At 40.4% G+C, this 72,089-nt stretch overlaps 1 non-coding gene across 1 annotated transcript; it reads left to right on the top strand.

Annotated features, from left to right (window-relative positions):
- The first annotated feature begins 43,495 nt into the window (after window positions 1–43,495).
- On the top strand, window positions 43,496–43,605 carry LOC113477600. The gene has a single exon (XR_003397938.1). It is a non-coding gene; the product is annotated as a U6 spliceosomal RNA (small nuclear RNA).
- Window positions 43,606–72,089: the final 28,484 nt, after the last annotated feature.

Raw genomic sequence — 72,089 nt, 5'->3', positions numbered from 1 at the left:
AAAAGAGCCACCACTACACAGATGCGTATCTTTATCTCAAACTCAGGAGCAGCAGCTAGAAACTCTTAAAAGAATAGGCACACAGAGAGATGATCCTTAGTCTGCACAAATGTTCAACAGGTATCACTAGGCTTAGAGAAAGCACTTTGGGTTGGTTTTTTTTGTTGTTGCTGTTGTTTGACTTTTAGTGGGTTTCTGCCTGTTTGTGGATTTGTTGTTTGTTTTCTTTTTTTTTAAAGCACACCTGCACTTTATCTGCTTTGCCTCCTCCACACGAGCTAATAGAGTTCACTCTGGCACACAACTACACTTTCTGTTTTAAAACAAAAGCTTTCCTTCTGACTCTGCCATGATTTTTTTTTTCCATGCTGGGGCCAATTTCTGTCCAGCTCCTCTGATGTGTCCTTGGCAAAGTGCTCAGCTCTGCAGGAACCGTGCCTGTATGTGTGGTCTCTCCTGCACAGCAGCAGTTCTACAACACAGAAGCCAGTTGGGCAAATGCACTAGATCCTACTCATCTCTGGTTTTGCCAAAGGTTAACAGAGTCAGGAGCAAGAAAGAGACTCTATCAAAGCGGAAACAATGGAAGGTGCTATGCCAAGTGTAACTTAAGCAGTAACTGAGTTATAAAACATATCTTCAGCTGTTTGCTTCAGAAATGAAATACACCTCATTCCTAGTCTTCCTAGAGCTAAAGCACAGGGGTGAGAGGGAGAGTGATGTTGGAAATTATCTATCTCATCAGACCCAATTACTCTCATGAACCCAGGGCCAAGAAACTGAGAGCACTGAAATATTGGCCGCTAAACCCACAGAACTGTGACAGTTTGCACCCATCAAAAATTTGGTCACAGATTGTTTCTGCTTTGCCGTACCTCTGCCTGCAGAGAAGCCTCTGCTGTGGTATGCATGATGAATGCCTATCATTGCAGAATGGGCAGAAATCCAGTCACTCAGCACTGGACAAGATGGTGAGAAAAAGAACATTTTAATTTTTTAATTTTGTTGGCTTTGAAAATATTTGTATGGAAATAATTACTGTTTTATTTAATAATGAGCTTCATAATTACAACTTTTAAAACAATGCATTTTTCTCAAGAGAATCAGAAAAATGTGCATGTGAATCAAACTACATTTATAGAATATCCAGACACATTTCTGAAAAGACAAGCAGAGGGAGATATTTGTGGATTTTTTTTCTTAAACACTTTGCACAGAGGCAACAAAAAAATCACTTATGTACTTTGTGTAACAATAATAATTAGCTCTTATGTAATCCAGCATAGAAACCCTGCATGGATACTGGCACTGCAAATTAATCAGTGGTCCTTGCGGGCTAGATGAGCTAAAGAAAGTTCCAGTGAGGCAAAGACTGTGGCCAGCTTGGAAATCCCTCTATAACTGTTTCTACAAAGTGGGACTCAGCTCCCAGCGTAGGGCTGTTAGGAATGCCCTACCTTGTTCTGATCACATAGTAAGACAAAGGTCAAAAGGTTCATGTCATTCTCCTTCCTAGAATCTAGGAAATAAACACAGGTGCATTGGAGGGGACAAAAACTGCAGAAGACATCACACACCTGACACACAAGTTTGCACCTGCTATTAGAGGAAGGCTGAGAAAGGCACAACAGTAATGCTTTACAGCAGGATTACTTGAAAGTCTAGAGGCCAACCATGAACAGGTTTTTGCCTGAAAGTGCAGACAACACAGGTATGTGGGTTCCCCCACATTCCTTCCAGAAAAGGTATTTCTAACTTTACAGAGTTTACAATACCCAGGACAGAGCACAATACCCAGGACAAAGATGGGCCTAGGACCACAAGCCCCTCTCATGCCACAGAGCCTGTGCTAATTAACCTGTGGATACTACTCAGATCCACACTGCTAGAACCAGAGGCAGTCCATGAAAGGCTTTACTCAGTCAGCTAAAATCCAGCAACATTTACAACCTAAAATGCCTCCCTCAGAACAAGTGCCTTTGTACCTCAGTCCATATTTCTTTAGGCCCATTTGACCTAATGCTGTAGCAGATGGGAAATAGTATCTTTTTTCCTCCAGCACTATACCCAAAACGTAGGGCATCAGGGAGCACAGACAGAGATGGAGTGAAATTACTAGGGCCATCCCTGAATCGGAGCTAATAAACCCAGAAAGACCTAGATTGTATCTCTACGCTACATTCATGCTATGCAGAGAATACTAGCATACTTGGATTGTCTCAGATTTTTCTACTAATTAGACTATCCTAATCCATTGTTATTCCAGATGACAGGGCACTGCCTGCCTGTTCAAAATCTTATATTAATCTAAGATAGCCAAGCAATCAACCCCCCCAGAACTGGACCCAGCTTGGAGCACTGTCAGTGATCAACACTACAGAAGAACTCCTTCATACACCTTGCATGTGCTGCTCTCCTGCCCGATTCATCTTGTAACACATTTCTCTTCATGTTCATTCTTCCCCTTCCTGCAACCACAGAGTGTTTCCTTGCTCATTAGTTGAAACCATTGTGTCCAGACAACATTGGCAACATTCTCTGCTTTTGGAGTTAATGTTAGCTGATTTGGTGCTTGGTTGGTAAGTCTACATAATCTTTATATCAAAATAATTCCTATTTTAAGATTAAAAAAAATTCTTCATATGCTAAAGAGTCTATTGGGCATCCCTTCTCTCTGATTCAGCCGAGCTCTATTTCTGCCAGAAGCAAGAAAGGATTCCACAGAATGTAGATTTTTTTTTCTCTCCTCCTTTCTTTTGCCACTCATACCTATAGAGATATTTCTCTCTTGTGCTCATTTTAAAAATAATAAAAAATTGTTTCCCTTCTCAGCAATGCTGATGCTGGCAGTAAAACCACATATTAGTGTAACCCCTGACTGCTCCCATCCTTTTCCCGGTCAAAATCAGGATTTACCAGAAAATTCATGAACGTTCAACAGCACACTCTTACTGAACTGGAGACTGCTGGAATCATCAGAGCATGGGGACTTGGGCCTACTGAATCAAAGTTAATCTTTGCACTCCGTCATATCCCAGCTAGCTGAGCAGTGCTGGTGTGTTCAGACCAGCCTAGCTCTCTCCAAGCTCATGGCAGAAAACAAAAGCCACACTGCTCTATTTCTGTCTCTATAATAGTAGCAGAGATCTTTTCCACACGCCAAGCTGTATTTTATGACTCTTAGTTCAGCACCTGTGCCTATGCATCAGCCTGAAGCTCAGAAGAAAAGTGTGTTTGTGTGCCTACAGGTATTTAATCTATGACTGAACTACCAAACAACTGCTAGCTTACCTTCGTGCATCTGGTAAGCTTGCCATCTGAAAGCAATCTGGGTACTCAGTGAACCACAGTACACTGTCTGCCAGCTCATGCATAGCACAGGTAGTGTGTCAAATTATACATTACAACAACCCATGGTACCTCTCATTTATAACATCACATCACATTATGTCAGGTTACATTGTGTCAAGCCACATCATTTTCTCTAAAGCAAACTCACGTCAGACAGAATTGAAATTATAACTTCCATTCTTTTTTATTTAATTTAATATGAATGGTCCATCTGTAATAATACCAGTGTCCTCCCCCTTCCTCTTCCATCTCTGAGGACCTCTCAGAGATTTTTGTTTTCTTTACACAAACGCTAGAATTAGATGTGTAATTTCTCATCTCAAAACGCATGCTGCCAGTTTAATAAGGGCCCTGTCATCCAGTCCCTCAGGAATGTCTCCTGAAAGAGCAGGAACACAAAAAAGTACTTTATTACTTCAAATCAATAATATTAATATTTACTGTTCTACAGTGCATCCACATCTAGTCCAAGTGGATTACAGCACTTTGCAAACATTAGCTTTTAAAGAGACCAGCCTGAAACAAAGGTTGGCTTGCAAATGTGTTGGGGCAGCTGCCCTACTTGCTTGTTCTTTTGATTTACTCTGGAGCAACACAGAATACATGCATAGTGCCTGAAGGCACTAGAAGTGGGGATTTGGCAGGAGATCTAAGAACTAGTTCACACACACCACCCACCCCCCCACATACTACAGTTTTCCATGCTTAGTTATCTGTTTTTCTTTTCCCAAAACCCTTGTTAGATTGTCAGGACACTGGATAAGGGATCAGTTTTATACTGGGTATCTTGGAGTAATGAGGTGTAATCTGGGTACTTGACACACTGTAATACGCTAACTTTGTATTGCTGGAGGTACCAGACCATAAATATATGTGTGTGAATATATATGTATATATGCACATCTTGATTGAACCAGTCATCTGCCCCAAATTAACCATGCACATGATCTGCATTTTCCCCCACCTTTGCTATAGATGGTTACACCTGCAGCCAGGCTGTAGCTATCCTTAAACTGAAGGCCTCATAGCTGTAAAGCATTAGAAGGGGAAGTGCTGCTCCAGTACAGCTTTCTCCACAAGTTCTGTCATCTTGAAACTCTTATGATGAGCTTCTTAATAGGATGCAGCTGCTGACTCCAAAAAGGTCTAAGAGACCCGTGCAAAAAACAGTTGTCATCACCATGAATGGGAGCCCCAAAGGTGTAATGAGGGCTCAGCCAGCCAGTATCCTTCATCTTCCTTGCAGCACACCAGTCATCCTAGCCAGAGCACCTGGGCATCGTGCTAGCAACCGTGTGGGAGAAATCCATGAGAAAATGAGAGTGACTGCCATCAACTGTATTTAAGATAACTATCACCTTAATCTTCAATAAGGTCTTGCACTGAGTTCTGCTACATTAATTTCACACATAATTGCCAAAAGCCTCAGACTTTATGTTCAGTATGCTTATCGTACTGACAACTCAATAAATTTCCTACTTGTAATATTTTCCAGTAACACATAAATTTTATCCCTTATGAAAACATACTGCGAAGAAACAGAAGTTACCGCTGTTTTTATCTAACTGTAATAGGACACAGCATTCAAGAATAAAATACACAGTTTATTACAGATCAAATATTAAATCGTTTCAGTGTTTAAAAGGAATGTATTTGCTGTGCAAATTTCTACAAAAGTCATTATTTAATTAGGGTCCTCTTGCTTGTTCATCCAACCAATATAATAATTTGTCTTAGAATACAAAAAGAAAAAAAAGTACTACTGAACAATAGGAAAAAAGATAGCTAAAAGACTGAGAAACATGCAAGCTTTGCTCAAAGAGAACAATAAGGATGTATGTATATAGTACAAGTTTTTACTACCTAATATTTGAGCATAGTAGATTAAATGAGTTCTCTGTTCATAGAAATATCTTCTCATCTAAGAAAGAGGCCAGGAGTCAGAAGAAGAGGAAAAATTTAAAAAAAAATAAATAAATAAATAAATTTTGAGTTCTAACCAGTGAATATTTGGGTCCAAAAGCTAAATTCATGTTTTACAAAGAATGAAACATACCTTCCACTTTATATATATATATATATATATTTTTATATATTTATATATTTTTATATATTTTTATATATATATATATATATATATGCATGCACACAGGGTTCCCACTGTAATCAAGAGCACAGGATACAAATCATGTGGATAAATTCACCACAAAGTGAAAATTTGAAATTACAGTACACAAAAACTAGACCTGTGCTTTTGGATGGCTTTCAGAAATATTAGATGTGAAAGATTAACATGAAAACTAGAACTGAGTATTTCTTTGTTCATCTAAAGAGGCTTTTTTCTTCACAACAACAATAAGGACAGGATTATAAGCAGCATGCAATACAAAACAAGAGATGAGGTGTTCCCCAACTTGAGAAGGCTTTAAGTAAATAGATATATAGGAGGACAACAACTTTGGACAAGAGAGTCTCAGAAGGAAACACGCACCCAAGACTTGGAGGTGTTTGCTATATTAAGTCTCAACAGGTGTCTTGCCAGGAAACCGCAGACCTATAAAAACTGCATTCACCGATACAGGGAACAGGACAGCATTTACACCTACTTTGCACATGCCGCATAATTTCTGTGTAATGCTGGTCATGTTGCTCAAAGAGGTCAGTATTTGTATGACGATTGTATTTGTATTCTGGGTACCTGTTTTAAGATGCATGGCATCAGATTTACAGAACCTGTAATCACCCAGGACTGAAATAATAATACAACCGGACACATTTCTATAAAGTCCACAAAGAAAACACTCAGTCTGGAGTTTCAAGGCTTGGTATCTCACATTAGTAGACACTTAAAAAGACATCATAGAATAAATTATAATTAAAAAATTAACACAGCCTCTGCTTTCAGGCCTCTGTTCTCCAGCATTAGGGTGGAGGGGCTACTTCACCTCTCTAGGCCCTCACAAGCACTACCCGATTAATATTCACATTTAGACCCAACCCTGAAAACCTTTGACAGACCCCTGGGAAGAAGAGACCATTGCACACCAGGCGTGGGGTTCAGGTGGGGTGCCCTGAAAAAAACCTTTCAACCACACACAGGCCTGGCTGAAAGAAAATCTTCAGAAAGTAGCTATTTGACAAACAAGGTCTGTGGAAAATGATTACTAGCCAAACAATTAATATTCACAGAAGCTGAGAACAGCATCTCATAGCTCTTGAGGGCTTAACCTTGCAGCCTTTTTTTCGAAGCTGTGCCTTCTTTGCTGTTTAATGATGTTTTCTTAGTAGCATTGCTCGTCCTCCCCCCTTTCAGAGGGGGTAAGGAAACATGGCTCCCACCGTTGGGACCCACAGAGCCCACAGGCAGGGGCACACAGCCCCACCATACCTGAGCAGTACCAGGTTGGCAAGAGGCTCCCTCAGCAGCCACAGACACAGCAAGGGGTTGAGCCAAGCCCCAGAGCAGAAGACATGGCTGCAGGCATAGGCCAGCACCCCCAGCCAAGGGGGACAGAGGCCCACGCAGAGCACAGCCCCACAGCAGGGAAGCCATGGCCCCAGCTGAGCTAAAATGGAGCCTCTAGGCCATGCCCAGGGAGGCCCCAGGTGGGGCTGCTCAGGACTGTTCAGGCTTTTTTGTGCCTCCGGGGATTTCGATTTTTTTAAATCAAAGAGCTAGGGAAAAGGGGAAAGCCGTTTCATTTTCTAACAGGGGCAAAGCAGTATGTTTTCTCCAAGTTGCATTCTGAGAAATTATTGACTCGCCTTCACGTGCAGCTTGCCTCAGAAAAACGTTAAGCCCAAGACAGAGAGCCAGCATGGAGAATTTCAGCCTAAAGGGTTAAAATCATAAGCAGCAGCCAACTGAGTCTGAAAATAGGAAGTCTTTAGCCAAGTATCACAAACGGCTTCTGTGGCATTAGAAAAGAAGGGAACAGATTCATTTCTGAGGAGGGTTATGCAAACTAACATCTTTCATAGCATTGCACTGCTAAATGAACCTCATTTCAATGCAGCTTACACCAGCGTGGCTTTGATGTAATGCCACTGCTCCTGATCTATTCCAGTTCAAGGGAGAAATTAATCCACCCGTGTGTGTCTAGGCCTTTTTGTTATTGAACGCTATCAGAAAATACATCAAAACATCAGGACCGTATCAGCCTGTCAGCTTTACTTCTCAAAAGCCAGAGAGGTGCATAAACTCACAAAAGAGCTTACAGCTCAACAAAACTCTCTCTTCTTTTTTTCTTCAGAACTTGACTCCTTTCTGATCCCCTCAACAGCACGCATGGTGCACCCACTTTGTGCGCAGTTGTTGTTTGTACAAATAAAACAAGCCATAAAACTGGAGTGCCCTGGCGCCACATTCAGAGGATGCAGCAATGGAAACAGGCGGTGGAAATGTTTGGCTGCCATTGCTCACATCTCCTGCTGCTGCCTCCCTCAGCTACTCCAGCAGAAATAATCATGGGACAACACTTGTGCCATGAAGACCTTCTGGCAAAAGCCAGATCATTTCTCACTCAGCCAAGTTGAAAGGCAAGGGATGCGTTGATATCGCAAAATAGCTCTGCAATGGCTATACCTTCGCTGTTGAGCACCATCAAATCTTCAGCGCAGCTCCCTTATTTGCAGAAAGGAGAAGGCCCAAATTTTTTTGAGAGCTTCCTTTTAGAATTAAAATTTTAGTTTGATCTGAGATGTCTGGAGAGAAAAGCTAGCAATGAAATATCAGGACTGTGTCTAAAACAGGGCAAGAACATGGTTTTGAATATATTCCTAAAACCTTGTAGCTGGATAGATTTTTCTTGCTGCTCTTTAGTTGTTGGTTTTTTTTTTAATTCTCAGACATTAACTTTTTATGATGTTTCTAGTAAAAGTGTAGTTAAATATAAAATTGTAATAAAAAGAAATATGGCTATGTATCTTCCTAATAATATATTGGATTTATTCTGCAACAACATATAAATTTCTAGTGTCCTGAACACTGTGTCATCTTTAAAGGTCATTTTGACTTTGATACTTGAAAAAAAAGGGAAAAGGGTAGTATTATCTACTAATGCTTTACTTCTGTGATCTTAAATTTTAACCTTTTCTTGCTATGATCTATAAATGGATGCAGGTTTCTATGTAATGAGCTGGAATCTCAGCAGATTTAAAATAGGCATAGTCCACTGAGTTGAACTGAGCTGTGCCAATTTATGCCTGCTGAAGCTCTGGCCCACCATTCATAACCCTTTCAGCAATTTCTAACTATCTTGATACATTCTTTCTCTATTAATCCCCATTTCTGTAATGAGAAGCATACCAGAAAGAGTTGAAACTCCATTCAACTGTACCACATATTCCCCAAAATTCTTAGCAACATGAAATAATAGCATGAACCCAGGACATCTTCACTTTACTTTAAGGTCTAATAGCTTAAGCTATGTGGTTACTTATAATGCAGCACTTGTTGAAAGGCTACAGCCAACATCTGACACTGTCTTTGACTTTCAGCCTGGTCACACTAAAAGAATTTGCACAACCTGGTGGGATATTTCATATATAATTGGCAGGCTCATGCTTTTCACTGGGAGAGGTAAGCTGGAGAATTGCTCCAAAATCTTTGCTCTAAAGAACGATTTTTATGTCATTAAAACTTGATGTTTTGATATGCTTATCTTCCTGATTCAGTATTTATACTAGCCTTACCACAAGAGTATTTGAGCCTATACTTTGGTTTACCACTTGTTTCTTTTTCTGGCATGGACCAAACTCTGTAATACCCATCCATTTAAATCTAGCCACATGGTATCTTAAATACCATACAGAACAGAACAAGTTATCTCAGATCTGGATATACTTGCCAGAGTTGATGTATTCACTCATGCTATTGTCAACATTTATAATAACAATTCTTATTATATTTCATATCTATTATTATAGGATTATGATCTAGCAGTGCCTGGAGATCACAGAAGCGGCTGGCTCATCATACACATAGTGAGAGACAGTTTTATAATGCTGGAGAAACCATCCAAAATGAATTTGGGTTATTTAAGCAGCTGCAGTGTACCTTCTAATTTCAGCCTCTGGACTTGCACCAGACGTCATTTGGAGACGCAGAGTGTGAGATGGCAGAAGATCATTTCCCAACAGTGATATTAGCTCATGTTTCTAAAGCAATTCTTAGTGCCTCCCAGACTAAATGTCTTTAATGGCTGTCCCAGGAAAATAAATGGACCATGAGCAGAAATAAGACAGGTTTCAACTGAACAAGGAAATTGTATGTGAGTTTGAAGTCATTTGAGACCCAGATGGAACCAAGAGTTTAGGAATATGTCTCTGATCCATGTTTGTAGATGGGTAATTGAAACTGTAATTCTGCTGAGTTTCAGCACTCTGTCATCATCTACATTTAATTTCACTCTCCAGGGTGCTCACTATAGTGCTAGAAATCCATACTAATAGAAGACTTTACAGACAAAACACTATAGCTGAATGAGAGACCTCAGAGCTGAAACCACAGAGAACTTTTGGAGAAGCAAAGAGAACAATGGAGAAGCTTGTACTATGGCTAAATCACTCACTGACGTCTGCAAAAGATGTGGTCTGCCTTAACTCTGCTTTTTTTTCCAAACCAAGTAGATGCTGCCCTGCATGTTTATTCCATGGATATTGCAGAGGTGTCTGTCAGAACCAGACACACAGCTGTAAGAGAGCAGTGTTTTAATATGTATCTTTAACAATGCAAAACATCTGCAACAGCAACATGAGACCCTTTCTCCTTTTGCCTCTGATGCTAGAGCATAAAATAAGGCTAATATTAGGATTTTATAGGGATTAGGATAATGTTAGTATTGATAATTATATAAGAATAGGCTAATACCAGAGAATAAGAATAGGCTAGCACATATTTCTGCATGAAAGGTCTTCCAGATATATCAGGGGCCATTTTCATACTACCCAACAGCTGCTGTTCCTGTTGCCTACATACATAGTACCCACTGTGTAAATGGCTTCTTGTCCCATCCTTTCCACAAGAGTTCAGGGCCATAGACATGACCAAAAGCCTGACCCTTCTCTCCCTGACATTCAGCCTGTTTTTCTGCTCAGCCTTTGACCTTTGCTGACAGCCTCCTGCCTCATTTACTGGAAAACGTCCACAGCGTAAGTAGCACACTGGCAAAAATAATGGTCTGTGTATGCACTCCATACTGCATATGAAAATATTTTTCCACTACTGAAGGAATAGGCAGGCCAGCCTGCAGACAGCAACATGGGAGAAAGACAACCATCCAGTGAAAACAATCCAGTGAGAGCTAATGAACTTCTTCTAAAAAGTGGTTTCATTCAGTGAAAGTGTTGGCATGCTAAAAGAAAGTTTTGTGCTAGTACACGAGTGAATCTAAACAACTTATCTTTTATAAAGGGTCTTCCCATCAACAATCTCTCGGCAGAAATCCCCAGAGGTGTTAGGAATCTGTAACATAAACCTGTGCTTAAAATGAAAACTTTCATCATCTTGTGTAAGGCTTTCCTTAATTTCAGCTGTGGCAGAGAACAATACTACCTTCCACAGCTACTGTTTCTCTCTAGACCCTTGACAAGTTCCTCAGTCAAATCTAATACACATCTCACTTGCTCAGGGCACTCACAGACATTCTTTGGAGTGACAAAAAAGATTTGGCAAAGATATTGCTAAGTTGAAAGCAGATTGGTAGGTTCAGTAAGTGTAAAAAAATGCACGTGTGTGCCTGAAAGGTTTAAAAGAAAGCTAACAGATGCCAGACCTGTTCTTACAATTTAAATATCTCATGTGCAGGTAGAAAACCAGCATAACACAATTAGCAATCTGCCCTTATAGGCAGTTTTTCCACAACAATTTGTATTGCTACCTACTCATTCATTCACATGCCCAGTGTACACACATATTTTAAGAGTCAGTCCTCAGTCTAGTCTTTATTGTGTCTTGTTTTGCATTGTAAAGCTTAAAAACATTTTACAGGCCACTCAGTGATTCCAGGAACTGTGTACTGTAGGAGAAATTAGAGCCCTGCTGAAGTCAGAGGGAGTTTTGCCATGGACTCCTGTATCTTAATCCCGGCACTCACTGTGTGCTAAACTGAGGCTGCAGTTATTACTCTGGTAATTGTAACACAGTAAACAGAAGCCAGTGGCTAAAATGAAGTAGTAAGTGCCAAAAGCCACAATTTCAGTTGTTTCTCAACAATGTCATACTCCTGTCTAAATACCCTTCTAAGAGACACTGCATTACCAAAGTCATTAGAAAGTCATTTTATTTCCATTATATCCACATTTTCATCCATAAATAGAGGAGAAAGGTAATCAGATCTCTTGCTCACCTACACACATTGCATGTTAATGTGGTTAGGGTTTTTTTTTTTCCTTTGGTTGCTTTCTTAACGCTAGACAAAATACTCTGCCACTTATTAATAGCATACTAAACCCACTTCAATTGTACATACACAGAAATATAACCCTTACCCTGTCTTATACTAAACTTCCTCCTCTGCTCTCAAAAAGATATGGGGAAAATAAGAGTCACAGTACAGATCTCCAGATCAAGTAGTCTATTTGCCTGCTTACACTTTTAAGAAAACACTCTGGGCATCCCAGAGCAGACACCAATGCTAGACCTGGTGGCCGAACTAGCTCACAGCAATGAGAAATGAGGGTATTTACCCAAGGCCAGTTTCCGAAAGCAGAAAGTGGGTAAATTTCACAAGTTGCTGAAGGAATTTGCTGTCCTGGGGACCATGCACTCCACACAGTCTGCAGGGTCTACTCAGCTGCAACTGAGGCTTTAAATCAAGGTTCACTTTGTATGTACTAAGTCAAAATGACTCTTTCAACAATATTTTCACATTGTTTCATTTTATTTCTTTGTTTCGGTGCACAACTTCACTTCAGCCCCATTAATGTCCTCTTGGCTACCTAATGTGGCTGGCACAGTTTAAACTGACCATTGCTTGGGGCAGAGGTGTAAAGTGTCTATTGCATGAATAATTCTGAAAGTGCTCAATGTCTGCTCAGTGCATTATGAACCACCAAGTTCAAAACACAAACATATCAGGGTGGAGTCGCTCCAAGCAGTGGTCACCTCAGGCATATTTTGTTCCTTCTCTTGATCAAACAGGTTCAGACTGTCACAGCTCAAATACCGAGGTAGCATAGCCTACTTAAAAACCTTCCTGAGTATCACATGAATGCCAAATAGAGCCTCATATATGCTCAAATAGAGCAAGGTAAAAGACATGTAATTAATTAATTTAATGCTTGATTGACTGGTACTATCACACCGAGGGTAAGCCATAGGAACACAGATGAAACATCGATGTACAATAGCACAAAGGTTAAAATAATACTTTCATCTGATGACAGAAACTGGATACTTGTTTCCTCTTTATGTCTTTGCAAATCTCTCTTACTAAGTCTCATACTACGTAAATCCACAGTATCTGTGAGTTATGGCCACTCATCTGAGAAATATTCCACCAGTAACTATGGAAAGCACCATTTATTGAACTTAGAGCTAGTCACAAAGATTTGGGTAGGTATTTTTCAATGAAAAGAGTTGCTTTCTGTGGGAACACTCTGTTGCTGAAAAACACAACTGGAAACATACCACTTTATAGGAGAAACAAAGTTCTCATCACCAATTCTAGCACAGTCTGTGTGGGACACAATGCTTGGCACCTTATGCCCATATCCTCCTCTGTGTGCTGCACCACGAAAATTCATCTTGCTAATGAAACATGTGCCCCACATGCTTATACATCTCTCACCCTCTCCACACATTTTATATAGCCTACACTTGCTTTTCAAATAGTTTAAGCTATTCCTTGAGGAATCAAGCTGCAACTGAGCTGTAGTCAAATAAAGGTTAGTGTCTTTCTATTAGGAAGGAATACCAATACAAAAGTATGAAACTTCTATCATCACAAGTAGACAGATTTAAGGCTGACACTCTGTCAAGGCCCCTCTCCCTGTAGGAATTTGAATGAGGAACATGTAGTTAATCAAAAAGTCACATAGGAAGTTGCCATAATCCACTAAATGTCTCTCGCAACATCAGCACATAAACTGACATGGAGCAAACGAAGCTGTGCACTTTCAGTGTCAGCTAAAATAATAACTGCCCTATATGTGCACTTTTACAATCCACATAATAAGTTGCTGCTATAAGTGATGTTATCTACAATGTGGAGCCAAGTTTCTGGCCAGATCCCAGCTCTAGATGTCGGCCAGGCTGATCCCCAGACTCCCATCTAAGATGAGACCCTGTCCCTCTTTCATGCCTAGTTTCCATGGGGAGGAAGCTGGGCACATGCATTGGTGCAAGTCCAGCCTGCTCCAGCCTGGCCCCTGAACTCCCTTGTTTCAGAAGGCAGGAGCCTGTAGAGCCAGGCCCTGATACTCTCGTTCTTTCCCTGTTTATGTTCACTGGGTTCAGACTTCCCTCCCATGTACAAGCCTTTACTAGTAAAATCTGTCTCAAGGGATTGTGGTAGTATCCCAGGTTCTAAGACAGCTGCAGAGGAGCTGTTTTTGAACTGCATGATAAAATTTCACAGCACTAGAAATAAAAACAGATGTAAATGGTCAGAGATGTAAAAGGTCAGAGATTAACCTTTGGGGGTTTTGCTGCTGCCTTTCATAGGAGGTTGGCTAGATTGTGTTTACCAGATTTCCCAGTAGAAACCCAGCATGAGGCAGAAGTAAGCAAGATGCTACTGTTCAGCTGGTTTGTAATGTCTTGTATCAGCATAAGGCTGGGGATCCCAAACTCCCAACAGCCACCAAAGTCTTTCACTCAAAAAAAGACAATCAATATCACCTTTCACAGATACCTGTCTACAGATTTTGTGGATTTAGTCCCCAGCATGTCACTGGTCTTGCTGATTGTTATTAAAAATTTGTCTGCTTTCTGCCACCTTTTGTACATTGCTGACCCCGCTGCTATGTATTTGTAGAGTGCTCTGGCTCACTGTATTAGTAAACACTAACATTCCTGATTCCATCTGATATTTTCTACCCTTGCTGTTTTCGCAGGCATGGGATAGCACACACATTTACCAATGTACCCATGCAACAGGAGGTTGTTTAATAACACGTTCCCAAGGAGCCAGGAACTACAAGGATGAAAATCATTGCAAGCTCTGTCTGAACCAGCTGGACACCCTGGATTTGAGTCACACGTAAAGTGGATACAAAACTTCTGGGACTGCTTTTGCTCTCAATCTGTCATTCTTTTAAAAGGATTATTTTTTTAAACTGTTCAGTGCAGAATACTCAGGGGAAGCTGAATTCTAATTCATTACCAAGGCATCTAGCATTCGACTGACAGTGATGCAGGCATACCTAAATAAAGGAGATACTTGGAAGACAGAAATGCAGAAGACATTTTCCTTACTGCTTTTTTCACACTCCTCATGCAGACCGATTATGCTCAGTGGTACAGATAAAAGTAGAACAGTCACTGGTTAGGCTTGCTGCAGCAGAAAAATGTTATAAGTAGTCTTTTGGGGTAGTCAGACACTGGAGTAGCCATTTCTAACTTGTTATTAATGATTACTGTGCTGATCCAAAGACCACTACAGGCAACTGAAAGACTCTGACTGACTAATGGGATTTCAAACAGCCCTGAATGCACTCATCCCCACAAAGATTTCTGTTGGGAAATCAGGGTGGGTGTAAATGGGAGTACACAGTCAGCTCAGAGCCACTGTGATGAGCTAAGTCCTGCAGCTAAGGAGTTATTTTCACTTTTCCTGAAGGACAAATCTGGAGGTAAAGATAAAATGCTAGGTTCTTTTCATTCATCTTTTGGATGGGGAATGTTTTTCATCATGTTTTTAGGCTTTCCCCACCCCACCCCTATTTTCTTTATTTCCTATGCAATCTGAGATTCTTATATCATAGCACCAAAGATTAGTGGAAAATAGCACATATCATAAGATTTTTGGTAAAAGATAAAAGCTGACGAAAGTGCGGTCATGACTGAGGAATTCCTTATGGACATCCTTCACCTTCCCCATTTGCATGCAGCAGTTATCAATGTCATAATATTCTCAGTGTGTAAGACTTTACTGTGTGTGATTCCTCTTGAATAACTAACATTTGTCTCTTTCAAGCAGCTGGTATAACATAACTCTATGGAGTTCTAGATATTGCTCATTTAGATTTCCTTATTTAGCAGATGAGCCTCATGCCTCTGCCATTTCTCCTGGCACATCTTATTTTTGAAAAGAGTCCTAATGACTCTCAGTGGCTTAGTTTAACAGAGAATAGACTAGACATCAAAGGCCCATACCTGAGTTACTTCTAGTCCCCATCTCTGTAATTCCCTGGTCAAGCTTCTAATCTGAATTACGTAGATGCTTTCTAGAGCCCAAATTCTGCTGGGCTTTTTTGGCAGGACAAAGAAGTCACTAAACAAGTGACTATTATATTTCAGTATCACATTCAGTGCATGGTTATAAGCATAGCTCCTTTAAAAGCACTGGCAGTTGCAAATCTTCTGTCACACTTCACAACATTATTTCTCCCCAAATTGCTTTAATTCTGAATTTACAGCTGCAGGCACAAAGATGGGAATGTTTTGTGATGATTTCTTCTGTCCTCAGTTAATTAGCATGTGGAAAGACTGTCATCCCTGGAGCATGGATGGCTGGTGTCTGGAAGGCAATCAAATTTTCTAAACAAGTCCAGCTGCAGATGGGCCAGATTAATTTTTCTTTGAGTTCAAATAGGGAAAAAAATACATGAGTCATGGAGCTTCTGTATTTACAGATGGTCCAAATGTGAAAGTCCACAGTGCTCCCAATAAAGTTGCTATAGAACATACAGCACATTCAGGCATGACAGCATCTTAATGCCTTTGAACTGTGTTAATATCTACCAGCAGTACTATTGACAGGCATTCATCTATTAATTCTGTGTAAATATTACCACACAAGAGCAGAGTGTAAACGTTACAGAATCGCTGTTCTAGACAGAGGCAAGTAATAAAAATAGTGCCCAAGGAAGGTGCCTAACACTACCGTGAGGTTAGAAATTTGTATACTACGGCACAAAACAGAAGGAAAAATAAAACATGGGATATCTTTCTCCTCATGACTATAAATATCTGAAAAGGAAGGAAAGTCTCCCCAGAGAAGGACTATCTGGCAAGGGACTTTTTTCTGGAAAACTTGTGTCTGTAGACCCAGGCTTTTGTAGGCCATGGAGAGAGACTTCAACCTGTTCATGATCCATTTAAGGTTCATGTAGTGGTGGCTCATATCCCTACTACTGCCATCCCATCAGTCTTTGCACTGGAGAGCCTAATCAGCTTACAGATGGGAAACTAATGCTGCTAAGAGAAATGACAAATTATATCTTGCTGTGTGCCACGCACCTCATCATGCTCTGAGGTGAACGCTTCCAGTTCACAATCAACACTGTGTACCAGGGATTATCATGGGCTCCACACTCCCCAGGCTACAGTCCAGGAATGAGCCCGAATGAACATATTTAAAATTATGTGCACATAATTGCATGGAAAAAAAGCAAGGCCAGCCTTGGAATTTGCAGATATCCAACACAGCTGCTCTCAGGCACTCCGGTATATACACTGGAATTAGCTTTTCCAAGCAAGGGTGAAGGCAAAGGACCCTGGCAGATATGTAATGTTGATTGTGCACTTGTCCAAGCCCAGGCTGGAAGCTCTGTACACCACCAGGTCACACTCTTGCTGTGCCAGGGTTGTGTCAAAGCCAACTCAACTTCCTGATAGTAAGACTGGACCTAGAGGAAGTCTCAGGTCCTGAACATCTCCATCAGGACATCTCCCTCTCAGCTGCCCGCTGAGTTCGCCTCCCGAGCAGGCACTGGAAGTGGTTTTTTGTAGGAGGTGGGCAGAGACTTGTAGAGCTGCAGGTGCACTGAGCAAGGGTCAAATGCAGTTACAAATATACATGCCCAGCGTAAAAAAAGCTCAGTCTCATTTGTATTCACTCCCTTGGCTCTCCCTTCCCACCAAGAGCACAGAGTGCCAAATTCTTGATTAATTCAACACAACAGCAACAGACCACAGCTGGATGTCATAGTCATATCCTGTTTATTGGGATGCCCATTTGGATCTTAGCCTACAGATCTGACAAATGCATACTGGTATAAGCAACCCAGCTAATGGAGCACTGCCTTCTTTTTACCTGCTGCATGACCCTTATACTCACAGGCATTGTCTAGTAAGATGGGAGCAGGAGAGACAGGAGATCTGCTGCTACCCTGCCTTCGATCTGCCTGTGACTCCAAACAAGCTGCACTGCTCAAATGCTTCTAGTTTCTCCTCTTTTTTTTTCCACATTCAGACATAAATCCTGCTCTTAAGGATATATCTGTACTATGAATTTGAGCAATATTCAAGTCCTGCACCAAAGACTTTAGCAGCAATTAACAAAAATCCTAAAAAACTGTAACAGTCCACTCAGGCTTTTGAACTTGGCCACAAAAAATGTGCTGTGGATTGTATGAAAAGTGAAAGAAATGATTGAATTTAATTAAAAAATTACAAAAGAAGAAAAGAATCACTGACATTGTAACACTGACTCTCCTCTCATTTACACCAGTTCCACAATTCCTTGAGTTCAGCAGAGCTGTTGCTAATTCACATCAAGTGTAAAAGAATCAAACCCTGTGTCTCTAGAAGCAATCCAGCCATGGTACTAGATAATTGCCTGAAATTTCTATGGCAACAAGAAGGAAATTGTTCGGCCTGTCTGGGTATTTTCACTCTGTGTGTATGAGTGTTATGTCAGAGACAGGGATAGAGAGAATATTTAACACATAATCAATTAAATTTCACCTTTGATACAGACAGTTGTTTAGAAACATTATCTTGGCATCAGTGAATTATTTTTCTCATGGGCTGACAAGGTGCCTTTTTATTTTCTATAAGGAATGATTAAGTTAGACATCCCTTTTCTTCCTGTGAATGAATGATGAAAAATGGACTCGGTATTGATTGGCCCATTTAGTAATGCTCCTGGATCTCTGTGCCTCTGCTCTTCACAAAACCTTAGTCCTGGAAAGCATCATCCTCATGCCTGACCTAGTAAAATGTTTCTGTCAAGCACAACACATTTTGCCTGGCCCCTGTGTAAGGAAGAAGCAGTAGGAGGTGGCATAGAGGCTTTCGCAACCTTTTAGAGCTCAAATGTGGAAGAAATGCACTCCCTAGTCTCTCTAGGGGTGACAGTGCTGTCTCATCTTGTCTCCCCTCAGCATCTCAGTAGTCAGCAAATGACTACAGATATGCAGCAGATAAACTGTTAACCTAGATGCCATTTCTTGACATACACTGAGGAAGCAGCAAACAAATTCCTCAAAGTGTAGCATTACTGATTGTCCCTTCTGAGATGATACAGACCTACGGCATAGTCAGACCTATGTCTTAGCTGGAAAGCTCAGTTAAGCAGAGTGGATTCTTACCAAGACCACTGATGTGAGTCAAAAAGCTCCCAATGAATTCTGTGGAGTTTATATCAGGCTCACAATATTGATTAGGGCTCTACACAGCATGAATTTAGGGCTGATTAATACCAACCCGGGCTGCTGTGTGGATCAAGATCCAATCTAAACCTAAGCGTATGCTGAATTTACATAGAACATACGGAGCTACATCCTCCTACTGAACAAACAGCAAGTTTCACAACATATGGAACAGAAATTAAAACTTGTCTTTGTGGACAGAAAAAAAGATTTGGTAATATCCAGATCTTTTCAGAGTTCACAAAATGGAAAAATTCAAGTTCAAGCCCAGAATCTTGATGCCACAATGTCATATTATTCCCTTACAGTAAAGGGAAAAGATTGTCTTGTGATAAGATGCTATCAATAAACATGGCTAAATATGGCTGCATTTGGCAACACTGTCTTTCAAAACTGCACACTGGTAAAAACAAGGTCAGTAGTTTATACATAGGTGCTTTACAAAACGTTTGTATGCACAACAGCATGGTTTATGCAAAACATGAGATTCAGTGTTTTGTAGTATGTCACTGGCATCTTATTTTGCTGTATAGTATCACCTAGACTGTGCAGGATCAGACTAATTCTAAGGCACAGTCTAGAATTCATAACCAGTCAGACACAGAAATGTGTGGAAAAAAACTTCTCGTTTTGTTGCCATGCAATCAAGAGTGACAGAAAATGCTCTAATCCCCCTAGAATAGCACTGCAATGTAATACAATCAAATACTTAGCACTACTAGCATCTATTCTTCTGTATATGGTTTTAGGCATCCTAATTATCTGATGTAAATTACCTCTGTGCAAACTAGCAGTGCTTTACAAAAGAATTTCAATAAATACTAATAATGCTGCTGAAAATATTGATAGCCTGCTGTTGAGACAGAGCAAACATCTCCTAGCCCTAGTTTTTATCCTAATAATGATGCAGCAACATATAGCTTCCCGATTATATATTACTGCCTGCTAAACAAGCTCTGTTTCTGTTAGCCCGGAATGTCCACTGGTCTAAATCAGAGGATCTATTGCTATGAAATGACACCCACACAAGAGCTGTAGCAATTCACCCATTTCCAGGCTTAGGATTTCTCCAAATTATAGATCTTCCGTCCACCAGCAATGCCCTAGAGTGGAAGGAGCTATGAGTTGATTAAAGTTAATAAATAAAGTGAACAAGCCAACATACATTTCACTCTAAATAATAATCAGGCAGCAGGGTCTGATGAACTGAGCTGAATATGTGCCTGGGAGTCAGAAATTCCCATGGTTTAAGTGCAGTCTCCTTGGACAGTTTCCTTTACCTTTCTTTGCCTTGCTTTTCAGCTTTTCATTTTTATTTACTTACCCTAGTTAGGTCTGGTTTTGTAAATTATTTTGAAGGCATAACAACAATTCAAAACAGTGCCATTATTCTTCTGGAAGTTCTGTAAAGTATTGCCACATATGTACATTTTTGCTTCTGGCACAGCTTCTTTCATCTGTATACATCTCAACATACATCTACGCTGTAGTAAAACCTACTTACACCGAGAGAGTGTTCTGTTTCATGGTATTATGGGTAGAACCTGGATTATGCTGGTGCAATCACTGTCAAGTGTCAGGTTTTCACCATGTGGGGCATTGTGCAGTTATACAGTCACAGGCAGTCACTGAAGTCGTGTGGTGCATGGGAAAGTTAACTATGGTACAGGAAGGAGAGTCCCCAGGTTACAATTTGCTCAGCCATCATCACTTACTGGAATAGGTAAGCGCTTATGGGAATGCAACTGTTGTATGAAAAAACAGTAACTATGCCAAGTGTCAGCACCCATGCAAGAATGGAAGCTGGTGCTGGCTGGTGAGAGAGAGGAGGCAGCTTGATGGTATCGAGATTTTTCCTAGCTCATACAGTGAAAACAGATTTCTGCTCTAAAATTCACAAATACCCTTCTTGGAGAGTCCCTGAACAATACTAGCCAGGAATGCTGAGGGAAAGAAGGCTGCTTACTGAGTGCTGCTCTTTTCCTTACCTACTGTACAGAAATGATTAGATCTAAACAGACTCAGATTGCAGGCTCTAATTCAGACACTTGGTTGACAGCCTTTGTGAAGAGAACTCGTTGACTGTGAAGCTGTCACAAACACAGAATTTGGACAAATCGAAATCTGGTGCTGAATGGGTAGGATACACAAAAGTATTACATAGAGTAACTACATTTTCTTGGTTCATTCCAAGGCAGATCTCAGGTCAAAATTTTCAAATCACCCCCTGAAACAGAGTTCCCTTGGACTTACTTCAGCACCTATCTGAGCAATTTCATTTTCAAAATTGTCAAGTATTTAGTACCTCTGGCTGATTCCAAGAAATGTAAAAGAGATATAGCTCAGAAAGAATCCTAATATTTACTGTGTCTTAAACAGAACATGAGTTTAGAGAACCAATTTGCAAATTTTAAACTTCATTTTGCAGTGTCACAAAAGTGAGCATGTCTGAGGTGCTTGTATTTCAGCTAGTTATGGCTACTCCACAGGAAATCCAACCACATGATCTTTAAATGCAAAGTAATATACATTTCCTCATCCATAAGACAATAGAAAGATCTTTGAAGAATACTATTATTATTCTGCTGCACCCTGGATGCCTTTCTGACCACCTGAGTGTAATAGGAGCTCATACATAAAGCAGTAATAGGTAAACATTGTCAGGTTTTGAAAAGCCTTCTCCCTTTATTTTAGTTAGCACAAGAAATGTACAGATTTATTAAAATAAATGAGACATCTCATCCAGTCACTTTTTTATTGTTTAGCAGCTGAACAAATCCCATGCAAGTGTGTTTAGCATAGTCCAAATTGCTTGCTCACGTCTGTCTCTCTGCTGACAATATTCCAACAGTTTCACTCATGCGGTTACATGGAATTTACTTGCATTTCAGATTGCTTTTTGGACAAATAAGACCCTGGAGCGAGAAGAGATTCTCTGGTGTATGGCTCTTCACTGACAGTTTGATACAACAAAAGACCGAGCACGTGGAGGCTGAGCCTGCAAAGTGCTTCACATAGAAACGTGTTTTACTTATCACGTCAGAGGAGCAAGCCCCAGAGTCACCTTCTGAGCAGCTGAGCGCTAGCTCTTACCTGGTTTGCAAGAGAGCATTTTCCACTGAAACCAGTGCTAGTTCCACTTCCTCCAAGGGTACCAGAACTGGGAGGTCAAGATCTATGAACAGCGCAGACAGCAGCATCCCCCTGAGGTCTGAGAATTTCAAATCAGTGGTAGTCTTAGTATTTGCCTCTCTGTCTACAAGCAAAGAACCTGACCCCGGGTGCATGGTCACACAAGAAGTCCTATTCACTGTAAATTAACTTCTTCCTAATTCATTATCACCAAGTCATCCCTAAACTGCTAGCACAGGGGTCATATACCTTTTCTCTCACATTTGTGGGAACATTTATTATAGCACCTAGCACACACTTATGTGAAGGAAAGATTATCCTCTACAGTACAGTTCAGATTTTAATAAGTGATGTGACTAATTATTTATTATTTGCTTTTTTCATAAAGCCCTCATCTGACAAGCCTTGTTTTCTTTGTATTTGGACATATTTTCCTTTGGTTAGTAGCATCCTGTGGCCCTGTACTGAGGGCCAGAACATGGAGTAACTCCTCTGAGAAAGAAAGGGGCTCACAGTATGCATTTTTAACAAAACTGGTGCATTGATTCACCATGTACCCTGCATACTACTTTTCTAGAGTAATTTCTTGATCCTGTTGTCATAAGAACACCTCCAAAATCTTTAATCCACCTGCCAGAAATAAAACCGAAATTACTTTCAGTCCTGTTTTTTTTTCCATCTATGTAAAGCAATATTCTTATGAACCAATATGCTAATATGCATTTGCACGGGTCAGAATTTCATCATCAGTATTGCTATACTTCTTCACATCACAAAAAATGCTGACTATCTAAATTATAAGACATTCATTTATGTCCCATCCTTAATTTGCCATTGCTACTGAGCAGCGTAATTACCCAACATCAAAAACTGGTTTGCTTTCTTTGAAAACTGAGTGGGGTGAGAAGTCACTGGATAAAAAAAAAATAAAAAATCAGTAATTTAAGTCACACGATACAGGCAAAACAAGATTGTCTACTTGCAGCATAAACATTTTTTTCATAGCTCTGTTAGTATACTTGGAAAGAATAAAACATATCTGACCTGGCTTTTGCCTTTCACTGGTACGGCAGGTTATTGAAACATTAGATGTCTTGACAGCTCCCTGGAAAGTGAAGCCTTTAACCTTTAAAATGTTCTTTCTTATGTCTATTCTTGACCTCACACAGTAAACTAGAACTAAGTCAATCTCTGTTCCTTCCAAAAATATTTCACAGAATTAAATATATAGATCTCTTATTATCAATGGATAAGATAATAATCCACTTCACATGTGGATAATAATCCACTTAAAGAATCAATGAATAATTTCTCAAACAGTTATTTATTTGTAATGTTTTAACAGAGCATGACAAAAGCCACAAATGGGAAAAAACTTACCCAAGTAATAGATGAGATACATGAAAGTTAGTGACATTCCTTTGCTCATTCAAAGCTAAAGTCACGAAGAATTGAAAATGCATATAAGCTGTGTGAGTGCTGTTCAATGTCTACAAGCTTCATTTCTCCACATTATTTTAAAAATGAAAGGTATACAATGTTCATTTCCATCTCTATTGCCTATCTGAAACTATAATTGCAGAAAGTAAATGTCACTCCCAGAAACTGTAAAAGGTCAAAAAAGACCAGACAGATTAAAAGTACAAAACAACAAATTTAGCTGAATTTCTCAAAATTCTGGCTTTTATTTAAAAGCTTCCTAAAATTTTGTTGGTTTTTTTTTTCCCATTCATTTTATTTCAGTTACTTGTTGCATGTTACAGTTGTTCAAAAGTTTTCAGTTTCTAGGAGACAAAAAAAAAAAATCAACATTTAAAAAGGAATACATTATTTTCCTTCTTGTACAAACTATTTTGTCCTTTTTTTCTGTACCATTTAGTTAAACTGTCATGAGCTCATGTTCAAGACAGCAGGAAGACTGTATCTCCCTAGTGAGCCAAACTGAGTGACCGCCTGAAATCTAATTTCACCACAAGTCATGAATTTTGCTACAGATGCTGCTAACCAAAGATCTAGCACCTGATACTGATGCCATGGTCACAAATGTGGATGCTGCTGCTGCTGCTGCTGTAAGCCCATGATGCTGAGCCACTGGTCAAAAATACGCTTTTCTACAAGACCCACTTTGCAACTCAGGCACTCTACTTCGACTGGTTCATCACCCAGCCTCCTCTCTGGCGTTTAAAACCTAGTGCAGTCATCCACAGCTGGGCCCACCTGCCTGAAGCAACCAGACAAATACCAAGGGAAAAACAGAGTAAGGTGAACCAAACAGGGCCCTGTGGGGAGCAGAAGGGGTAGCTCCAGTGGTCAGCTTTTTGTTTAATTTTCATTAGTGCTGCATTTGCTGATCATATCTGCCGAGAAAGAGCACTGAATTCACAGTCATCAGGCTCATTCCTTTAAGATGCATCCTTTGGCCCACTAAGAGAATCTTGGAGGATAAAATAGGCAGTTCAGGGAAAATTGTTGTATGTTCTCAGGGAAAGAGAAGAGGGATACTTTTCAAATCAGAACTGCTTTTATAATTAATTTAGGAGATTTTTTTTTCTCCCCCTTCCTTTTCTCCCCAACAGTAGTTAGTTGCTATTTTCACTACCTCCTAATTACTTAGTACTGGTTTGTGGGAGGATTCAGCTTCACACGGCATCCCACACAGGTTGTCATTTTGTCAAGAATTCCTTCATTAACAAGCTGTCAATACCCTGCCAACAGCCACCATTTGGTTTGTTAAGGGAATGGGGGCTCTGGAGTGAAGAGTTGGCTCTGTACCCTTTCCTTTTTTTTTCAAGAAATAAATAAATAAGGCAAGAGGCAGATGTCTGCCAGTCTGTTCCTTTGTGACACATTGCAGCCTTTTCCTTTTTTTTTTTTTTTTCTCCCCCTTTTTTTCCTTGCTTTAAGAACAAGGCAGAAGAGGAGGGAGAGGAAAAAAAAAATCACACAGACTGCGTAGGCTGTAGCTCGTGTTACTCTCCCTATCACCCTGTTTCCTCATGAAGCCAGGTTGCCTGAGCGCTCTTTGCCCCAAGCTACCTCCCAGCCCCACATGCCCTCTAACATGTCCCAACTCTAACATAGCAGTAAGGGAAAGGTATAAAGCCACACAGACACGGTTTTGCCTGCAACCTTTAAAACAATCATCCTAATAAAATAAAAGAGAACTTGCCTGTCACATAGGTACTTCCAGAGGAGTTTGTCCTTTCATGCTAATTAACTGGATTAACACAGATGCTGACAGGCTTTGCCAGATCCTCCTATCACTACTCTGTTGAGATGCTGATGATTAAGATTGGCTTTGTGCATCTCCTCTCTTGAAAGACATATCATATTTGCACAGTCATCTTTTTTTCTTCTTCTATTAGCTTCCAAGATCAAATCCCAGCTTGATTTCACTGATTAGTTTTTGATTGCACTGTGCCTACCAGATAAGGTTTCAAGGTTAGCACAGATGCTGAGAGAATTGGGGCATTTGTCCATCGTCTGGGGCATTTCTGAGAACCTGCTGTCGTGACTGAGTTTCAGCTATGTCAAGCAGGAATTTAGCTGGATTGTCACTGATGACTGGAAACGAAAAGACAGTGGGACAGAGAGCAGAGAGGGACAGAGATCTGTACTGTATCCAGATACTACAGAAATAAAAGATTATTCAGATTGACAGGAGATGAAGTAAGTGATGTATCTTGAGGTCTCTCCAACATGTTCTTGGTTCTTACACACCACTGAAGCTATCATTATATCCAGGAAACACTCAAAGGAACTCGGGGGAATCAAAGAAGATGGGTTTTTTTCCTCTTTTTTCTTTCTAATCATTATCACTTAAATGTCAGATAAACCCTCGCCTCAGCTGGAAAGGTATGTATGTAAGGGTCACATCTGAACACCAATTCTTATCTGCCAACACTCTTATGTACATGCACCTACCCATAAACATAGGTTTACAATGAACCCAGCCACACATTTCAGCTTATGTTAAAAATTCAGTTCCAGCCTTTATTTTGAAGAAACACAAAGGTGTTTACGCCCCTATAATTCTCATATGCACACAAAAGGATCTCTGGTAGATAATTACAAAGAGATAACGTTACCTAATTTTTGCTGTAGCATATAGACATCTTTTGCACAAGAGTGGCTGCCTGAATGATGAAGGAGGCAGCAAAAACCACTTGAGTATGAAAAGCAGGTCCAACTACATCAGAAGCAGCTCTGAAGTTGCTTAAAAACATTCAAGTGCAATGAAAACACTTTATCTGGATGGGAAAGCCTCTCCCCTTATCAGCTGCAAATACATCCCAAACCTAATTGCCATGGAGCCCACATGAATGGAGTTAAGGAATAAGGAGCAGTAAGAAAAAACAGGCCAGATGCAGTATGTGCCAGTCATCCTTTCTGGTTATATGCGGTCTCTCATCTTTTCCTTCTGTCTTCTTTTCTTTCTCTTGTTCTTTGCTTATTTAAAGCTTTTCCTGTGGGTTCATGCAATAGCAGACAATATAAAAGTAGGATAAGCAGAACCAGCAGGGAGATGCTTTGGTAGCCAGTGCAAGACACTGTTTTGCCAATTATTAGGCCTAGCATAAAGGACACAGCCAGCATAAAGATGAATCAATAATCAAATTGTATTTGATACAAAAGGGTCAGTTCATGGGTGAGCACTGGGGGTACAAACAAGTCAGTCAGATTATACATAATCAACATCAACCCCACTGACCCCAACAATGACACCGCACGACCAACAATGGGTGGAATAAATGGTGAAATGCAGTCTCCCATAGAAGGGACAGGAGACAACTAAGTCAACAAGCCAAACACATCAGACCAAGGAAGCCACATACTGAATCTCTACACAGCCCATGTTTACAAAGGCCAGACCTGACTGGACCACAGTCCCAGGGAGGCAGCAGGTCCTTCCCCAACAGGGAACTCTGCACAGGGCATCCACCTCACAGACAGACACTGCCCCTGCCTGCAAGTGGTCCCAGCTTTTATCCCTCAGTGGGACACCTGACCTTTGCTTACTGAATGCAGACACCTGGGGCTCATTTACCCAATGGCTCTCCCTGCAAGGCCGGCTGCACACTGGAGGGAAGATTAAAGGGAAACTCACCCCCTGCTTTGGGAAGGGCTGTGGGAATCACCCATAGATCAACCTTAATTTGGGGCTTGGGGTTGAAACCCTAGCATTTCAGACACAAGGGTTTGTATATATGTATATATATATATATATATACACACATATGTCTTTATATATATATATGCACCTTCACCTCTGCAAATTTTCCATCCTCTCCCAGCTCCTTCAAGCTGCTACCACCACCAGCTCATCCCTGAGCAGGGCACTGGCCATCCCACTGCCCTTGCTGGCAGCAGCAGCAAGCCAGGTTCAGCCAGGGGTATCCACACGGTGATGACAGAGGAGGTCCCTATAGCTCTGCAAACTTGCAAGAAGTATTTGCTACATATTTTAGCTTATCAGAACCCAGGTTCTCCATTTTCCCTGGGAGCTTCTTTTGTGCTTGTTTCTACATTAGAGAAATTAGGCACGGGAGCATCTGCTGCCATAACCAGGTCTAAAGGGCCTTTGTCCTTGTCCCTCACATTAGCCTTTCTAAAAGTTAGCTAGTAATTCTGACAGAAAAGCTTTACATAACACATTGTAGTCAGAGGAGCCAGAGGGAAACCAGGAGGCTTGCACTTCAGACTTCTCAGCATGCAAATGAGAAAGATTCCGCAGTTAGTAAACATTTACCTGCCTTGGATCTTCACAGGGAGTGTAAATGAATCCAAGACATCTAATAAATAATGTTTAGAACAGAGCCAGGCTACATGTTTACAGTGCCCCAAATGGCACATTGTTAGAAGAACTTTGGCGGAAGACTTGTCCACCCCATCACTAGTGGGAAAACTAAAGCAGTGGGAAGCAGGATGTGACCCAGAATCCAGCCCCCACAATGACTCGTTATCTACAGCAATTTCCATGAGTTAAATGCAGAAAATAAAAACCTGAGACAGGTTCAAAGAGAGGAGTACTGAATAGTACTTTCAAAATCCTGTGCTCTGTTACAGACAGAATCACCTACATTTTTAAAGTGGTACTTGGGGATTGGGCCATATGGTTCCCATACACCTTAATGGGACTCAGACAGCCAAATCCCTTATGCAGCACTTCAACAATGTTAAAAAGTATGCCAGGCTCTATACCCATCATCATTATTTGTTGAAGAGCATTAAAAAAAAAAAATCAGCCATATTTAAAATGTTCCTATTATAAAAATGTTTCCTTAAACAAAAGAGAAAAGAGGGACCAAGATAGAGCAGTTATTAGCAGGGATGACACCCTGATAGACCATGATACTGCTGCACAGCAAGTATTATCACCATTACTTCAACACTAATGTTATTTAAGCATGGGCAGGACTGAAGATAACAAAGTAAAACCAGTTCTTTCAGTATAGTATTCAGAAAAAAGTAATGAGTTGATTCTACCTATAGTGGAAGATGCAGCATTACTCCTTCTCTTTTTTAACAAAAAAAAAAAAAAAAAAAAAGTCATTACATTCTGGATTATTTCAGACCCTCAAACATAATAATTGTCATATAGGATTTCTTGACCTGGTTATTTGTGTCTTAGAACAGGTATGTTTCTAAAATGTGGACACTGAATGACAACATGTTTAGAACATCTCAAAACAGTCCTCTGGTCTACATTGAGCATCATGTGCCCATGAATGCCTCTGTTTTTTGGTGAAGAAACAAAGCCTCAAACACTATCATAAACTCCTGAACTGGGTGACTATTTGCTTCTCTTGCAGGTACTCAGATTTACCCAGAACTAAAACCTCAGTTTTCAGACTAGGATGTTGACCATGTTGGATCCCATTCTCAAAATGAGACAAGAGCAAATTTTTCTACTAAGGCAAATCTGCCCCCATGAGCTTTAATAAAGCAATGCCAGTTTACATTGATTTTAACCATGGGCTCAAGAGTCTTATTTCATTCATATTTGTATTTGTAGAACATCTGTCTAAATAGCAATACAACAAAATCCTCACAGCAAACTTAGCCCAGGACAAAGAAACTGAATTTTCATTGAAGTTTAAACATTAACTGCATTTAAAATGTTTTTAAAATAAATGATAGATATGAAATGTTTCAGGAGTCAGCCTAGTTTCTGGGAAAAGCAGTTAAACAATGACTCTGATGAGATTTGAAGCCTATGTAATTAAGTTTTGCATACATGAGCCTGGAGTTAATTTTTTATGCATCATAATGTTTCTGTAGAGTGTTTCATTTTTTATTGGTTAGCTGTGATGTTTTAGCTGCACTCTTTTCTTGTTCACACAATAATAAAATATACTGTATCTATGAAAATCAATTGACATAAGACCCTGTCATGGCCTTGGTTCTGAGGCAGTGTTGCTTTCACATTACCATTTGTATTGATTTCCAGACCCACTCCATTTACACCACACTACTTGCTAATGTAGGTATGACCATAGCCAAAGAAGGTCTCAACTCAAGAAACCAAAATCTTTCCCAGGTCTCTCAAGGTAGACATAGCCTCTCTTTCCCTGTAAGTGCTTGCCAAGTCACCCTCTTTCTAGGTTCCTACAATGAATTCGAAGAACCAGTTCAGATATTCTCATGTGGTTTATCCCAAGGGAAAAAAAACCCAAAAACCAAAAAACAACTATAGGGACCAATAATAAAATTGTGGAAAGAAATTGCAGTGATATTTGTCTATGCTTGCAGTTTCCTCTTTGGCAGTCTCAGGGTTTGCAATTCTGCCTGTTGCTACATAGAAACACAGAAAAATCCATGATGTGATTTTTGAAGCCAAGATGGTAAACATAAGTCAATATTCCTAATGATAAAAGCACATTCTAGAGGCTGTTACAGCCCAGGCAAACCAACCAATAACAGCTGCAAAATGCTAGTGCCTCTGCCATGCAGTCTGGGCTAAAAGTGTACCAATTTAAGAATTTAATGTAAGTAGGTTTGCAGTACACGTACAGCTCTCAAAGCAAACATGGGCTGAGAGAAGCCATGATGACAATTCTTGGATGTAGTTACACGTGTAGCATTTCTTAAGCTAAAATAGCACATTTCCAAAAGGAACAACTCAGGCTAAAAATACTGATCTTTACCTAAATACTACTGCCAATGTATATCCTCATGAGCTTTTGGAGCCCACAGAGTATTTCTTATAGTATCTGATAGTATCTTAAAGATAATTCACAAAGGACAGAGGAAGGTATTTGTGCTCCCTCTAGTTTTATAAAGACACCTTGAAAAGTTTTATATTTACTGCTAACAAATATTTCTCTATCAGTGGTTTTAATATTCAGATGAAAGTCTTTGGTACAAGCCAAACCTTCCACTGTATAAATCCTCAAAGGTATGTGGGCACTCACACAGGGATTTGGATTAGATAATCAAAATACACAAGAACTAAAATACTTTAAGAGTCTCGGAGAGGTATTTGCAAGATCAGCTTCAGCCTGGGGAAGTGAATCTTCCTCAGTTCCCTCTGGAGGACAGAGGTAGGCTTCTTCAGGAGCAGCTCAGATCAGCTAAATCTCAGTGTCTCCCTCAGTTGCCTTAAGTCTTTCAGAGGTTTCAGTATCTGCAGCAATATCACATCTAAGTAGCTTAGGGACAATTTTAGACGCTGGTATCCTCAAAATAAAAAAAAATACAGATAAGTGCCTTAGAAGATTGTTAAATGTCTCTGTGATCAGGTTAGTGTCTCCCTGCCATTTATCCCAGTGGTTTCAGTCCTCTCTTTTTCAGTCTTTTTCAGAGCAGAACCTTTATAGTATGACCTGGAAAAAGAAATATCTTGGACTGCACATCAAATACCGGATTTCTTACACTTGAAACAGTTTAAAGTGAAGTAAGAGCTTAATTAAGTTAACAATTAGAGGTTTAGGTAACTAGCTTTGCACTTCTGGAACAAATCTCACTAATGATAAATCTCTGTCTTTACTTACATAAATACTTTTAAATGCTGCTCCTCATCCAAAAGAAGAGCCTACAGCAAATAAGACAGTGTGTGATACTTCAACTTGAGTATGTGGAAAGCATTACCCAAAGAGGGAATCCAGACAGAGGAGAAATACTTTTTACCCTGCCTGTTTTAAATACATATGTTTAATGAATTCCTTGGGTTTTTCATACCAGTATTTCTGCTACCATCTATTTTAACAGCTGCAGGAAATCCAAATGTCAAAAATTCAGTACTTGAGCAGCGCTTCAACAACTAAACTGAGGGGACAAGAGATTCCAGATCATTTTTCCTTAGAACTAACAGAAAGAAAAGAATACTTTAAAATGGTCACACATCTCCCTTCTTCACTTAATTTATATGTTGTACAAAAGTGTAGAGATCCTAAAGCCTAGCACTGGTTAGGTCTTTCTCACTGCAAGTCAGTTATAACAGTTTTAGTCCCCTCTTCTGTCTCCCTTAAATCCTGGTGTACACCTGAGCTGCTCAGCAGTGAGGGCTGCTCAGCCAGCTGTAGCGCTCCTCTCTTGAGTCAATACCATCACTAGTGTGACCGCGGAATGATGCAGAATTTGACAGACCAGAAACAGAGTGGGACCGCAGTAATTCTGTACTGGGTTTTAGTATCTAGAGTACAAACCAGTTGTGGCAGGATTTTCAAAAGCCTGTCAACATCCAACACCCACTGGTATTTCAGCATTTAGGGTGATTTTAAATCACAAACTTCCATCTGACTCTTTGGGCAACTAGGTCTCATTGTGACATTAGCCTGCTTTTGCAGCAAGAATTTCAGAGAGGAACAGAGCTTAATCACCATTCATTTTGGCTGCCTGGGCGTTGGCATAAATACACACGATCTTTTATGAACACGCATATATACACTTGTGCACACACACACGTGCACCCAGAGGCTTGCAAGCCAATAGATAGCATTTTCAGTGGTCCCTAAGGCTACAGACACATAAGGGGAAAAGCAGATCACATGGTGGCAGCTACCCACACACAAGCAGACTGTGCTGACAGGCTGAGAGAAGAGACGGCAGCACACAGGAGTTTGAAACGTGAGAAATTCAGCCCCAGTTCAGTCGCAGGAAAGCTCACAGATTTCAGTGCAGGACCAGCACATTGGCAGAAGCTGCATCCTTGATCTGCCACTTTTTGAAGCCAGGGCAGCTTGGCTTATCAAAGAAATCCATGGTATGTGTGATTTAGATGCCTTTGGGCTCCTGAAGATGTAATGTAATGTGGAAAGACCCCCCAAAGAGAAACTTCTGAATTCCCATGCTTTGTATTGGAAACCTAATCATGACTGTGGGACTGTCAATTGCACTGAATTTAACTGCTACACACTGAGCCAAAGTCTGTCCTCATAAGTCTACAGCTTACATGGCTTTCATCTCAAGGTTAGTTTATCCTTCATAATGAAAACATTTCCCCAGCATTAGCAAATGGATCCCATCCCCACAGTTGCCAAATTGACGGTGCCTTCCTGTTTAGATACTGTTATTGCAGATTAATTATTTAATCCAATCTGATTTTCATGCCCATTGACTGTTTACTAGCAAAGGCTGCTTTCATTTCTCTCTTTAGATGGGATAATACTGCCTAAGAAACTGCAGTTTACAGATACTGAGATAGATATATATGTGGCAATACATGATTTTGAAACAGAACAGACTCCCCTCAGCTCCCTGTTGAATATCATTAACTGTGATCACAATACTGCTGTGGAGTTTGACTGTCCACTTCTTGTACTTTGCATTGCTGTGTCACACAAATTTGTAGGTAGGTAAACTCAGCAAAAATATATGCAAATTGTTGACAATACAAAATTTTGCAACCATTTACACTGTCTAGTAGTAATTTCTACTTACCCTCCATATTTTCAAATGACCACAGGAGATCTGAGAATCAAGATATTTATCATGATGATTGATTCAAAGAAAAAGAAATTTTACATTTTAGTCATCTGCTAAAAAAACAGTTCACCCTTGGTAAGTGAGTGAATGTATTCTTTCAAGGCTACCCCGAGGAAAAGAACAATAGTTTAAAGCTTCACTGCTCCAACTGTTCTGTCATTCCTACAACTAGTAACTGATGCAGTTGAAAACTGTCATCTGGAAAATTTTCCTATAAAAAAATGAGAACAAGATTTGGCTAAGAAATGTTATTTTAGCTTCTTCTTTTTCAATGGCTTATCTTATATAAAATTAAATAAGCATTCTGGTTTCAGTGGGTTTCAAGACTTTCAAGAGTTTTCATTCTGTTTTCTTCTTTTGTAACTACGAGCATTTGAGTGAACAGAACTGATTTTTTTCCCCATCTTCTGAGTCATCAGAGAGTTCAGTATGACTGAAAAGACAGAGTAACAAAAGAAGAAAGAAATTTTAAAAACCCAGCCAACAATCTAAGTTTTTAAAAGTTGAGTCCCATAGCTGAAAAGAGTAAACATTTAAAAAAGAAAAAAGACATAAAAAGTAAAAACTATTAGATAATACTCTTATTGTTAGTCTCAGTGACTAACAATAGAAAAGAAAAACAAACAAAAGGGGGAATTATATAAAAATTGCCAGGGTAATATACTCCCATTACTCCCATATATTTTTTTTTTAAAAAAAAGGATGAAAACATTCTATTTTTAAACCTGAATATGAGAAACTTAGTAAGCATATAACATTTATTTACATTTAGTTTCTCTATCAACTCTAACATTTAACTACAGAATTAAAAGTTGTCCATGCCTACCTCACAGTCATATTGTTAAAATATTCATATTTGTAACACTCCAAATAAAATAAGGAATTATGGTTTCCTGTCTATTATCAGGGGAAACATGATGACAGTAACAGTTCTGTGTGAATTAGGACTGCAGAATATGCCTTAAAATTAGAAAAGGAATACATTTTATCTCAGTTTTCAAAAGGACTAATGAGAATGTTTCCTCCTTAGAGAACTATTTATGCCTAGGATTTCTTCAGACAATTTGGCACATCAGTACAATTCTATTGACAACTATGTCTTCATAAACAAGGATAGACAAACGCACACTCAAGCACTTTATTATTTGCCTTGTACTCCCAACTCATTTTACAAACTGTGACTCACCACTGTACCTTCAGTGATATTTTACAATTCTAGGTGGAGCAAATTCTATTTATTTCTCTGATTATAGTCTCTGGTTCTAATAGGTATTGGCCGTATCAGGCATTATCACCTTGTTTCTGGTAATGTCAATGACACAAGGAAGTTGTTTGACATGATGGAAATAGCTCTTATCCATAACCATTTATGAAAACCATGCAATTCAACTATTGACTGTATTACTATATTGGCTAAATATAATAGCAGGCTGTTGGAAAACAAGACTTCCTAAACATACAATGGAAAATTCTGTCTCAGAGAATCTCCTGAGGATCTCACTGCATTTATCATGGACAGCCAGTCCCACCTAGAAAACTAAAAGTTAAAGCACTTTGTCTGGACAAAATTTGATTACTTGAAGTTACCTTTATGAAGAGGAGAGTGTGGCAGATTCACAGAGAAAGTGCTTGAGGAAGAGCAAGTGGGAAGACCTCTCTGAATCATCAGAAGGCGGCAGTCTTTCCCTCTGCCTCTTTTCCCAGAGTGAATGGTCTCAAGTAAGGAGAAACTAGGTGAAGACTTTCTTTTACCTTACAACCTCATTTTCTTAAATGAAGGTTTGATAACATTTGCTTCAGTTTAGCTAACAAATCTATCTTGTCACCACTGACAAACACCACTTGCTTCTCCTTGGATGGAGAAACTTGTCCTGGGAAGGAGATGGGGTCAGTCCCCACTGTTGTGGCTATGACTGAAGCCGGGGTGCGCTAACTGGACCCCAGTCTGATACTGGGAGGATAAAGGGGAAGAGAAAAAGCATGAGATCTGTAGGAATGGGAAGGAAGGGAAGAAGCAATAAAACAAAAATACAGAGTAGGCGTCACCCTGCCCTGCAGCTACATAACCGTGATAGCAACAATTGCTGAAATCAAGGGAGAAGGTTTTGCTCATCTGTGCTCTAGTCAAACCCAAAACAACAAAAGATCCCCCAGCCATCTTCTGTTAGGGGGTTGGGGTTTTTCTCCCAGCTGATTTAACAGATAACACTAAGCTAAAATTCATTTAGCATTCAGCTGAAACTTGAAATAAATATGTACTGGGCTACTCTAAAGATTGACATGAGATATAAATGAGACATTCACTTTAACATCCCTGAGACACTGGCCTTAGCCTCTTGTGACCTGCAGCACTGTAAGCCTACCTGCTGACCATTAGTACTGGTCACTTATCATCTCCTTTTCAGCAGGAATTACTGTAGATTTAAGGACAGTGAACTGTTTCTCCTTGCTTTGAGGTTTTTGCTATGTTAATGTTTCATATCCCTCTTTTCCCAAGAAATAAAAACTTTGAGCTAGAAAATCTTTTCTCTTGGATTAGATGAAGTTGGTGTTGCCAAAAATAATAATACAACTTCTAGATTAACAATATTTTTCAAAGAGTGAATCAGATGACTGATATCTTCATTTAATACCCTCTGTTAGCTACTCCTGCTTATGAGAGGGCATAATTTCCCTCTATCTCATTTTATTTTGGGGAAGTTTAGCAATGCAAGGATGCTCCCTTAGGATCACAAAGCAAACTTGGAAGCTAGAGATGCAGAAGGACTATTTGTTAAAAAGTATATAATTGTAAGTGCCAGTTTTTCTATAAAAAGGAAGCTGAGAAGCATGCTATGAATGTTCATTTGCAAAGTCTCAAGCTGTGACTGCGTAGCTGTGAATCTCATTCCGCTATTGTCAAAGCACCGCATTGGTAATTGGCAAGAATGGATGGCTAGCCACAGACAAAGTAACAAAAGTTACAAGATCAGCAGCAGCTAAATATACTTGCTGCTTCTACAAAGTGTATAATCTACTTTTATTCTTTTTCCTCTGAGAGCTGCATGATAGGTGATGAAGTATAAAGTTGGGGAATAAAGTGAAAGTGCAATCCCTATGACTTAGAGCTGGAATCCAAGCCCTCCGCTTTGACCTTCTTTCTGCTATTCAGCAGACCGTAGCACTGCAAGATAGGCCAAAGTGACAGCAGCATCCAGCGAGCGCTCATCAGCGTGTTACTCGGCAAACCCTTCAGGGACCGCCAGGTGCTCGGATGTATTAAATCACACAGTTGTATCTGCAACCAATGCTCCCAGGGGGAAATGCATCACCAACTGGGAGAGGGAATGTGGAAGGAAGTTCTTAATAATATCATGTGGCACAGTACAATGTAACGTGACATGACATGCAACATGATGGACTGGAACTTGGTATAACAGCAGCTATCTAGGGGGTAGGAATTTCACCTCAGCAGCGACCCAGATTGCAAAATGTCTGCTATAAATTCCTGTAATGTAGGAAAGATGCTGAGAGTAAAAAGACTGTACCTTTTTTTGCAACAGCTGTGAATCATTTGACATTTAGGCAGTAGTGTAATAAAAATAATAAATAATAATTTAGCTAGACCCTGTTGGATCCTTTAATAGATGCAACACTTGAGCTGCTGGTGTCTCTTGAGCGTTTCTGAAATGTTATCAGAAAACACAGGTAAAAGAAGATCCCATTGGTAGCTCTGAATGTCCTCTAATGATTCCCTATCCAGATAATTTGCTTAGACTCATCACCTTTACTATCATAAATCAAACCTTGATGTGATTTTAAGTCCCTTAGCTACCCACACAGAAAAGATATTGTATTAGATTGTTTTCTGTTGTATTTTATCCCTTCCTGTTCCAAGAAGTTTGGTAGAAATCAAAGTTAGTTTTGAAATTACAGAGTATTTAAAAGTGGGTTTTTTTCAGATGTTGAAATGGCTCAGTCTTGTCCTACATTTTGGTGGAGTGTCTAAGGGAAGAAATTTCCAGTTTGGGGGAGGAGAAGGACCTCTTTTTGCTGTGTCTGAAAACAGAGAGTTGGGTGAAGGTTTAGGACATACAAAGATGGAAAAATTTTGAATTTAATTTCTGGTTGTTTTATACAAAATTAACTTTTGAAGACATTGGTTGTCTGGAACAGTAAATTGGGCATGGACTGAAAAGGAGGAAACCACTGGTGATAACTGGCTGAGAAGAAAGGCACCACAAAAACTTATGTAGAAGCACATCTAGGAATCCTCTGACCTAAAAAAGGACATTCTAGAAGTAGGAAGCAGGAATACTCAGACTATGAAAGAAGTTTCATTATGCAAGGCAATGTGGATATTTCAAACCTTGTTTCATGCCAAAACCAAAACTGGTTTAAGCCACCAATGAATTAAAATGCCCCCCAAAAAAACTGATTTTGCCTCAAAACTGAAAGTCTGCATCTTGGTTTTAGCCCTTCTAAGCTTTCTAATCTCACACACAGGTGTAGTGCAAAAACAAAACCCACTGTTTTCATCTGATCATTTTTCTTTCTGATGGTCTCGAAACTAAAATACCAGTGCAAATGACTCAGACTGTAAAGTTTTCCCATTTTAATATCAGAACTACTTATCCAAATGGATTATACTCACGCCCAGGCCCTTGTGACTAGCAATATCGGTGTGGTGATATGGAGGGTGATATGGAAGGTACTGGGCCTCCTACTCAGGAAAGGTGCAAAGAGGTGTTTTGAGAGGGGTTACAGGGAATGAGGAGAGATGCAGGGAGCTGTGCAAAGAACTAAGGAGGCACTGATGAAAAGGAGTGCCAATGGGAAAAGACTAGAAATTGAAGTGATTGCTGTAGGCAGACTGAGAGGGATGTGAAAGAGAAGCAGCAGGTGGAAAAACCTGGGAAAGATGCTGGATTTTAAGAACAATTATATGGCATGACCCTGACAGAGTTATATCTGTCACAAAGAGAAGTGTCAAGATCAAATCAATCAATTACTAGGGTGTTCTTCAAACTCAGTTTTCTTAAGTGTAGTGAATATCAGAATATTCTGAAATATTTTAAATTGTGTGATTCAACAGCCTGATTCAACCCTGGTCATAAGGGGAATGGGTTAAATTCTTGCCTGAGGTTGAAAGACAAGGGGACCTATGGAAAAAAGGGGACATTTGCCTTCACTCATCTGATCTGAAGGCGAATGAGCCATCTGGAGTTGAGCAGAGAAGGACACTGAGGAACAGTTTATTTTAAGAGAAGGTGGAAGCAATGTCCTTTTTGAGTACTGCTTTCCAACAGAGACTCCTTCCCTGACCGAAGCAGTCCTTTGAGAATGGCAGCAGATGAGGCAGAGATATGATGGATAAGGGGGAGTGAGAGAGACATTGATAAATGTTTTCCAGATCTGAGAAAGAAAGCTTGAGTAGATATGCTGCTCTGCCCAACAAGGACATTACAGGGGCAGAGCCTTGACCCAAGTGGTGCGCTCATTCCAAGAAATGCTGGTTTGTTTTAGAAAGACTGTCTTTCTTTGCAAGAACGGCTGCTGGCCGTCTCCGCTTCCCATAAAAAGTTAAGTCCTCATTTCAGAGCAGCTGTAGGCAGCTCTACAAGGGCAAGCAAGAGAGCAAGGAGGCAAGGGAGCTGAGGAGCAGGCTGTATGCATGGTTGCTGCTCCAAAACCCCACCCCTGGGGGCTGAGCAAAGCCCAGATGAATCTGAAATAACAGGTACACATGAGTGCTTTTGAATCTCTGCCTCGGAGTCCTGGTCTCTCGAGTCTCCATACCAGAGAGCTGCTCTAAACACAAAATGGCTTCTCTCCACCCCAAACACAGAGGCGTCCTCCCAGAGGCCAAGCAGGATGGACATGGACTCAAACCTGCCCCTTACCCCTGTGTGCATCTGGGAACGCAGCTGAGTGAGGTGTGTGGCACGATCCAGGCAGTTTGAAAAGCTCCCAACCAACCCTGCTTAAACACAGACTTGTATATCCCACATGGAGCAGCCATCCTTCATTCCTCCACTCCAAGCATCTGTTTAACCAGTTAATGACATCCTGCCATCACTGTCAGTCTTGCCAGTCGCTTGGGAGGAGGCCCTGGGAGTATCACCTACATCAACAACAGTCACTAGTTCATCACTGTCCTCTCCTTCCTCCTGTCCTCCCACCAACAAAATGTTCTTTCCTAAAGCCTTTCTGTTGTTCTCTGGTTTGGTTTTTCAATAATCCCTCAGTTGCACTGAACTGATCATTTCAAAGACAACATCCCCAAAGAGTTAAACAGTAACTACTGAACAGGCCAAGGCACATGGATCTACAACTGAAGTGGTATAGTCATAAAATACTTCTGTCCCAGATCGACAAGCACTGCATAGTCTATTTTGAATAGTGTCCTGAAAATTTAGTGCATTTTAGGGGTCAAGGTAAGGTTAGGTGGGCCTCTTACAGATCACAGTGAGTAGCAGCAAGTTAACTGACAAACAGAAAAGGCTGCATCTCTTCAGTATTAATGTCTGGATGCTTCAGAACACATTTCTATTTTAAACAAGAAGGACTGGTAAGGGAAAGTCTACCAGCATTTGGAAAGAGTAAGGGGACACATATTGGGGCATTTCAATGAAACTCTTTGCTTATTCCTGTGCATTTGTCTGTGCTGTCTAACTGCTGTTTGGAGCTCCGTTTTGGGAACTGCATAGAGCAAGACAAGGCAGAGGAGCTGACAAACAGGCAAGCAGGCTGGCACACTGCATTAATGCACCCTCCCTACCAACAGCTGGTCCCCCTGGACCTGATGCTTTTTTCAGCACAGCCCCACAGTGATGCTTCACTGTGCACATCATACAGGGTAATCTGGTTGGGTTGACTTACCTCAGACACCCACCTCCATCAAAGCCCATGACCAAACTGCCACACATTGTGAGAGATATCAAAGCACAAGGAAGCCAATCCATTCTTTTATCCCAAATGTCACTTCCTTTCGCTTTATAAAGTATAGATGCATGCTGTCAGTAATGTTTCCTTGGGTATCTTTCTGTTCCTTCTCCTCATATTCTTCTACCAGGATTTTGACTTTTTTTTTTTCTTCAAGGCAGAAAAAAATTATACTATTGATGTTGGTTTAATTTCATTTTCAAAAAAATAAAGCATACTGCAGAAAATATATGCAGTTGGACTTGTGTGGCTGTAACTCACACACACACAGACCATTTCTCCTGGGAAATGAAAAACTTTTACCATGTGTTGGGTGACAAAACACATTAGTATATTCCTTATATAGAAACGCCATATACCACTGTGTTTTAAGCATAATTGGGAAAAAACATTGTAATATGAGCTGTAAAAAGTTGGACTCAGATGAGTGAGCATTAATCGTTCCCAAGGAAAGGACTGAGATAAGATTTGGCTTCTATGTTATGTTCTAGTAGAGATATAGCAGGCAGCTTGTATTTGCTTTGGGAAGTTTGGCATGTTCCATTCGATTGCAACTGATTTGATAAAAATATATATGTATCCTGCATAAACATCAAGGAAATCTGTATTTAATGAAAGCAAGGCTGCATGTGCACATACACAGAAAAGAAATGATGAAAAAAGAGGCAGGACTGCAACCATACCTACAATCAGGCAGCAGGTGAACCCTGAGACAGATTGTCTACTCACTAGAAGCCATCTTCATCCCCTAAACTTACATGTCTAGATCCCCTAACCGAATGGCATAAGAGAAATGTTTCCTATCTTACAGGGCAGTGGATGCATATGCCACCTGATGAGCAGATGCCCCATGGTCCCATGCATACTCCATGTGAAAATCACATTCTTCTTTTACAGCTCAGAGATAGAAGACTCAGAGGTAGACTTTGTCTGTTCTGGTTTTGGTTTGTTTATTTATTTATTTATTTATTTATTTATTCACCTTCGGAAGAATAAAGAGCTTCATTCCCAGTACCTCTAATTGCAGTAAAAAGCTAAGAACATTAGGCTCTTGGGCCCAATCCTGCAAATGGCTCTTAGAGAGCAGCCCACCTTATCTGCAGAGAACCTTGCTTAAAACCAGGGTAACAGCATTACCAGAATGGGGAGCTGACTCTGAGCGCATGAGTGAATCCAGGAAATCACTCATGTCAGGAACCTGGCTTTCATAAAGCCTGACCTGCTCTAGCACAGCATCCTGTGTGAAATGATATGGCTTGTGAAGGCTGTTAAATCCATCTTCAAGGAATAACACTAACATCAGTCCTTCCAGCTCTGAAATAACCAGACATGAAAGACTTAGCAGTTTAATAGCTTGCTTATGAGTCAGCCTAGGCTCCTGTGCCCCACGCACGTGGCCTCAACCGACAGTCCTGCAAGGACAAAAAAATAGTCTTTCTTCAGTTTTCTTTTCCTACCCATCACAGAGGCTTCTGCAGAGGCTTCAAAAAATACAGCAACAGGAGCAACAAGCAGAACAGTTTTTTGGACTTGCCTTTCTAGAAATGCCTCTCCCTGCTGCCCACACTCATGCTTTGACATCAAAACTGCTCTGGAACCACTGATATATTCTTGTCTTTTGTGAGGTGTCTGGGAGATCTGGGCATAAAATCCAGGGCATGGCTGTGGATTAAGCAGTACCATTTTCACTTCTCTCTAGCTCTCTGTGGTGCAGCAGCTTCTTTCTTCTTCATTGCTTTAATGGAAAGGAGAACTCCTTAGCTATTTCTCTTGACATTTGAGTTTTAAAGATCTTTTTTTAAAAAAAAAATTAAAAAAAAATCTATTGCTACATATGCTTCACTTGTCTGTTTTCTTCCCTGTCTCCCAATTATTTTGAAAAGAATTGCCATGGACACGTTCACTTGATATTTCTGTTATTTTGGAATTCCAGACTTTCAAATATAAGTCTCAAATACCAGCATGAGCTTTAGACAATGAAATCATTAGCTTGAAAGAAAGAGCTCAAGCTGTCCATCAGCAGTAACATTTGCTACCTGACAGAATGCATAGAGCTAGGTATACAGGAAAGAAAATATTTCTTTGGAATACAGGAAATTACCACAATGACATTTATTAAAAAGTTAAGAAGAGGAATAAATAAAATGTATTTGCTGTAGCATTCTGAATACAGTGATGGGCCACTGAAATATTTTCCGTGCTCTGATCATGCACACTGTAATGTGGTCAGAGTCTAAAGGTATCCCAGCTCAGGGCGTATTTGTCCAAGAAAGCATTTAGTTTGGAGATACCATTTCTGAATGACTGATTGGTGTTATAATTGCTTCGAGCTTCTAATTATTTTATAGCTTAAGTGAAATTACTTCTTCAGAGGAAAACATTGGTTTCTTTTACATCCATACCATGGTGTAATTTAAGAACAGCTAAAATTGAGCTCCAAATAAAAATTTACTACTTATTTTGCTAAATACATTCTCATGAATTGAGTATTTCCTTCTGTCACGACTGGAATGGAAGTCCAGAGAATCACAATGGTTCTGTGATCCCCTCAGGTTAAAATAAGGTGAAACAACACCAAACAACCTGTTAAAATATTTTACCTGTGGTAGAGAACAATTTAAACTTGGAAAAGGATAATAAGCAATGCGGTCTCTTATAAATCTATAAGAAAGAAAAGAAAACAAAGGAAAAGAAAGGAGAGAAAGAGTCAAAGAAATGTGGATCAGTACCCCTAGATCCAGCATTGATTCAGGTCTGGTAATCCTGGGTGGTGGGTGCACACACAGCAAAGTTACTGTTGCCTCTTTAAAATTCATCTTAATAACTGATTAGCATACTAGACAGGGAAAAGCAGGTATTTCACAAATTCATTTTCATGAGAGACGAAGAAAAAGGTGGAGCATGGGTTCCAGTTGAGTTGGTGGTCTTTTCCCAGCTTTACTTTTTCCTCTGTTCCCAGAAATCTTATCAAGTCATCCCAGAAATGCTCACCTCTTATTTGTTACCGCTTCAATGGCAAAGGCCCATTAGTCATTAACAAGTCATTAGGCAAGGTAAGCATGGTGTCTGGCTTGCATAATAGGGTTTCGCTCAGTCTATGTCTGCCCCTTTGAGGCTTATCTAAGGAGTTTGTCACTGCATCCTTCAGTACACTCCCGCCTCCTTGGGTGACATTCCTTAGAGTAATCCAAAGGCCACAGCTTGTCCTAGAGGTTTCCTGTATTGAGGCATTATTTCTTTCAGTTCCTTACAAGCTCCTGTGCTCTCAATGGGACTAAAGCACTTAGGGAATAGTTCATTTTTTTACAACAGAAATGTATTGAAACCATGTATCCTTTCTTCCTATTATGTTTTAAAGTCCTAACCCACAGCGGTTTTCGAACCTAACTTTGAATATCTGATTAATTTCATTGTCTCCATTGGCAGTGCTCTTTAGACTGGTTTCTTCCTGCTACCTACAACCATACACTGCTATTCCGCATCAAAATAGATGATTAATGTCATATTCTGAAAAAGGAAAACACTTTATTTTTATGCGACTAAAATATATAAATCTGAAAAATAAAAATACTCCCAACTTTTCTCTGGATATGAATCTACACACAACTGCTATGGCATATGAGAGCATCTCAATTTGGCAGCACATGTACTAAAATTGGAACGATACAGAGAAGATTATCATGGCCCCTGTGCAAGGATGACATACAAATTCATGAAATGTTTCATAATTTTACAGTCCCTGGAGGTATTTAAATAGACGTGTAGATGTGGTGCTTATGGACATGGTTTAGTGGGGGACTTGGCAGGGCTAGGTTAATGGTTGAATTTGGTGATCTTAAAGGTCTTTTCCAGCCTAAACAATTCTTGATTCTGTGATCTATATCTGTGTTGCTGCAGTAAAGAACTATAGGAGTATTGCTTGAGTTTCTTGTCGAAGGTTAGAGACAACTGTCATTACCTCATCCTCCTTCATTTCGCCCACTGTTATAATTCTCCTTCAGGAGAAGAAGAAAGGAAGGCTGACATACCTGTTGCTCAGCACTGACAGATGTCTCTGCTATTATTACAGGCTTAATCATAATTCAGTTGCTCGCAGTATGTTACTGTGTTTTATGCTAGATCTAATGAAGCTGCATTGAAAGAAAGCAGGAAAAAAATATGAACTCTGTTTTGCAGATCAGTTGGTGTCAATAAATATCCAGATTTTCTGGATATGTCTGAGCAAACTTAATTCATGTGTTTATGAATGCCAGAAGCATAGGACATTCTGAGCACAAAATACTGCAAGCTGGAGAAAAAGGCACCTGGTGACTCAGCTGTATGACCAATTTCCTCAAACTGCTTGTTATTAGCCCTGTGCTCCTTGTGACCTTTCCTAGCCCTCTCCTGAGCAGAGATGAGACTAGAACAGGAGGTCAGATGCATCCTCATCACTCTCAGCCTCCAGTCACTCTCTTGGTTTTGGCTGCAGAGAGTCAGTTTGGGAGGGATGGTTCTTTATGTTGGAAAGCAATCATTAAGGAAAAATTAGGTAGGTTACACAGTTGCGTAGGGTATAATGATCTGAATGAATATAGTAAAGGTCTCTCAGCAGCTGAGATGGTGAAGTTTCTTTCAAAGTTTTCCTGCTGCAGATTTAAAGCTGCAGTTATAAAGTCTCTGCTATGGGGGAGCAGAGGATGTCCCACAGGGAGCTAATGATGTTTTGAGAAACATGCTGAGGGCATGCAGTGCCCTTTAAAATACATTTTTCCAACATACGGTCACATATCATATCCCACAACTCCACTGTTCTTGGGCACAACTGTGCAGGATAGAAAAGTGTGCTTTATAGTCATAACACAGAGACATATGAACGTGGCAGGTGGGCTCTGGGTGGCTCGGAGCACTGCCCTCCTTCCTGAACAGGATCGTCTCTTACTGCCTGGTGCAGTCAGCCCTGCCCACTGTGGTTCTCCCGTGCCTGCAACATGAAGTTCTTCGTGGAAAGAAGGGAGTCTCTTTTTTTCATTCTTCTAGCAGCCAGCCCTCTGCTAGGATGTGAGATGTTGTAAAGCCTTTCCTTTTCCATATCTGATGGGAACGGATCCACAGCTGTGGTGCAGCCACTCGCAGGTCTGACTTGCTGTACTTATGGATGAATTATTCCAAGTCAACAGGGGAAGACCATGCAGTTCCCCTGGGAAAGGGTGTGACTGGAATGCAGCCACTGGAATTGTAAACTGCATAGGGTCCACAGGCTGGAGGTTATATCCTACTGACACTATGCATTCATGCAGAAAGTTTGAAAGCAATACGGTGAAAACAGTGAATTACATAATCAAATAACTCTTAACATTTATCTGCAGGGTTTTGTCATCTTTAGATTAAAAAGAAGAGATTTGTGCATTACAAGCTAAAGCGGGTGTAACTATTGCTGCAGTCCTACCCTTCCCTTTTCTTTCTGTATTCATCTTCTTATATATTTCTTTGTCTTTTATTTAAATGAGTCCATGACCACCTCTTCCTGTTAAAATGAGAATAAGACAGCAATTGCCAATGAATTTAGCAGGCATTTAGAAAGGACTTCAGAGCAAAAGGTGAGATTGGGATTTTGAAAGAAGCATAAAGAAATTTAAACTGGCACATTTCTCCACCTACTTTCTACTGAGAAATGCTCACCTTCCTGTAGTCCTTCTTGTACTATTCAAGACAATACATGGGAAGGATAACTGCTAAATTAATCTCAATCTTGTAAACCTTAACTATGTGTCTTGGTACTACTCCTCCCTAAAAGTCTATATGGTGTCTTTATACTGACTATGAAAGGAAAAGTCACTTAAGGCAAACTGAATAGGGAACAGCAGAATAAAATGCACATATATGGCTTAGCTGCATTTATTACCATGATCTTCTCTTGTTGCTATGGAGAGACAGGTTTTATATACGTGCCAGCAAAATCGGGTAATTCACTGCCAAGCTACCAACTACTGCAGAGATTTCAAAGATGAGTGGCAGAAGTTTCTCTCCAAAATGGGGGATTTTGAGGGACAGAGGACATTCATCTCTATTTGTCAATTTAAGGTTTGCTCAGTCATTTGAAATCACTAGATCTTTGGCACACCTAACATAATTAACTCCACCTGGAGTAATTATAATGAAGTCAACACAACACAGAATCCTCAAGTTTATGACATAATGGAGCTATTGTGGTGCTAATTTTTTTAATTTAATAATGTATTCCAGCAGATGCCACATATTAGAGCTCTTCTTTTCACTCTATTGGCATTGTCTAACAAAAAAAAAAAAAAAAAAAAAAAAAAAAAAAAAAAAAAAAAGGCAAAAGGCAACATGGAAGACTGCCAGGAGAAAAAAAGAGAAAAGCAGTAAAAGACTATCTAAGGAAAGTTAAGAGTGCATTGTCACAGTAGATACACAATATTCAGAAGCCACTGATCACATCCTCTGATCTCATGAAATTTCATGTGGGATTTCTTGAAATATGTTTTTCAGCTTGAAAGTTCATATTTTCAAACTTCCTTCACACCTTTAGAATAGAAGAGGTCATTTCTGAGAAAATAAATCTTCTTCAAAGTGATACCACGATGCAGAATTTAAAAAAGAAGAAAAGAGCTTAGTGCTACCAGCCCCCCAAGACTTATGGTAGCTGGCAACCCTGCAACAAAGGCTGTTGAAGACAAAGCACCCAGCAAGTACCACGGTCTGCAAACAAAATGTGGTGTTAATGTAGATCCAGTGTCAAGTATTCCTTGGATTTCAGGAGTCTGGCAAGAAGTGGACGCAGGTGCACTGAAGTTTGTGGAGAAAAGAGATTGGCACAAGTGCACAAGGCTGTTTTGTAAGCAGTGTTAATTTTTAAAATGTTAACAAGTACACAGGAGAGCAGATTCTACCTAGTCCTCTGCCTGTCCTAAAAAATGCAGTTTTATTCTTATCCACATTTTCCTTTATCAATGCAGCTCTGATCTGGGATCAGGTAGGACAGTGCCTTTAACAATGGGCACAAACGATGTCATCCAGCACTTCAGCAAACAGCACAGTGGTCTAATCTCTTGCCAGAGTCCTGCTTCAGCAAAATCAATAGGCTCACAACCTGCAGTCTTCCAACACTGCATCTTGTGATCTGTCTGCTATCAGCCTGAGCCACACGATTAGCTTGCTAAATTAATTCTTATGCTGGCCAAGCAGACATACCTAGAGCTGTCTACAGTGCAGAAGAGATCCTACCAAGAGTGTAACCCTATTGCGTTAAGCACAAGGAGTTCAGTTACCTGCATCCCATCCACTAAGGGTCCACCAAGCCCTTTGGAGGCCTGAGTGACTGAGGTGAAGCAGCTGCTGTCTCAGCAGGGCAGTTAAAATATCCATGGAATTTACTTGCTCATCAAAATTAAAATTCCCTTTTTTTTCCCTATATATTTGCCAGTGACTTAATCTCACTCCTCTGCTCATTTTCTCCACAGCAAGCACCCCTCCCAGGGAAGAACTGGCATCAATACAAGAAAACAGAGAGCACCTGATAACAAAGGACTCTGTACTCACTCCTGTTTCACAGTAAAGAAAAAAATCTGGGAGCCCAAGGTATGCTACTGATAGCAATCAGATTAAAGAGGTATATTTTCCTTATCAGTTTATCCAGCTGACTACTGAGTTAAATATACCTGTTGTTTTTTGACATGTGTGAGCTGTCATCTCACGCATGTATTTCAGTAGAATTACTAGCTCAATATACAGAGCTGCTTTACTGTTGTGTGCACCTGAATGCATACTTGAATTCTAAATAAGTAAATATTTAATAAAAAAAATCTCAACTATAAGAAGTAGAATGACAGTAAACAAAAACCAAGAATCAAACCCCAGAGCTGCCCTCATAAATCCGCTCAAACTCCATAATAACCTGGTGGGCGATCGGTGGTTACGTGACGTACATTTGACAGCTCAATCTAGCTCCCACTGGACCAGACTACTCCTAGCAGATTTCCACTCCTTCTGCAACTTTGGCTCCCAATCTCTGGTTACTGCAGCAGCAACTCCTGCATTCCCAGCACTGCACCGGAGCATCCCTCCAGCTCCCTCCACCACAGCCCAGAGGTCAGCAGACCCCTGAGCCCAGGGAGTTGCTTCCCACTCCTGGCCCCACAGCACTGTCAGATGATGTGACTACCTGAGGGGAGGGGAAGAGGGCACTGAAGCTGCTCTCCGCTGAAAGTACAACCATAAAACGCAAGACAATCCCATGGTGGGAAATAAAGCACTAATGTGGGGCATACAGAAAACACTATTCTAGCTCAGACAGAAGTTGTGGGCTTAATGCAGGAATTAGTGGGTGAAATCCTATGCCCTGTGTTATGCAGGAGCTCAGACAAGATAAATGGTTTCTTCTGACCTTTGTATCTGTGAATCAGTAATTGGGCACTTTACAGCACACTCCTGTAGCCAAGATCTCTTCTTGAAAGATCTCTTGAGAGATGTCTCCTGCAAGGAAGCCCAGTGCAAGAACAAAAGCATCCCAGGATTAACAGAGGATACATTTTCCTAGGTAAAGAAAAGGCTCTAAATAAGATTAGTAACATGCTTGATGTTTCCCATGGGAATTCCCCCTTCCTATTCCCTACTCCCACCAAGTTTATCCAAGATATAATTAGAGGAAGTGATACATATTTAATTAAATCAGTATCTCTGTGGGAACTGAAGGAGTCTGAAGATCATTTCTGGTGATGGGAAATGGAGACTTTCTCTGCTTCTACTGATGACAACAATCATCACTTGCTTTTGTGAGTGATCAGAAGCACTTATATCCAACTATTTAGACATGCAGTTCATATCTCTCAGTTCACCTTGACCTTCTGCCTTATCACAGAGGTCTTCTGCTTATCATTATATGACTGATACATATCTGGTAACATGTTGTTGGTACAAGCAGGGCCTTGTCATGCAAAGGATACAAAGCATGTGATAGAAGCATTTTAGCCATATGACAGATAATATTTGTTTATGTGACAGGGGAAGAAATACAGGATCCCTGGAAAGAGAGTCAGTTGCTTATAAAGGTGGCAAGAATTTCAGCCCAGCAAAAAGTTATTCACCTTGCAGCCTGCTTAATAGATGCCCAGCCTTTCCTTCTTAGGACTGGACACCCTGATATATGGCCAGCAACCAGGCCATAGCATGGAAGATTTTTTTTAAATCCAACTTGGTTTCTTCAAATGAGCCTTCTGGTTTGCAAAGAGAATACAACATGGCTCCACCGAGCTGCAATGAACACAACGTGCTCAGTCAGTTTTACACCTCACTTCTCTGACACAAAGCTCTGCTGAATACTTAGGGTAAGAAAAGTGTATCACAGACAAGGTTCTCGCCTGCAGGCATGGTTAGCACCTTGACAATACATAAACCAGTTTTACTACTGCTCCATGAGCAAATCAGAAGTGTGGCCATATCCCTCTGGTTGGCCCTGGCTTCTTCCTGGCCACCAGCTTCACAGGACACTGAAGGGGATGCTGCTGAAGGAAGAAGGCAGCAGTGCTGTAATGATGAAGAGGAGCCAGCTGCAGTTCCCAGCTGTCAGGGAAGACAGAATAAGTGTGGAGGTCTGGAAAGAAGGATGTCTGATCCACCCCACTCCCAAACGTGCTTTCAGACATGAGTGAATTAAACTCCTGTGGAAGCCACGGTCTGAAGAGAGGTAACGTAAAGGAGGAATTACAGTTGTTGGGAGCATGAAAGGGAGGGAAAAAGAAGATGTCATTTGACACTTTAGAATGTATATCTTTCTGTCAGACACACAATTAGTATCATAAAATTCACTTTGAATAATATTTACATATACCGCATACGCTTGACTAATGCTTTTTCAGAAAATAAAAAAATAAAAAATAAAAAACATTTTCACCCCTGTGGAGCTTTCACAACCTCTGATCTCATCCACGGTCAAACTGCTTGACACTTCTCCATGCAGAAGAAATCACAGCTTCACAAGACCTGCAAGACTGCAGTGAGATCAGGACCAGCCTGGAGCTTACTGAAACAAGATCTTTACACGAGATGGGCTTAAAAAACACTAGCTGCCACAGGTGATAAAAATGCAGGGATATTTATGTAATTTTCTGTAATATCTCTTGACTTTGGCACTTGCACTCCTGTCCTCAGTAGAAGTTCATCACCTTGCCACTGAAGCACACTACATTATTGAGCAACCACAAAACAGAGGGAGAGAGAAAAACAATGTTATTGCTCCCAAGGCTGGGTCAGGTCACCACTTCAAAGAAACACCACTACATTACCAGGAGTGTAGACAGGACAAAAGCTATGTGTGAAGTTATAAAAGAGCGAGCAACTTGGCCCACTCAGGAATAGCTCAGAAACCCCCATTGTCATTCAGGTGCATTTCAGAGTATGAATTAATTAGCAGAAGGCTTTCAGAAGAGAATTGAATCCTTTATTGGCAGTTCTCAATGTGAAAGACCTGTCACCATGGCTGAGAAAGTGACTCAGAAATGAAAATGAGAAAGTGACAGAGAACTGCCACAGTATCCAACTTCCCTTCATCACCAACCCATCAAGCCAGTCAGACAGCAAATTCTGCTTTCAAATGTTATTGGTCACATACCATTTAGTAACTAGTATCATATCATATTACTCCAAACTACACCCTGTTGTACACCTAAGTGACAGAGCATCTCTCAATGTAACATGAAGTGGAACAAATACAGGAAGAAAAGATACCAATTTATGGATTGCATGCCCACTACCAATTTATGGAGTGATTACCCAAACTGATTCATATTTTTATTTTTAATACAATTATATTTCCTGCTACTTTTACCCTCCTCCACATTCTTCCCTACAGCTCAGATGCATTTTTTTTTTTAAATTCACCAAACAGATGCAAAAGCTGATATTTTTCTGCCCACATTTCTCTTGCAACCCTGCAACCTTGTGCTTAATGAGGAGGAGTTTTAATAGAAGGATAGAGAGGTTATATTGGCTAACAGAGAAAAAAAAAGCTGGATAAGAAAAAGACCAGGTTTCCATGGAAACAGAGCCACATCCTATAATACTCTTGACTTTATGCATTTATTTATTTATTTCAGCTATATCCATTTCTAAGAAATAGGTTAAAAAACGTCCAGGAATTCAGAGTTGAGAAAACTCTGTTTTTAAATAGGATCCAGACCTTCAGCTGCTATAAATCAGCACAGCTTTACTGAAATCAGCATGGCTAATGGCACCATCATGATTTACACCACTTAAGGATTTGGCCCAAGTGCCCCACAGAGAAATTAAGCACATGAATATGAACTGTGAGACAAGGGATTAGTCAGAAGATCTGCACAGTAAGGAAGCTACCAGAAACCACAACATGGGATTATAGGGAGGTTGCACATAACTGCCCTCCCTTGAGGTGGCTTTTCAGAAAGGATAGTTTTTATGTAGGTCTCTTGCTTGTACAGGGAGAGTAAGGGAAGGTGCAGACCTCAGCATGCATGTAGAAGGGAAGCAGGCAGGTCTGGTCAGCCATGCAAAACACAGCGTTAAGTTGGTATACACCTTCGTTTTCCACCCTAGCCCTAAAATAACTTTGAAGAAGAAGAAGAAAACGTTCTTAGGATTTTAAAGATATGTTGATGGAACTGTCTTTCAGTTATCCATTGATCAATCAGTTGCATACGTATTTCTCCCTAAGCATTTAGTGGCATGATAGAGTATTTTATGAGGAGTAATGTATTTCAGTTTTACCTGGCAGCCAGTGTAACGCTGAGTTGGACAGATGCACTCAGAAGAGACTTTGGAAACTGCAGCACCAGGGTGATGAGTTCCGCACGGTTTTAAACTTCTTTCTGCAGAACTAAAATAAAAACAATCCAGTTTTGCTAGAATCTAACATGGTCATAATCTGACACCACAACTGTTTCCCACCACCCACATCTGAGGCCGCGAAACAGATCTCACACCCCATGTGGAGTTTTTGCAGCTGAACTTTATTTTCCCAATGAGCTCAAACTTAAGCCCAGATCAGCTGAGAAAGTTGATTTTTGGAGCCTTTGAAACCTAGCTCCAGATCTAAATCGTCTGAGTCTGGGTTTGTGTGAACTATTTACCACCTAAAGGTATGAGGGAGTGATGTAGCGTAAGGGGCGCTGACCTTTAAGATGCACGATGAGCAGGAAACTTTCTCTTCACATCCAGGCTTGTCTATCTTTCTGTGCTTGGAGAGCATACCAAGATCAGGAGCCTTATTTGCTCTTTTTTCACCCCAATTCATCTGGCAGAACTTGGAGTGTTAGTTTGATCTGAAAAAAAAGAATATAAATGACTTCTGACTTATCTCCTCACAAAGGAAGAAAAGTGATTCCTTACAGCTCCATAAAACAGAACAGCACAACCAGGGAAGGATATATGTCTTTATGCTGTCACTTCAAGGCTCTGTTTTCTCAAGCACCACGAACGCAACTCACCCTGCCATAGTGATGGCCACCTGTCAAGGACATTAACGTCACTGCAGAAGAGACCCAGGAAAGTATGTGGCATAGAACCCCAAATGTAAAACAGCAGGCACGGCTCCCCTCATCAGTCAGCCTGGCCATCCGGTATGCTTTGTTGAGCCCAGCCAGGGTGGGAGCCTGGCAGAGCCCTCCAGCCTGCTCCTGCTCTCCCGATGGCAGCAGGGCCTGCCTGCTCCCACGACTCAGAGCTGGCCATGCTCCCCTCGCTGCCTGGCATGCTCGCTATCTCTACCCTTCGTTGAAACAAGCCCTTCCGCAGATCTCAAACCCATTCAGTTTACAGTTTCTCTCTGACAAGAAGGTGAAGCATCTCTATCATGCATCAGTGAAGGTGGTGCCAGGGAGGCCTGAGGAGCCAGGCAGAAGGAGGCACAACGGGGAAACACCTCGCCCTAGAAATCAAAGGGCTTGTAGGAACATTGCAAACCACCACCTCAGCCACACGCAGGCAGAACTCAACTTTTTTTCTGGCTGCTTCCTCCCTGTGATCAAAGGCGGCAAAGAATTCCCTTTAGCAGAAGAGGCGTGTGAAGTGTTTCCTATCGACTGGCTGCCTCAGTGACTGCCTCCTGCATTTCATCACTTCAGGCTGGGGAGAGGGAGACAAGGAGAGAGAGAAAATCCTGAGGAAACCCTACCGTTCTCTCATTAAAACTTTGGGTTTTCATTGTAAAACTGCATTCTCTTTTTAAAAAAAACCTAACATTTAACAATGAAAGGAGTGAAAAATTTTATTTAAAAAAAAAAAAAAAAAAGTAATAAAATGTTTCATCCTACATCACACAAAATTATTCTAGTTGCACAAAACACTATTTTTTATTTGATCAAGCTCTTACAGGATCCTATTTTAGTTCAACTCTAGCCAGTAATTCCTTTCCAATTTACTAAAAAATTCATCCAGTTCTAGTCTGTAACAGTATACCACCAGTGTCTCACAGTAAGTCATGAGAACTTGCTGCATTATCCCAAGCTCTCTTCGAAGTCAAGGAACCATGGAAAAAAATATGTTATTAGTGTCACAGGAGATTTTTTTTTTCCTTGATTTTGTTTTTCAGATATCTCTGTCTATAGGCTCCCATCAATTATAAAAATCTTTGTTCACCAGTAGCTTAGTAGATGTGATTACATTCTTAATAAGTGTACCCTCCTAAATTCTGATTAATATATTTTGCATTATGATACTTTTCATATGTATTATTTTCAAATGTTAGGAAAATAAGTACATTCTTTGTGTTAATGAAACCATGTTAGATTTGCTGTAAACCTCTTGGAAAAAACTACTGTTTCTAAAATTTCGAATACCATAATTCGCCTCTTCAGAATCCCTGTTGAAATGCTACTACACATAATTCTCCTCCTTATAATAAATCTGTGGTTGGTTCAGATTTGTCATTTGCCTGTCTCTGGGCTCTTGAGACCATTCCTCATGCAGTCTCTGACAGTGCAGTCACTGTTTTGGTGGGGAGTAGACACAGTGGAATTCCAGATGCCCAGACTGCTCTGGGTGATGGCAGTACAAACATCTACCAACTGGCCAAACTCCTCTTGAGATTAGTTATCCAGACATGACTTCATAGATCCAGAACAGAAGGAGGAATCCACATAGTGCAGTTTATACCCAAATTACTTCTTGACAGTTTGCACAGAGAGCATGACAGAACAAGTGGGATTTCCGTGGCATTAAGTGTGGTGGGGTATTTTATCCCTTTTGAACTAGGATCATTGGTATGAAAACATTGGCCAAAACTGGTGTTTGCACAGTGTTTGCTGAGCTTGAAAAGGGGCAGGTGACAGCTGCAGTCCCTTTGCCTAAATGTTAGGGTCACTTACTTTCAAGTGCTTCAAATACAGAGTTTCCAAGAGAACATGCTACTTTTACACAGTCCATTATATTACATTAACAGTGTCCTAATTAGGACTGTGTTTCAGCTTTCTGAGATACTGATGAAGACATGAATGCAGGAAGAGTTCAGGGATACATGTGCGTGTGGGTTATGACTGATTTGCAGCTATCATCTGAGCCACTAAACACATGTAAAATAATACATGAATCTTCTTGCTACTGAGATAATTTGAGTTCAGCTTCCACACAGTGATCTTTAGTCAGCACGTTGCATATGAATTCCAGTACTCTGGTACAGCATTGACAAAGTTTCTCTGTACTGTGCTTATTTTTCTCTTATTCTTTGTTCAAGAATCTGTTTAAGCTTGACTTTGTTGACCTGCTAGGAAAAAAAAAAAAAAAAAAAAAAAGGGTTCTTTGGTGTGGGACTTGCTGCTATGCTCTTGAAATGACTGTTTGCCTTGGATCTACTTTGCATCTCTCAGCAGTTTTTATCGATATCTCCTGGTAAACTTTAAAAGCTGCAACTGTTCTGCAGGACTTTCTTCATCTTCATACAGTGCTGGCAACCAGGCATATAGTCCATAAGCTGTTAAAATGCCCTGTTACTACCATTTATTCTCTGGAGCAGACTCATCCTAATCAGATGCCAAGAGGATGTTTTCAGCAGCACTTGCAGTCTATACTATGCCGCTATTGCATTGTGTGGTTTTCATATGTACTAACTGAACCACACTGGTGCCCAGAAGATAAATCCTATTCAGCATATGACGTTGCTCATGTCCATCTTTGGACAACAATTAACATCATTACCAAAAACCTGCAATGTATTGTGTAAAAGTTAATTTTCTGAGATCTACATCAGCTATTTCTGCTACCATCTGATCCTATTTCAATGAGGGAGGGTCACTTTCAAAAGCGTCATCATCTGTTCTTGAAATCACCACACACTTCCTTCCTTATCTTTGTTGCTGTCATCAGTATCTTCTCCCAGGACTTGACAGCTAGCAGTCAGAAAGGTGGATTACATCTTTTCGTCTCTTATCCTGTCTATCCAACTGTTTGTAAGCAATTCCAATGAAAGTCCAAAACCTGATTGGTATTTGTGACTCCTAGAGAGCTACAGATCTAGCGGAGTTAGAAATTATTAATTTTCCCAAGTCTATTGTGTCATACAATGCTTCACTGCTCAACAGCTAAGTAGCACCTACTCCCAGTTCAAGAATAAAACCCTTTGTAGCACTTAAAATATGTCTTTATTTGGCCTTTCACCAGTTACTAATCTTTTTTTTTACGAAAAACCCTTCTGTTCAAACAGAATGTGTCCCATTTTTATGATGCATGTGGACATTTGGGAAGCTTTCTAGTAAAGATATGGTTTTCTTATGGTGCAGAAGTTCAATTTATCACTTGCAAAGAAGACTCACAGAACACAACTCTGTCCCATCCACCTTGTTTAAATGTCCAAAATAATCCCACCATAATGTGGATTATACCAATGTCAGAAATACAAAATTCTGGCAGGTTCCACTACCAATATTTTCCAGGTAACCGTGCTTTTATGTGACAGAGACACACTCCAAGGACATTGATGGTTTGTGGAAATCAGTCATTGCAGAAAAATCCTCTGAAATGTACTTGTCATGTATCATCACAAGCATTGCAGATGTATTTAAGTGCTTCTCTTCCAAGTGAACAACTTCCAAAACTGAAAGGCAACAGTGGCTCTGAGCAGGTTTAAGAATGGCATTCTGCAAATTCATGCTCTGCAGTGGCAGTGCATTTGCATGTGGATCTTCTGAAGTTGTGTAAATCATTCACATCTCCCTTGCTAATTTGGAAGAATGTCCACTGGCTCCCTCTTCTTCTCTGCTTATCTCCATGGATGTGACATTTATTCTTCAAACCTCCAATAAAAACACTGTCTGTATTGTAAGCTGCACAACAATTCAGCAGCTCAAGTAAATAAAAACAGTAGTAGCAGATGTACAAACGAAATGGCATCCAATTTCATTTCACCGACCATCTTGGAAAAGGAACTCATGCAGAAAGGTTATTGTACACAAAAAGACTGAGTTATATGGATAAATCTGTTTGACTCGGACTTAGCAATAGCTATCAAGCTGGTTAAGCACTACCAGGTAAACACAGTTGGTAAAGTAAGTGCCTGGAGCTGTCACTTTCCCACCATGTGGAGGGGGACCAAGCCAGAGAACAGAAATGGAAAGGCAGTAAGTTCTTTTTCTCATCCCAAATTGTCTGCTTGCTCTTTCTTATCCCTCCTGTGCATGTGCTTGAAAAGTACTACAGAGAGGCAACCTCTCACATTTTGGATCTGCGAGGAGACATTGTTTGATTTCTTTAAAGGGTGTAAAGTCCTTCTCAAGAAAAGGCATCCCTTGGAATTTTTTCCTGACTGCTTTTTAGTGTCTTCCTGGTGAGAAATGCAGCTCCCTCTTTTCTAGGCTTTGTTTTGGTATTGGAAGAGAGAAACTTGAAAAAAAACCCAACTCTTTAATTTGGAATACAAACACCCTCTTCCATGTTTAATGCCGTGTAACAGATCCAGTTTAAAGTGCAATCACATTCACCTTTCCTGAGAGCCCTCATGTGGATGGATGAGCTTTGCACTGGCATAGCCTTTTCAGACCTTGCTTGGTTGGAATCATTGGAAAACTCTGTGAAATAACCAGGGCATACAGAAACTTGATCACAATAATCTGATGACTGCAGGCATAAACCGTCGCAGTAAGCTCAGCAACCCATCTACCATCATCTCAGCCTTCAGTGGCTGCATCTCTACAAACACAGAATCAAGGTCAGACGTAACTAGCTACACTGCCATCAACTGCTAATTTCCAAATGATATTCTTGGGAGCATGCCCTTTGGGGGAGTTACAAGTAATTTATAACTGTTTATCTCCCTGTAGGCAATGAAAAAAACACCATTAAGGGACAAAAAACTGCTCACTCACTTCCTCCTCCTGGTAGGTGCAACTGAACATCACACAGAAAAACACGGCTGCTCTTGTGATTCCTTCAGTACCAAGTGTACGCAGCATTAACAACACATGTGGCACCACAGAGTTTCAGACGGGTTGCAGAGTCCTTATCCTAAGCGGTAGCTGGTATTCTATGCTGTCTGTGGTGGCTCAGCATGAGTCCTTTATTAATTAAACTATGCATATGGTGACTGTACATTTTCTTCCAGTTCCTACCTGGGTGCTTTCTACTGATTGAGCATCTTTTAACCCAGTGCAATTTTTCCAGAACTTTACCCTTCAGTGAATACCTGGTTAGCTCCTGCTCTCTTCAGCTGTTTTTTCTCCTGTTTCCGAGCAGGGTCCTACTGCATCCCCAGTGTTGTCAACCAGGCACACCCTTCCCATGCACAGGCTGTTTTCCAGGGGGGATTTCTTCCTCAGTCATTCTCTCATCTAACCTCCAGGACACCTACAAGTAACCAGTCTGCACTTTACAGTCCTCCATTTTTGATCCACTGTTTTAGCAATATTTCTTGAAGTCCTTCATCTGCCATTAAGGAACATCCTCACTTCAGAGAATTAATTCTTCTTAAAGAAAATATCTTCCTGGTTTTCTCTTGGTAACTCTAGTATAACCAGGTCCAAAGTTTTATCAGTTTTTTTATGCTCCCTTGCATGTGGGTTGTGATTTTCTCCTATTAACCCATTAATTGAGTGCCTTTTCAAACCAATGTCTCTCTGCTGGATCAGCATTGGCCAGGAGCTGGGTCCAGGACCGGCACAGCAGGTTATGAAACATGTGGGCCACTATCCTGCCAGGCAGCATGGCAAAACCCCTATGAACACATCTTGATAATACACATAGAAACCTATCCCAGGTTCTCCTTTCCTCTCCTAACGTGCCACTCTGTCTTTTACTCCTCACTGCTCCCTCTGCCTGCTCTAGGGAAATATCTTATTCTGACTGTTCTTATAACTATTTAAAATCCATGACCCTTAGCTTTAAGACTTTGGTAAAAGGATTAGGTATCACCATTCAAACCAACTAGTGCTCATTTTGGTAGCCCTGCTTCCTCAGGGGAAGCAATAGCTCAGAATCTGGCCAGCATTCACAGGTCTCAGGCTCATCTCATGACCACTATCTTTTTTTATTTTGGTGAAAGCACTTTTGTCATCTTGGAGGTACATCAGCTGTGGAACTGGATAAACTAGTCTAGTCTCCCTTCAAACTCACTGCGAAATGTTAGCATCCACAACTTTCTCTGTCTTGGAGATGCACAGATGTGTTCCTGCCCACTGTATGAGGAATCACCCACTGCCTTTTGTTTGGTTTGAGCCTAGCTCTCCATAGCCTCACTCCATGGGCCTTAGCTCTCCCACTGGCACAAAAAATATACTATCAATTCTTATCTGCCTTATCCATGGCTTTCAAGATTTTCTCATCTCTTTTCCAGACTGAAAAGTCCTTGTTTATTTAGTCATGACATATCTTTAACTAACCCCATTGCCTTTGACTCCTTTCTAGTTCCACTACATTCTTCCTGAGACAAGAAGATGAGAAATTCATATAGTATTAAAGACAGGAGTAAACCAAGCTTATCTGTTTTGTTCTCTAATCCTTTTTTTGGCAATTCCTAACATTTTAAGAATGTGAGCATTTCCACCAGAAATTGAGCTTATGTTTTGAAGGATCTGTCAAAACTCCAAGATCTTACTCCTGAGAAGTAACAGTTAGCTCAGAGCCCATAAACATACAGCCTGATGTTGTTTTCCTCTAGATGCAGATCCTTTCACAGCCTACGGGGTGGAAGCTACAGCAGAAATAAAGTGGGAGTCAGTGCACTTTTAACACCTCATTCCTTCGCTGTGCACTTAGTGTCCTGAAAGGGGCCAGGAGTCAGGGTTGCTGCTCTCTGGCTCCATCTGCAAAGTAAAACAAATGGTCTAAATTCAATTATGGATTTACAGTAAAATGGGATGAGGCCACAGACATAGGTGTTGGGACAATTCACATCCCACCTCCTCCTCTCCCAGGCAGGAGTGAGCAGATTCCACCCACGTACCACCACCACCAAAGAGCTCACTAGTTCCTGTGTGGTAGATATGACACAAACACTTCAAAGACATTTTACGTCAAGAACAGCTTACAATTTTAGGAGGCAAAGGAAAGAGAGGTAAAGTATAGGGAAAGAAGTGACTTCCAAGGGTACACAACAAGTCAGAGCAAACCCAGGAGAGGTAGCTCCACCTCTAAGACATGGAAGAGTTATTTTTTCTGCCTACCCTGACCAGAACCAAATACAATACTAGGGGAATTTGGCTAACCATTTGTTTTTCTAAAAACAGTGACTCAAGCTGGCAAATAACAAAAGATTTCTATACAGAAGTCACTTTTCTGTTGTTAACCTCCAGTCAAAATCACCCAGAGCCAAGCTCTACTCTAGTGCCCTGCTAGACAGAGGATTTCCCAGCATGTGCCAAAACCACAGACTTGGAAAATGGATGGAAACTTTGCCTATAGCAAATAGGAGTGATGCTAGCAAATCTGGAAAAGAAATACACTTATAAATATTTAAGATATAATTTTCTTTTCATATACTTTTTTTTTTCCTTTTCAACCCCCACTCTTCTCTCATCCCCTCCCTATCCTCTGCTACCTCAGTAGACTTAGCAAAACACCTGTGCCAAGCAACCTCGAGCAGAGCCGTGGCAAAAATTCACAATGTGCAGGAGCCAAGAAAATATCTCCATTCCAAGCTGCGTGCACGCGTAGGCGGACTCGAGGTGTCATATCAGGCTGTCGAATAAAGCATGAGAGCACAATAGTGAATCAAAACCTTTTAAATGAATTGTTTTGTTTTTGTTCACTGCCTGGTAGGTGCACCTGTGCTCCTTCTCCACTCCAGATGATATACATCTTTGTTTTCCTATTTAATATTCAGCACATGAGACACATAGATAGAAAAATAAAAATAAAAAGGGTGAAAGCGGGGAGAGAAAACAGATTTTTTATTTTATTTTAAGGTCACTTCAGAATTAAATCTTGAGCATAAGGTCATGCACACAGGAGCCTGGAAAGACTGGGTAATTATGTGTAAGGTTTGCATAATAAATAAAAGCAGTGGGTAGGAGATGGTGGCACTGAAGTTTGGGAGAAAGGGGCTGCACCTCATGCACTGTCAGTGGGACCGTGGGTGTCCATAGCATGAACAGGTGCAAAGGTGATACTTCAAGTTTAATGGGGAAGAGGGGTCTGTCTGGTGTCTCTTGTGGCTATAACACATTTCTCCCAAGGTGCAGATGAAATATATTGCAGCTTCTGTTGTCCTGATGCAGGTGAATGTGCATAAACGACCATAAAAGTAGTCTGCTACCCTACAGGTGTCTTGGTAAAACAAAATGCCATCATACAGAATGAAAGCAATAAAAATCAGAGAGGGAGAGGGAAGGGTTTCTGCAAACACAGGCTCCCTTTTAACCAGTGAATCCTTTTTCCCTCTTTTCTTTTGCTAGCATGCAGTGTCAGGAATCAAACGGAACTGTCCTTTTGGCAGCAGCTCCTGCTAGATGTGAGCAGTGAACTTGCCCTGCCCTCCAAGATAAAAGTCTAAAAAACTGAAATGGAAGCTGCTCCTAAGAGCACAAGCTGTTAAAGCAAACTAAACTGTAGCCATGATGTTTGCTTTTCCCTTTAGGATATCAGTACAATATTTTACAGTGATATCCTTCAATATCCTAAGGCCCTTGAACATTGGAGGGAGGGATCCTAAGTTTTTTCTATTGACTTCATGAAAGCCCCTCTCTGAATAAGATCTAAGAGTTTAGTTGACTTCCTGAAGAGGTTAGTAAGCTATTTTCAGTATTGTTAGTATTTAGCTGAAAGGTCCTTTTAAAAGCCTTATATAAGAGGATGGCTCTTAGGCTTCAATTCCTCCTAACCACCATACTGAAAGACCAAGTCTGACACGGCAAGGGTAGGTGACAGTGGCACACATGAGAAATCTGTCCAGGGACTGAGGAAAAAATTGACTACAGTTACAGGTCTTTGTTTTGATACACACTAAGATTTAAGTTATTAGTCCTGACATATCCTAGACCTATGTATCACAACAAATCACTACTGCCAATCTGGTTTTATTCTGGGATCCTGAATGAGTACCCATCTTATGCCTTTCCATGTGCTCACATTTCAAGAAAAGGATTGGGTGAAAGCCACCAAACTAGCTAAACTAACTGCAGAGGGCGAAGGAAATGTGACTGTACATTAAAAGCAGGTAATGTTTTGGACAGTATAAAGGCACAAAGATTTAGAAGGGATCCCGTTATCAGTGTTCATTTTGGAATGAGGTGCACCTGAAGCTGTGCCCTTGAGCAATGCGCTGTGTTGAAATGGAAATTTCTAATTATAAAGCTGCTGTATGGGCTAATAGAGTAGAAGTCACCAGCATCCTTATTGCATTCAGATGGTAAGTAGGTTGGTACCACGCACTTGGTTATAGTTGACCTTTATGTTCTTGTCCACTAACAAAAGGAGTCTTTCATCGGGGAAGGGCATTCAGCTTTTGGGAAGCTGCCTTCCATAGATACATCATGCACTCCTCACAAAAAGCTGGCATTAGAGCTAGTGGTGGCCCAAAAAAAGATTACAGTACAGTAAAAAAATATGGGGTCAGAGATGAGAGAGTGCATAGCAAGGATTTTCTCACTAACAAAATGAAAGCTTCAGTATTTCACTTCAGAGATCAGGGGCCTACAGAAGTACATCCTCTCTTTATCACTTCAGTAGGCAGAGGCATTATTAAGGTCACTGAGGTGTAAGGATGGGAAGCTGGAGGCCTGAAACTGTGCCTCTGTGTACTTAAAATCATAGGCTTTTAAGGGAGTATCAGCAGGTAGCAGCTGCTTTAAATTTTATATATATATATATATATATTCACAATTTAGTTGGGGATCTGCCTACATGAGATGCAGATACCGAGAAAAGGAAGACAGATGGAAAAACCCAAACCAGTTCTTCAGGACCCTGACTTTTTTAGCTCCTGAGTATCTCCATAACCCTTGGAGTGAGATCATAAAGTTCCAGAAAGGTTGAAAAAAAATCCTAATTTTGTAAACTTCTATGTACTTAAAAACTTTCTCCTTTCTCCACTGTCTTTCACAGGCAGCACAACTTCGGCCCCTGGTTTAGGGTACAGTACAAAAGGAACCCAAGTAGAATTTTCTAGTAGCACTCCCACGTGCCTTTACTATTTTGCAGAAGAAAAGGAAAACTTTATCCAATGAATTACATAGTAGTTTCTCTGAAAAGGCCAAGTGAAGCAGAAGAAACTGAATACTGGCCAGGTGACTCAGAGGTCAGGAGTTTTCCATTTCACATCAGATGTAAAGTTCTTCACAGAGGTCCGTATGTAACTTAAGAGAGTCTTACTGCAGTTTTAGCAGTTCAAGAAACAACACATCTTTCCAATGCAAAAGTCTGAGCAAAAATTTCATTATTCCAGAGAAGTCTTGCTCTGATAGGCAAAACTGGAATTATTTGGCCTTAGCTAAGCAACACAGGGATTCCCCTTACCCTTTCCCAACTTTTTTATATCTCCGATATTTGTTCATTTGTCCTGTTATCCGCTTCGGAGAAGCTCTCTTCCATATTTTTCCCCTTTTCACTCTTTTTTCCCCTCTCTTCTCCTGCTCCACAGAAGTTGCTAGCATGTGTGGTGGTGTCAGCCTGTGGTAGAGGCGTGGTGGTGCAAGACTGCTCAAAGGGGCCTTCATGTGTTTTCTCAACAAATATGACTGGATCTCAAATCTGATTATTTTTAGAGCTCAGAAACTCTGAGTATGGACGGTTCCTGTGCAAACCATACTTCACTCTCCTCCAAGCATCTGGTGCAGTGGTCTGGCAAAGTTGAGATCAGCACTAGAGACTAGAGCTAAATCCAAGAAACTTTTTGCCACAGATCAACGTGAACCCTTCAAGGATACTTACTCTTGACCTTTACACTAACCTGAAGACTATGCTCAGTGAAGTTCCTTCATAACATTGGGCTTTACAATTTAGATCGCCAGTAGGACTTCGCTGCCAAGCCAGGGAAAATGTTACCTAACTTCTTGCCTGATTTACATTGACCTGAAACAATTTCAAATACGGATTTTGTCTGCAGTTTGTGAATAGACTGACACAATCAAAGGAAAGCAAAAGATCTCACCATGCATGGTTTAACTCACCACTGCCTCAGGCGAAACCTAAATTCCTGTGAATATTAGAAAGATGTAAAACCTTAAAAGAAACCAAGAGGCCTGCCCTTCATTCCCAAAGATGTTCCTATGCCATGTTTGGCACCAGCAGTACCATTTGCCTGCTAAAATACACTTCCCACTAGCTCTCTTGGTTTATTGCCAGGCACTGCTTTGCACACACTGTCAGGTTACAAAAGTCTGGAGAGGACTTAGTGCACTGGCCATCCACAGAGCGTTTGGTCATTCGCACAGATGATCAAAACACATCTAGAAATGTCAGCAGTGTCAGTCTACCAGCCTGCATGCATATATCAGGACCCATGATTCAATAAATCTAGACTCTGTGAATTAAATAGAGAGGAGCTGTGGTTTTTTTCACCTCTTTTCAGCCCATAAAATACTCCAGGTCCCATTACTACTTTTAGAGATAGTCGGATTTTTCACTGTAAAAACTAGACACTGCACCTAGTTCCTCAGGTCCAGCAGGATTCACTGTAAACACTTCCAGTCCATCCACACACAGTAATTTGGCCTTGGAGAAATTTTCATCTACAAATACACTGCTGCTTTTCTTCAGTGTTTCCAGTTACATATTGAAGGAGTATCCTGTTCCCAAGGTGTTTCCCAGGAAGGTTACCTTGCAGAGGAGAAGTGGGGGTGGAATCATGGCTTAAATCCTCCAATGTATTGCATCTACAAGAAAGTGAAAACAAAGTAAAATACAAAAGAAATGGGAAATGAAATACACACCTCATTCATTTAGCATGACAGGAGATAGAAAAAACCCCATGGATGAGATTTTTCCAATCCTAACAAGGGTGTGGCAAGCTGCAAAGTAGGAGGAGGGCAGGTAATTTTTCAGGAATTTAGTCAGCATGGTGCTGCTCCCCAGTGAAGCAGCCCGAACACTTGCCCACACAACTGAAAGGTACCCCAGCTCTGCTTTGAACTGTGTTAATCCATGTACGCAAAGTGTCCGTGTGACATGGGCCAGACACTTAGCAGGCTGGCTCTGACTGAGAGCTGCAGAAACAACAGGCACATAATAGCAAAAGAAAGTAAAAGTGTCATTGCACAGAGAGAAAGAAAAGCATTAACACTATTGCTAGGTTCATCTTTGAATGATGGAACAAATCAAACAATTCTCTCCATCTCGTTAAACCTGAACACAAAAAGAGGAATCCTGTGAATCACTCCAAGCACCTTCAGTCATGTCTGAGGGCACACAGCACCATACAGAACTGAGCCAAAGAGCCAGCCATTAGAAGAAACCTACTCATTAAGTTTTCTTGCTCATACAATGATTTAACCCCAGAGCTTTGTAAGACAAGCATTTCAGCACATTACAGTCTCACACATCTCCAGCAGGTCCAGCACATTCCCTCTCATCATTCTTGCAAACACTAAAAGGGGAACACAACCAATATTTTAAACTCTCCAGTTTGTTTATTCTTAATGTTTGTGATTCCTTTTATAAAGCTTGGAAATGGTATTTCTTCCTCAACAGATTTTGTCTTTTTCCACTTAGCCAATAGTATTTCTGCTGTCACATGGTGGGAGCCAAGACAGCTTTGTTTTGTTTGCTACTTTGTTTATGCGCTGGCATCCCTGATCTGCCTTTCTTGCAGTTATCAAGAGAAGGGAACTGAGAGCCATTAGCATCCCTAGTGCAGGACACTGAGAAGATGTGACCTCAGCCTGCACTGCCTCCTCCCAGGGAAACATGAGAATTTTCTCCTTTATTCTAACATCTTTCTTCCATTAGCAGACAGAGAAGAGGGATTCATCTCACCTAACCCTGGTACACACACATGCACCTTAGATTTCTTTTGTAGACAACAGAAAGAAAAAGGCACCTGCATATGATGCTCTATCTTCTCTTGCAAAAATGTGTACAGAATAGACATGCAACTGAAATATGTGTCTCTTCATTCACAGCAGCAGTCAAGTTCGACTGCTCAGACATACGTGGCTATTTTGTAGTCTCAGAGTTATGTGAGGTGAAGTCTAGCCAAGACATCCTGATCTTATAGCAAACACAGAGCACTAGAAGAAAAATAAGGGTGCCCCTGAAGAAAGCTAGTGTTTTCAGTCTGTGTCTTCTGAAATACTAGCAAGATGACAAATGTAGATGGCACCTTGTAAGTTTTACACTTCCACTCTATTTTCAACACTAGGATTCAGCTGATGAAAGAACAGCAGTTGTTGATTTGTACGACTGTATTCTTGGGCCTTCACTGTCTTTTCTTACAAAGCTATTTATACCATAAAAAGTTCAAAATTAAAAAAATTAAAAAAAAAACACAACCAACCAAAAAACACCCAAAAAACCCCCAAACAACAACAAAAAAGCCCAACATATTGAGGCAGAAAGGTAGGATTTTGCATTTCTCTACTCTGGTGTAAAGTGTGAGGCAGCAAGGAGCCAGGCTCTGGAGTTAAAATCTCTGCAGTTCTCCAGAAATGGATCTGAACCAGCACCCGGGATCCCCAGAGCCATGGAAGTGCCCTCACTTTCAGCAGCCCTCAGTCCCTCAGACACGCTCTTGCAGTTGTCTGATGCAAACTCAGCCAAGGAGGAGGTAGCACAGATGCATGGATTTCTTTTCACCTTTTTCTTTTTTGCTATTATTTCCATATCAGTTTAGTTAATTTTCCTGTTTATTCACCTTGATTATATTCTGTTCAGTGCATGAGTAGTCACTCTGAGTTCAAATAACTCATGTAAATGTATAGCTTACTTTTTTTATTTTCAGCGTGGACAGCTTACATCTCTGTAAAATACCGATGACTGCTGCACACTGGAGGATGCTGGCATTTCATAGTAACTTGCTTCGGAGAAATAGATTCATTTCCAGTTTATTGAATTGAAAGGATCAGGCCACATGGATGCAATCCAAGGAGAGACAAGGGGGTTGGTGACCTCATTTCGTTACTTTCAGTGGAACGGCATCTATGCTGTTCCATAAAACAGCACAAATGTAAACGAGGTGTGAACTGCTTTCACATCTCATTTAGGTAACAGATGAAGCATGAAATGCATTTCACAGGCACGTGTACCAGAGCAGTATGCTAAGGCTTGTGACAATGAAGAACTCCTTGTTTTCACACACAAGCACCCCTCCATGAAGCACTGGATTAACTCTGAAAGTAAGTGTGAAGAGAAGAAATATCATCAAGAAATGACATGTTGGCTGCTTTTATTAGCTCTCAAAATATTTTGGATAGTAATCAAAGTTCCTGGGGTCCTCTGTCACTGCAAGATTGATTCTTTTTTTCCTTTCCCACAAAATAAGTCACCTCCAGATGGTATCAAACAATGAAAATAAATGTTAACATAGAGACTCTGCTCCTAGCAATGAGTTTCTGAGCCAGAAAGTAGATTTGCTTCTCCTGAACCACGAGGATCTAAAGTGTCAGGCGAAGAAAGTCCTTGGTCATTTTTTCAAATATACAGGTTGGAAGTATGTCCTTGTCAATCACACAGCTGTGTAAAGCCCACATCAGATGTTTTTTTTTTAATTTCCAAAACAGGTACAGATAAGGTACAGGACACTTAACTCAGGTTTAAGGTAGATGAACATAGCTATGAAAGAATTTGGAGCCAAAATCTTCATTTAAAAAGTTAAAAGTAACAAGCTATTCTAAATTAGAGAGACTCTGGGATGAACTATACAACCCACGGAGAGATATTCAACCCCTTGATATCAGGTGAGCATAGAAGGATGTTTGCTGGCAGAGAGCCAGAGGAAAATCTGAAATGTATTTTGACGCCAGTGGCACAGTTGAAAAGTTCAGCAAAGGACACAGTCATGAGGAGAACTTCACATGCTAAGGGCAGCAGAAATGTAGACATCCAAGAGGAAAGCAAAGCAAAGCAAAGTAAAACTTCTTTCTCATCACAATGTTAAAGCAGTTCAAAAAATGTTCTGATTTTTTTTTAAACGCTGCCAGAAGTCACTTCAGATGTCTTCGGCATTTATACCGTTTATCAAAGAAAAAGTTTGAATGTATGTGTTCACAATTTGAAGTACTCTTTCTTCAATTATTTTATCAACTAGGAAAATACTAAAAAACCTAAACCAAATACCATTTCACTCAATTAAGCACAATTTTGTTCACTGAAATGTCAGTATATTTTCATATTTTATTTTTATAATTATATTTTGTACATCACTAGGAAGTGTTGAACAATACTTTTATATTTTGTTCATCACTATAAGGTATTTCTTAGGAAGTGCTGCGCATTGCCGATGCTCACAGCCCCATGAGAAGTGGACCTCTCTCCTGCTCTATAGGCTTTGGCTTACAGATTTTTACGGAGTGTTCTTTTCTAATTCAGGTAGGGCACAAGTCAGGTACAAATTGACCACTGATGAATAATGGCTTCACAATACCCGAAATAATAGCTTGAAGAACCAAATAATTTAGCCATTACTCAGGCAAAATCTCCGCTAATTTGAGACTGAAAGGGAAATTTACCTGAATAAAACCTGCATGATGAGGCCATAAATTGCTAAGAAATGAAAAGGAAAAGACTGTATAGAGAAACAAGTAAAGGACTCAGAGTTTTGAACAGTGTAGAAATGACCTGGAGGAACATTGCTAATGATTCAGATAAGTCATTGCAAACATTTTTCTTCTTGTGCATCCCCCTCCAATTTAGAGTGAATTTGAGTGCTGTTCTTAAATATAAACACTCCCTCCTTTGCTCTGTTCAATCTAATTGGTAAATGTCAGCCCTCCCGGCCCACTGTCATTCCCTCAATTAAATGATTATGAATCTCTTGGCTGGTTCTCATTTTCAAGGCTGCAGGCAGCAGCCTTTCCTGCTGCCTGCATGCTAAGTAAGCTCTGCTGTCACCTCCCTCCTCGACCCACATGGACAACTTCCAGATTTCCTTTGCTTCATTCCTTCCATTCCCTGTCAACCACTTCTTGCCAAACAGTTTTCATCTTTCCTTCAACACTTCTCATTCCATCCTTTTCCTACCTTTCCTTTGGGGTCCCTGCCTTACCCCATCCTCTCTGAATAACTTTCCCATCTCTATCTGAGATGGGCCTATTTTGCAGTCTCAGCTGTGCCCCAAAGCATCTGCAAGCAGTCAAGAGCTGTCTACAGATGCCCACAGCCTGTTGCCCACATGCTCCTGATTGATATTGCAGCCAGGAAGATCCCTTCAAAGTAGGTCTGCTGTCAATCTCACTTTCAAGGGTGACTGTCATGACATGGCATGTCAGCAGTCGTCTGGCATTCACCTGGTTTTGATCTCTGCATAGAAATGGATTCACAATGGAATATAGCTTTAATCTGCCCTTTGCAGTCATTTTTCTCTCGATCCATTTACATTTCAGTCACCTTAGCAGATGAGCATCCCATGGACAGTAGGGACCTTGGGCTTTACACTATACCTTCAAATCACATGGTAGAAATGTCAATCTTTGTATCTCTGCCTCTACTCTTCCTGTAAATGAGTTCATCTGTCGAGATAAATGGCAGCCATCCGCAAATCCTCAAAGATAAAAGGTACAGTAAATGAGTTGTTTGGAGATAACCATTGTATCAATTCATCACTTGACTAACTCTCAGCCTACTGCCCATTAAACTTATTTGTTATCATGCTGGAAAGACCAGAGGGTCCTTTAAGTCTTTCTGTGGAGTACTCAAGACACTTCAAAATGACATCTATCTCAACAATATTTTTTTTTCTTTTTCTTTCACCGCTTTTGCTACTGCATTGCTTTTTTGTTGCATCTTCTGCAAGGTCATCACTTAGGAAGTGCAAATTGTCTAGCCTGTTGGAGAAACAATTAAGCAAAAATCATAGGGTCTATCTGAAGTGTCAGCAGCAACCCAGACGTAAGCACTGGAAAAGCAAATGTCAGCTTCCAAATTCAAGAAAGTAACCACCAAAAAATGCACCGACGAGCATATATTTTAGATTACAGAGAACCAAACAGAGCAACCCAGGCAGAATATGATGGAGATCCCCTGAGATTCACCCCAATTTTTCTGTTACCTCATTTGCTGTGTTACAGAGAGGGACGAATCAGAGCTGCAGAGAAGCAACTGATAACAGCCCACCTCTCACACCTCAGTAACACCTGATACACTTCTCCCTTGCTATGACCAGCACATATTGCTGACCTGATCAATTTGCCAATATTGTTTCAAGGATCAGACAAGGATAAAGACTATATCACAGTCCTTTCTGTCTTGCTTCAGTGATCGAACAGGTCCTGGTGCAATTCTTTCAGCACATCCAAGCCCTGAGCAGTTAGACTTTTGTTTTAATCTGATGCAGGGATGTCAGGATGGCATCTCATTGCCAATGGAATGTGGGGCTGAATGGCTTTAAATATCTAATTAAAAGTTTTACATATTTTTAATGGCCTAGAAGTTGTGCCTATTAGCATATAAGACTGCAGAATGAATGTCTGAGGACTACATTATTGTCATAACTTCATGCATTGGCAAGATAGATGACCTTTCTGGAACACTTAATGGACAAATAACATTGCAAAAGAGACCCACTTATCCTCTATTATAGTAAGAGCAAAGATGCTGTGATAATGCCCTGTTATTTGTATTTTATCAAATGCACAGCATAGACAATCATCCTATCTAATAAATCTATTGGTGCAGTAGAGTGCAAGTTTTTCAATGAACCGTTACTTAGCTCCTGCTTTTTGATCATTCCAGGTCTGTATTGTGTGAGGTGCTGATTCAAGGAGTCAATGAGCTTCAGCAGCACTCAGCATACCACAAAGTAATGTGATCTTAGCAGGTGCCCCTGGTCTGTGTTTCAGTCAACCAGAGACCAATTTATAACAAAGATGATGACTGAGAAACAAAAATTATTATAGTTCTGTAAATATCTTTTTAGAAAACTTGATTTGCCTTGTAAAATATTATCAGGAATCCTGCCATTGGATAGGATGATTTTCTCAGTATTAAAAAAAAAAAACTAACAAGCAATCCAAAAAATCAGGTTCTTTTGATTCCAAGGCCTTTAATTCACAATCAAACACAAAACATAAATGAGGAACACTCATGTTAATCTCATTTTATGATGTGTCCATGATATATAATTTTGGGGTTTGTCTTTCATCCCTTCTTCCTGCTCTGCATACCTTTTTTTTTCTTTCTTTCCCTGATTTTCTTCCCTGAATCTCTGAGGTCCTGTTTCACCTTTAAAACAAATAAAACTCTTTAATCACCAAGCTGTTAATTCAAATATTTCTTTTTTCCCCAGTGTGGAGAGTGAAGATTTTCTTCACTTTCCTGTAAGGAATTTGCAACAAGCATCCACTAATCAAGATAAATAGAAGAGAAATCACAAACTACCTGAGGCCAAGCATTTCCTACTTAGGTACTTAATGACAAGCACATAAATCCATATATAAGTAACCAAATAAACAACCCAATTTAAAAAAATACAGAACTTCCAGCAATTCCCATTGATTTCCCTAGTCACTTTGTTTTCTCCATTGCTAGTGAAAAATTGAGTACATATAAAATGCCTAACATTAGGTATTCGCATTTGAAAATATTCACTTTAGGAACATTATTCTGAGAAACTTCTGCCCCAGTACAAGAAATGAAAAATATTAAAACTGGGCTTTGGGTTGACAACTGTAAATTGTCGGATTAAGAAGATAACTTCTTATATCTTGTATAATGTCAAACCTACTGATACATGGTGCCACTGACTTATGAATTTTGACCTGAGGGACTTAACGTAACTAGCAAATAAAATTGTTCCTAATGACGGGTAAAACAAGGCACACAACAGGTCTGCAAAGTTTAAGATAGTTATTGCATGATTTTACATTTGCTTTTGTAGCAGATAGCAAGAAAACTCTCACTATACTAAAACTCTTAACTTTGCCTCAGACTAAGGAGTTCTCCAAATGCCATCTATCGATGGGCCTGACATTATAATCTCAATTCAACTGATCCCACACAAAGGAAATTTTTTAATTCAGTCTCCCTGGATTTTTGCAGGCAGCTGTTTTGCATTGTTTCATATGCTAAACTCCAAGGAAAACAACATCTGGGAATAGGCTAGGGAGTATGGTAAGACCTAGAAGAGTGATGGTTTGCATTCACCGATGTCATGCTCCTTCCTATCTGAAATCAAGTTCACTGATATAACAGCAAAACTGCCAGCGATTTCCATAATGTAGGAACAGACCTATTACAGAAACACTGAGAAGAATTCATACCTCCAGAGCTTAAAAACAAAGCCTACACATCAAAAAAAAAAAACAAAACATACTGAAAGATGACCAGTTGCCAAGTGGTCTGGCTACCGAGAGACTACCAGGACTTTCATTTTCCTTCAGACATTTCCCAGGTGGCTACAGAATCTTCCAGCTGAAACCTCTGTGCAACTGTGGTAATATTGACACATAGCAAAAGTACCGGTATCCCACCAATCTTTGTGGGACTGCAAATACAGGATGCTGTTTACTCAGGAGTGTTATTAGCCATAGGATCTCTGAGCTCCAGTTGTTAGAAAACATTCATTATCAGAGTCTTGTATGAAAATCACGAGAAGGCAGCAAATATGACGAGGTGGTGTTCTCAGTTTTTCTTATGCAACTGCCTCTTGGGACTAATTAGAGTTGATTTTGTAATTC

This window comes from Athene cunicularia (genome assembly GCF_003259725.1).
Source record: "Athene cunicularia isolate RWA chromosome 2 unlocalized genomic scaffold, athCun1 chr2_part2, whole genome shotgun sequence".
Lineage (NCBI taxonomy): Eukaryota > Metazoa > Chordata > Aves > Strigiformes > Strigidae > Athene > Athene cunicularia.
This window is presented reverse-complemented; position numbering and strand designations above follow the sequence as displayed.